At 40.6% G+C, this 72,089-nt stretch overlaps 1 protein-coding gene across 1 annotated transcript; it reads right to left on the bottom strand.

The window, feature by feature from the left end:
* Positions 1-42,682: 42,682 nt before the first annotated feature.
* LOC124804855 (NADH dehydrogenase [ubiquinone] 1 alpha subcomplex subunit 9, mitochondrial) lies at positions 42,683-64,008 on the bottom strand. Its single transcript, XM_047265210.1, has 7 exons — positions 63,885-64,008; positions 61,603-61,814; positions 57,835-58,128; positions 56,840-56,973; positions 51,612-51,773; positions 43,200-43,386; positions 42,683-43,111 (listed from the first exon to the last, which is right to left on the bottom strand). The coding sequence occupies exons 1-7, from the start codon at positions 63,922-63,924 to the stop codon at positions 42,932-42,934; spliced, it is 1,209 nt and encodes a 402-aa protein (XP_047121166.1). The 5' UTR covers positions 63,925-64,008; the 3' UTR covers positions 42,683-42,931.
* Positions 64,009-72,089: the final 8,081 nt, after the last annotated feature.

Below are 72,089 nucleotides of genomic sequence, written 5' to 3'. Positions count from 1 at the left end.
AAACCACAAACATCCAGCGATTCCTCCTTCTCTGTTCAGCACTTTCCTGTTTGGAATGTCATTGCTACTCTATAAAGCAGTGCGCAAGAAGCTGCGACTAGCACCTGGCGTTCTTCCTTGAGCGCGTTTAATGTTATTCATACTGTAACACCTTCGGGCTCTTGCATGGTTAAACTGTATTCAACAGTTCTGTCTGTAAACTGCCTCCGAGTGCAGTAGATTTCATAAATCACTTAAGCGGAAGGTAAAAATGGTCTCTTTCAATTAGGCAACAGATTTCTTTCATCCCCATCACCAGCTGAGTAAATGCTAGAGATGGGAAAAACTGACTGGTTAAAACCGATACCAGTATTTTAGTACTGAATAGTCGGTACTTTTCGTTATTTGTTTGGTCTCGGTTATAACAAGTTTTTTTTCTAATAACCATATAAAAAAAGCAAAGTAGGCGATCTATTACTCAAAGTAGCAGTGCTAATTTTTTCGTTTTTAAATAAACATTTTTAAAAAACGAGCAATTTTATGTGTAAAATTTCCATTGCTTTGAAATATTGTGCTATTATAGAAAATGAGAAATGCGGTCATTGCTGTTTGGTAAAACGTTGCTGACGGAATAATGTAGCAATTATCTCTGCCTTGCTGACGCAATAATGTAGCTATTATCTCTGTCGTGGCCTATTGGATGGTACGCTAGTACATACAGTGTGAGCGACTTGCCCCATCTGTTTTATATGATACACTGAGTGACAAAAGTCATGTGCTAGCGATATGGACATAAACAAATGGCAGTAGTATTGCGTACACAAGCTGTAAAAGGCAGTGCATTAGAGGAGCTGTCTTTTGTACTCAGGTGATTCATGTGAAATTGCTACAGACAAGCAACACTGCTTGAAATTGTGGTGTCACCGCCAGACACCACACTTGCTAGGTGGTAGCTTAAATCGGCCGCGGTCCATTTAGTACATGTCGGACCCGCATGTCGCCACTGTGTGATCGCAGACCGAGCGCCACCACAAGGGAGGTCTCGAGATACGGACGAGCACTCGCCCCAGTTGTACGACGACTTTGCTGGCGACTACACTGACGAAGCCTTTCTCTCATTTGCCGAGAGACAGTTAGAATAGCCTTCAGCTAAGTCCATGGCTACGACCTAGCAAGGCGCCATTAGCCTTACATAGTTTGATAGTTATCGTATGAGATGTCTCATCAATAACGTTGTAAACCAATGACGGATTAAAAGTTAAGTATTCCCAAAGCAACGTACTTTTCTTTATAGCAATTCATTGAGCGTCCTATTTCAGACTGCAAGATATTCTGCGTGAGCTTATAGCGTGCCTATCGGCCCCCTCAAAATAACACTGTGTCGGCACTTCTGTCGACACATCACATGGCGACGAGGATGGGATTAAAAGTGGATTTCGCGTTCGTATTGCTATAATTTCTGGTGACATTACAAACCGCCTTCTTTCTCTTTGATTGATTTACTTGTGTCATGGCTTCGCCACAATCTCCCGATGTACTGTCCGAATTTTATTGCTTGCAGAATCAGCAGACGCAGGCGTTATTGGATGCCCTTGGACAGCTCGTCCAGGGTCAACGTGCCATTCAAACCGATGCGGCAGCCGCCGCTTCACCGCTACCGCAGCCACAACATGCAGTTGCACCGCCGTTTCGCAAGTTTGACCCAACCCAAGAGACGTGGACTGAGTGGTCGCGCCAGTTTGGATTTCATCTCGCCGCCTACAGAATTCAAGGTAACGAGCAGCAGCCTCATTTATTGTCGTGTGTAGGGGTGCAAACGTACCGCGTGATAGTGAAATTGTTTCCCCGACGCGACGTAGCAACTCTGTCCTACGAAGATATTTTGTCGGCATTGGACGCCTATTTCAAAGAAACAGTCAATGTCGTTGCAAAAAGGTATACTTTCTTTCGTACAAAACGTACGGCCGGTCAAACTAATCGGGAGTGGGTTGCAACATTGCAAGGCCTTACAAGGGATTGTGCTTTTGAGTGTGAATGTGGACTCCCTTATTCAGATACAATGGTACGTGATGCAATAGCACAGAACGTTTCTGATGTTCGTATACGGGAACAGATTTTGAAACTAGTTAATCCCTCCCTTCAACAAGTGATAGACATATTGGATAGGCAAGACACACTTGACTTTGCTCAGGAATCATTTGAAACTTCGCCAGCCGTGTGTAACATTAACCAGACCGCCGGGCGCACTGCGCGGCCCGGTAAACTGCCCTCGCGCACGTCCACGCAGCTGCCGCCATGATCTAAACCAGGTGTGCCGCGCCAGCATGCAAATACAGTGAAATCATGCCCGCGGTGTGCTACTAGACATTCGCGTGAACATTGCCCGTCACGCCAAGCTATTTGCTTTTTCTGTAATAAGAAAGGACATGTTCAAAGTGTTTGCCAGAAAAAACTCAGATCAGACAATCACAATCATTCCAGGCCCCTTGCTTCACGCCGGAATCGAACCAAGAATACTCAGGCTCGTGAACCTTTGCCCATGGACATTCATGTAGTTAATTCCACTTCGTCCAGTGCCACTTTCTCAAACAGTGACTGTGTTCGTCCCACACGAAGTGTGCGTCGACGTCGCCGGAAATCACGTCAATTAGCAAGTGATGCTGTACCTGTATCAGTTCAAATTGCACGAGACAGTCGCTCTTGTCGTCAGCAGGACAATAAACTTTTTGTAGATTTGGACTTTCATGGCAAGGTCATACCATTCCAGCTCGATACCGGAGCTGCAGTTTCATTGCTCAATCACGACACGTACAAACAACTGGGCAAACCTCCGTTGCGTGCCGCAACTGTTAAGCTCATTACATATTCAGGACAGCAGATCCCTGTGTTAGGACAGTGCACTCTTCTTGCAACATACGAGGGACAAACAAAACTTGTGTCATTTTACGTTCTTCGTTCTTCTACTGCAGTGAACTTGTTTGGTTTAGATTAATTTCAATTGTTTAACATGTCTATTGTAAATCAGGTCCTATCAGTGGATCAGACTGTGCCTTCAGACAGTGTTTCTCGTCTGTGTGAAGAATTTGCAGACATTTTTGCACCGGGCCTGGGTTGCGCTAAGAATTATGAAGCACATTTGGAACTGAAAGTACACGCGCAACCGAAATTTTTCCGAGCGCGCAATGTTCCCTATGCATTGCGTGATGAGGTCGCAAGAACATTAAACGATTTAGACTCACAAGGTGTGAGTGAATGTGCGCAATGCCTTTTCTATTTCAGCTCCGCTTCATCGATTACGCCGTACAGGTGTTTCGTTCGTCTGGACGACGGAATGCGAACGCGCCTTTCGCCAGTTGAAATCGGCGTTGCTTTCTAATACTTGCCTTCCGCCATTCGATCCCTGGAAACCCTTTTTGTTGATGGTAGATGCATCGGATTTCGGGATCGGTGCTGTGCTTGCGCACAAAGATGGGTCGCATGATCGCCCTATTGCCTTTGCGTCCAAATTGCTCTCGTCTGCGCAAAGAAATTATTCACAGATTGAGAAAGAAGCTTTGGCTCTCGTGTTTGGTGTTACTAAGTTCCATGATTTCTTGTATGGTCGTCACTTTACCATCATCACAGACCACAAACCTTTGACATCGCTTTTTCATCCGAATAAGCCTGTACCTCCGCGTACAGCGCAGAAATTCATTCGCTGGTCTATTTTCCTCTCGCAGTACTGCTACGATATCTTGTATCGGTCCACTGCTAAGCACGGAAACGCCGATGCATTGTCCCGTTTGCCTGTTGCTGAGGATAAAGCATTCGATTCTTCCGAACTTGCTTGCATGTTCATTGATTCGGAAACCGATGCAGTGGTCGAATCGTTTCCGATTGATTTTCGTCGTGTAGCTACAGCCACAGCTGCTGACCCGGTCCTTGCTACCGTTTTGCGTTTTGTTGCTACGCATTGGCCTTTGTCAAAGTCGCGGATAGAGGATCCATTGGTTCGCCGATTTTTTGCTCACAAGGAGAGACTTTTTGTTCGACGTGGTGTGTTGTTGTTGCGTTCTGATAATGATCAGTCCAGAGTCGTGGTCCCACGTTCGTTACAGTCCTCTGTTTTACGGCTTCTTCACCAAGGACATTGGGGTATAGTGCGAACGAAACAACTTGCTCGTCAGCACTGTACTTGGTTCGGAATCGATGCTGCGATTACGAATATGTGTTCTTCTTGCATGGCGTGTGCCGAACAACAATCCGCACTGCCGCGGAAAGTCTTTGCATGGCCAAAAGCCACTTCCCCTTGGCAACGCTTGCACATCGATTTTGCTGGTCCATTCTGGAATACTCGATGGTTGGTTCTGGTAGATGCCTTCAGTAATTTTCCTTTTGTTGTCCAGATGTCTTCCACGACGTCATCTGCCACCATCCAAGCGCTGTCTGCTATCTTTTGCATTGAAGGTCTTCCGCAGACTATTGTTTCCGACAATGGCCCACAATTCATGTCCGCCGAATTTCCGTCATTCTGCCAGGCCAATGGTATTCCATATCTGACATCCGCGCCGTTTTCGCCTCAGTCAAACGGTGCCGCTGAACGTTTGGTTCGGACTTTCAAGTCACAGATGTTGAAGTTGAAAGAATCGCATTCTCGGGAGGACGCGTTGTTGCTCTTTTTGTCATCGTATCGCTCTCAGCCTCGAGATGGTCGCTCGCCGGCTGAGTTGCTCCACGGTCGTCCTCATCGAACCTTGATGTCTTTGCTGCATCCGCCGCATCAGGTTCCAGTGCAGCGGCAGACTTCTGCTTTTGCTCCAGGCGACGTTGTATTCTATCGCAACTTTCGCGGTTCACGGCGTTGGCTCGCAGGGCGCATTCTTCGCTGCCTCGGCCGCGCGATGTATTTGGTTTTGGGGGCCTCTGGTGAGGTGCGTCGGCATCTCAATCAGCTGCGCCTCTGTCGTCGCACGGGTTCTGCCGCTCCCCGTCTGCTTTCAGCGAAGGTGCCGTCCGGTCAGCGCCCTGGGGACCCATCTACTGGCTCGCCTCATCCCCAGGTGTTACCGACGATGCCTTCCATTTTGCCCCATGGCGACGCGCCGCCGCAGCCGCCGCAGCCGCCGCCGCCGCCGCCTGTTCTCCCGCCGGCGCCGCCCACATTCGACGCTTCGTTGCAGCCGCCAAGCGCCTCCCTGGGTCACGCGCCGCCGATCGCTTTCCGTGACCAGCTGTCCTCCGCCTTGGAACTCTTGCCCGCTCCGGACCACATGATGTCATCGCGCGTCGGGTACCCCGACGCAATGGAGGTCGACCCTTCGGCCCCTCCTGTCTCTTTACGGGCGCATACATCGCATGTTGACGTGCGCCCTGGACTAGGTTTTCAGGCGTTTCCTAGCTACCCTCGGACCGAATGGCCGGGTGCGGGTGGCACAGCCTCGCCTGTTGTTAGGCTCCCCACCTCATCGCATACGTCAACATGGGGTCCTCCCCACGGCGGGCGGAAGCCTTATAACACGACCGTTCGCCGATTTGCGGGGGAGGAATGTGGTGTCACCGCCAGACACCACACTTGCTAGGTGGTAGCTTAAATCGGCCGCGGTCCATTTAGTACATGTCGGACCCGCGTGTCGCCACTGTGTGATCGCAGACCGAGCGCCACCACAAGGCAGGTCTCGAGATACGGACGATCACTCGCCCCAGTTGTACGACGACTTTGCTAGCGACTACACTGACGAAGCCTTTCTCTCATTTGCCGAGAGACAGTTAGAATAGCCTTCAGCTAAGTCCATGGCTACGACCTAGCAAGGCGCCATTAGCCTTACATAGTTTGATAGTTATCGTATGAGATGTCTCATCAATAACGTTGTAAACCAATGACGGATTAAAAGTTAAGTATTCCCAAAGCAACGTACTTTTCTTTATAGCAATTCATTGAGCGTCCTGTTTCAGACTTCAAGATATTCTGCGTGATCTTATAGCGTGCCTATCGGCCCCCTCAAAATAACACTGTACCGGCACTTCTGTCGACACATCAGAAATGACCACAGAAGTCAATGTGGGACATACGACGAACCTATCCTGTAGAACAGTGCTGCAAAATTCTCTGTTAATGGGCTATGGCAGCAGACGACCGACGCGAGTGCCTTTGCTAACAGCACGACATCGCCTGCAGCGCCTCTTGGGTTCGTGATCGTATCAAAACTGGTTCAAATGGCTCTGAGCACTATGGGACTTAACTTCTGAGGTCATCAGTCCCCTAGTACTTAGAACTACTTAAACCTAACTAACCTAAGGACATCACACACATCCATGCCCGAGTCAGGATTCGAAACTGCGACCGTAGCGGTCGCGCGGTTCCAGACTGTAGCGCCTAGAACCGCTCGGCCGCTCCGGTCGGCTGTGATCGTACCGTTTGGACCCTAGACGACAGGAAAACCGTGGCCTGGCCAGACGAGTCTCGATTTCAGTTGTAAAGAACTGATGGTGTTGTCAAAAGGCACTGTGCAAACTTGTGGTGGCTCTGTAATGGTGTGGGCTGTGTTTGCGTGGAATGGAACCCATCATTGACTGGAAATGGTTATGTTCGGCTACTCGGAGATCATTTGCAGCCATTCACGGACTTAATACTCCCAAACAAAGATGGAATTTTTATGGATGACAATGCACCATGTCATCAGGCCACAACTGTTCATGACTGGCTTGAAGAACACGCCGGGCAATTCGACCACTTGATTTGGCTGCTCAGATCGCCCAACATGAATCCCAGCGAATATTTATGGGACATAATCGAGAGGTCAGTATGTGCACGAAATCGTGCACCGGCAATACTTCCGTAATTGTGGACGGCTATAGTGGCAGCATGGCCCAGTATTTCTGCAGGGGACTTCAACGACTTTTTGAATCCATGCGACGTCGAATTGCTGCACTATGCCGGCAAAGGGAGGTCCGACACCATATTAGGAGGTATCTCATGAGTTTTGTCACCTCAGTGTAGGTTGTCTTCGGGCATTAGTTGTCTTACAGAATCCTGGAATAATTTTACGAAGTGCTGTACCAATGAAGTACAATGCTCCATTTCTTTAACATCTCAAGAAACGGAGGAGCCACAACATACTTACGACATCATAGAAGGAGAAAACTTACAATTTAACAATTCATTCATAGTTTACAATAAAAATTGAAAGTAGCTGATCTGGAACCTGTGTTTACGTAATATGCTCTTATCGGCTTGTAGCACTTGAAAACGGACAAATTAACATGAAAAATAGAGCCTCTAGCACCGACTATTCATAATGCCCAAGTAGTGGTATGATTCTCGATTAGAGCATGGTTTTTGAGCAGAGTTTCAGGAAATTAGAATCAACAGGAGAATATTGGTGATTTTTTTATAGTAATCAGCCACTTACAACTTTTCGAGAAGAGCAGTGAACGGTGGACGGACTAAATTTTCTTTTTATTTGCCTGTTTCATTCAGTATTTTGATTCTATGTATCTTGAAACTGCGGAAGTCAAAATTTTTCTATCTTTGTTCGATTTCTACTTTCATTACATGAAATAATAGGCATGAAAAACCGAAAACCTGTTTTTTCAGAAACCTGTTATTTTAGGCGATTTTAAACTGGGGTTAAACACACGTTGAAAAAACAACGACATAACGGAAAACCGGTTGTTTTACCGATATCCGCCATCCCTATTAAATGATCCTTCTCTAATGACCAGACAGTCGACATGATATTAATGACGTTAAAATCTTAATCTTGTTTCCCTTGTTCTAGATGAGATCAGAGTTTTTGAAATCCCAAGCACTATTAAAGAAATTGTTACTTACAAATCGACTTGTACGACCTTTATATCGAAAGTCCGTGAGCAATTTTATTCTCATGTATTTAAATTGTGACGTTGTTGTGATTGGTAACCATTCATTCAGTCGTGGTAACATTCCTTTTCACATTTAATAACGGAGACTAATTTGCCATTCTCCCTCCCTCCCTTTTTAGTTTTCAGCGTCGGTCATTCCATGATGATTCAGTCGGCAGCTCTTCTTGCAAGAGTTTCTTAGTAACTCCTGACTCAACTTGAGTGGAAAAAATTCTACCGCAGTCGAGTTATATTTCCAAATAAGTGTGAGAGACGCAACAGATTTCCAGGTTAGTTTGAAGCGAAGACAGTGACTGTTCGTAAGTAGTGGACTACCTGGAAACAACGAGTACAAATAAACGAGTTAAAATCCTTGAGTGAGTGTCTTTTCGAATGCTGTCGACAGTCGGTGTTGTGCAGAAGTCGACTCACAAACCAGATCGTCTTGCAGTTACTCTGTAAAAACCATGACAAGAGCACCCGCCAGTACCGTTTGAGCTTGCGTTGCAGAACTTTAGAATGAGATGGATGTCATTTAGCAGAAGTTTACTCTCCACTGCAGCGAGTGAGGCAGGTTTAATAGAAGTTTCCGAAAACATCCTACAGCAGTCTACGTCTTTTTCTCTAAACGTTGTAGAACCCCAGAGTGTATAATTGCAAATAACCCAGTAGTGTGGATTTTACAAGAACGGCAAAGGTGGGACAAGGATAGAAGTTTTGCGTCTGTGAAACCTGTCAGCAGTAGTGCAGAGTGCACAAAAATGTTCCATGTTCGTTGTTGTTGTTGCCTTCACGACTGCATCGTTATTTCCAACAGAGAACGCCTTGTTCCATATCCACACGTGGTGACCCCTGGTTGTGAAGTATAATCATATGGGCTTCTCTAGAATGGAAGTTACGTGAAAACGAGCTCTTGCATTTCCACGATGGTTATGGATGAGATTTACGCTCTCATATTGATCCAAGAGTTATGCTGCTCATCTAGGAACAATGCCCATTGTTTCTTTGGTATTGTCGGTTCCCTCCTGACGATAGATTAAATCTACAAGCTTTCACTTGAGCTGGCTTGGTGACAAACCAGTGTAGAGAGCCCATATTTCCTGTAATCCACTCTCTACGCATAACACTACATACTTTTTATTCTTTCCGTTTGTCTTCGTTGGTTACATTTTCCTTAAAACATCCCCTGATAACTGTAAATGAATCTCATTTCAGTAGACTGCAATAACAAAGTTTCCCTCCTTATTGGAGTCTATGTTTCATTTGCGTACTATGATGTTTTCCTCTCCTTTGCTCTCTTACGATGTAAACACTTTTGCAGATATGAAATAAAAATATGTACTCTTCAACACATTTATAGTGTTATCGGAAGCGTCGACATTACATAAATTCCATAACGAAGTTCTTATTTGAGTATGGTTTTGTACTAATCTGTATAATAATTCCAGATGCAAGGATCTTTTCTTCGTTGTCTAGGAATGAAAAAAGGTCCAATTTTTTTTTTTTAAATTCGAAATGAAGAAGCTTTTCTTTACTGGTTTATTTCACATTTCTGTTTTTGTCAGCATGTCAAAACTACACGAAGAATTTTTTTTTTCTTACTAAAGAGAGCTCTTTCGTGATAAGCACATTTCACAAAAACAAGCATCCATGTTAACCAAACTATTAGACATAGAAAAAGATTTACGCGCAAGTTGCCTCAACAACGACTACACATCGACTGCCGATGATGCTGCGCAACTTTATCTATATGTTAGAATGTTTCAAAAACGGTAATGATTCAGTTTACAGTTTGTATTCATTTCCTGTAATGTCTGTAATGAATAATTATAACAAAACTACATTTTTGTGTACAAAAAGGCAAGGATAAATTTAGTAGCATAATTTGCATTAAATAACTGAAAAATATAGTTTTTAAGTTTTTTAAATATGCCACATGCTTTACGCAATGAATATTTGGCTTTTTCTTGTGTGTGGTTGTATTTATGAAAAATTTGGCCTGTTTTTAGTATATAGTGACAATTTTCCATTAACTGAATAAATAACTTTAATAAACAATCATGTAAAAAATGTGTTGGAAATTGTCTGAAATACGTGACCTTTTTGGTAACGTGACTTTTGTAAAGCGGAATCTATAGGATAACCAGTTTTCTTAGTTCAAAAACAGTTTGTTGTGTTGGCAGAAGAGCCAACACCGTGTTACTAGTGGAGGCCGAAATGCACGCGTTTTAGCTCACGCAGGCTGACGTGAGGAGGGAAGAACTATACTGACGTGAGGTCTGGAACATGACAAGAAATTAGAATTCAGAAAGCGGACGTAATTAGTTTGGTACTTAACTTTAATCCATTCATGATGAACGTCGCTCTTGACGGTACATGATTCACAATATTATCTGTTCAGATTACATTCATAGTAACTGAATCTGAATGCTCTTTATTTGGACTCTGTTCATTGTTTTATACCACGGATGTAGATTAGTGTCGTAGAAACATGGAAAATAATCATTTTTACAGCATCGACCACACCATACAAATGTTGCATTTTGAATTTGCCACTTTACCGTTACAATATGAACCCAACAGAACTGATCTGGAGCCAAGTTACGGGATTTGTCCAGGGAAATAACAAGACTGTTAAGCTGCCAGGCCGGCCTGAGTGGCCGTGCGGTTCTAGGCGGTACAGTCTGGAACCGTGCGACCGCTACGGTCGCAGGTCCGAATCCTGCCTCGGGCATGGATGTGTGTGATGTCCTTAGGTTAGTTAGGTTTAATTAGTTCTAAGTTCTAGGCGACTGACGACCTCAGAAGTTAAGTCGCATAGTGCTCAGAGCCATAAGCTGCCAGACGTACTGAAACTAACGCACGCAGCTTTTTCACATGTCACTGCCAAACATTGGTGGGATACAGAACGGCACGTCATAAAAGAAGAGGAGAAAATGCGGCACCTGGTTGGCTTCGTGGATTCTGTTGTTGGTCGACTCGGTATCGCCGGCCGATGTGGCCGAGTGGTTCTATGCGCTTCAGTCTGGAACCGCGTGCCGCTACCGTCGCAGGTTCGAATCCTGCCTCGGGCATGAATGTGTGTGATGTCCTTAAATTAGTTAGGTTTAAGTAGTTCTAAGTTCTAGGGGACTGATGACCTCAGATGTTAAGTCCCTTAGTGCTCAGAGCCATTTGAACCATTTGACTCGGTATCAACGTAGTAGATGACAGTTCCAGAACTGAAACGTATTTCTCGGATTCTGATAAGGAAGGAGCTAAGAGATTACCTGACTACTGACTGAAATTAATTGGCTCCAGTATTCAACAGTATGGTGAAATACCTGCAGTATGCTTTTCCATCACATGTTGCTCGCTCAGAAAGCTTACCATGTGTTTAAGTTAGGAATTTTCATCACTTTGTTCGTAATTAGTGTGCTATGTAAGGTGCGAACGAGAGCATTTCATGCTTTCTGTCTGGTCACCAAAGAAGGGCTCGGTTGTGCTGGAGTTTTGCCGAATATTATTTCATTCTTTTTAAAAATTAAGTAACTTTCGAAGCTATATTATTTCGTATCTCGTCGCTTTTTACGTCTGAACTGCAACTGCTCACACCATTGCAGGTTAGGTGGACCGCTGGCTGGCCAGTGCTATCAAAGTTTAACCCTCAAACTTAGTTGTGGGGTCCTTTTTGATACCAGTCAAACTGTACACACGTGCCATTTCCTTTGTTGGTCATTCCATAGTTGGCAGTTCTACATACCTTCTCGGCAGTTGATAGTGAACCTCCTGACGAACTAGCAGCATTGTCGAGTTGTTCTCTTTCGCAGTGCACAGCTGTAAAGTTTGGGTGGTGCCATTATTGACCCCACGTTTTTGTTTGCCCTACGTCAAAAGTTTACTTATCAACGAAATGTCATTTTATTTTTAGGCTTGGTGAGTGTTTTCATTTATTTTCAGTGTTACTATGGTTTCGAGCTCTCATTCACGTATGTCAGTGCTCGATCCAAGTTTTCCAGACTTTGTGAGAAAAACGCTAGAAGAACTAGGAGAAGGAGAAGAGGGTAGTGATGCAAATGATCTGGACGATGAAAATGACCCTTCTTACAACAGTGAACATGAAACTGCTTCAGAACAAAGTCGTGACTCTAGTGAATCAGATAAATTAGAGGGAAATAAACGTAGAGGGGGAATCATCTAGTTTCTATGGCAGAAATAGGTATAAGTGGTCCACTCTAGAACCTCAAAGGAATGTGATAACACCAGCCCACAACTTGATAATAAAAGTTCCTACACTGAAAGGCCCTGCAAGCCGATTGGGAGACTCATACAGTCCATTGGAAGCGTGGGAGTGTTTGTTTACCAGAGATATGTTAGAAGAAATTGTGAGTCATACCAATGTGAAAATTTCTTCATATCGGTCAAAATTTTCTGATCAGCAGCGCACAGAACTACGAGACATGAACGTCAATGAACTTAGGGCACTATTTGGATTATTATACTTCAGTGCCATTTTCAGATCTAATCATGGAAATCTGGAGTCTATGTTTGTAACAGACGGCACTGGAAGAGATATTTTCCTCGCCACACTATCCATGAAGAGAGTGCTCATATTGTCTTTACTGCCTAAGATTTGATGACATAACTAGCAGCGATGAGAGGAAGAAAAATGACCCTGCAGCAGCGATTTCTTGGATTTTCGATAGAATGGTTCACAATTCTCAGGCATCTTATAACACATGTTAACATGCATGTGTGCATGAAATGCTGATTGGTTTTCGTGGGAGATGCGCATTTAGGGTTTATATGGCTAGTAAACCAGCGAAATATGAGCTGAAAATAATGATTTTAGCTGATGCTCAAACAAATTATCTTCTGATTGCCTATTTATACACTGGAAAAGACAGTGATGGCATTGGCTTGACACCAGAAAGCTACTCAATCTGTCCGGAGACTAGTCAAGCGCATTTACGGTACAAACTGTAACATTACAGCTGACAACTACTTTGGCACTATTGAATTAGTTTCGGAGTTGAAAAAAACGAAAGTTGACCTATGTTGGTACATTGAGGAAAACAAAAAGGAAAGAGGCTTGTGGAAGATTCAACACTTTATGGCTTCACAAATGACAGAACATTGATTTCTTATGTCCCTAAAAAAGGAAAAGCTGGCATTTTGATTTCCAGTATGCATCATTCAAACAGTACAGATCCAAAAACAGGAAAACCAGAAATAATTTCCTTTTACAATAGCACAAAAGGTGGCGTAGACTCTCTTGACCAGAAGTGTGCTACCTACAGCACAGGCAGACAAGCACACAGATGGCCTCTTGCTGTATTTTATGCAGTTCTGAACATACTCGGAGTTAACTCGTATGTAGTACAAACGTCGTGCAAGAAGTATATACCTACTAGACACTTGCCAGGCAGCTTACTGAACCCTATCTAAATGAGGGGCTGATGACTGGCAGACTACCAAAAGAACTAAGAGTAACAATCTCAGGACTTCTGAAGAAACCTCTCCCAAAATCACAAATGTCCACTCTGGATTCAAAGAGGAAACGATGTGCTCTTTGTCCATGTGTCAGTGAGAAAAAGACAAACCAGTATTGTACCTGCTGCAGTCACCCAGTTTACCAAACCTGTCGTTCGGTTGTCTGTAAAGAGTGTGGAGAGGAAAATGCGGGTGATTATTGACGATTTGTGAAAAACTCTGTATAAATTTATATTTGATGTTCATTACATGCAGCTAATTTTTCAAACACTATATATTTATCTCACAGCAATCTATTACTTTTTCGTGTTATTTCTGATACAATAAACTAGTTTGAATTTTTATATTGTATTTCATTTCAATGTTAAGTAGTGTTGCATAAACGTGTTTTCCTTTTGTGATTTTTATAGAGATTTTTTTAGTTTAACTGAAGTTTTGTGTTGCAACCTAGGCAATTAAGGAATTTATAAATAAATATTCCTAATGAAAGTAAAGTAAATTAATTTTCATGGATAAAATTGAGTTGTATCCTTTTGGACCCCACAACACCATTTATGATACTAAGAAGTCACCACTCCGTTTGAGGGTTGCACCGGTAAAGCTGTTGTCCTGCTTATCGCTTGTCTATGTGCGTGTAACATCGCATAAAATGTATCATTATGATCGTCCTTGACTGTACTGATCACAGATTGGCTTCCGCTCCACGTGAAATGAAATCCAATGAGATTCAAGCAGACGCGAAGAATACATGGCGTAATGTTTACATCAGGTTTATTCTTCTGATGAATAGAGTATAGTTCGGAAAACCGCGGACAGGGGTGGCATCGACGGTAGATGCTGAAAAATGTTAATGCAACAACTTGAAATCGATGCAGTGACTTCATCTTTCAACAGTTTTGTACGAGATTATCTGGATGAGACGTTGTCACGTCGTTTAATAGGCTGTGTTGTGGGCCACTGACCTGGCGTTACTTAAATGGACACCACGGTCTTCAGATTTGACGCCTTATAATTTTTATTGTAAGTTACTCAAGGATAGCGTTTATGTTCCACCTGCACCGCAGAACCTCAAAGACCTGCGATGCCACATCGCAGCAGGTGCTCTTGTCGTCCCTCCGATAAACTGGGTCACGTACACGCAAAATTGGACCACCGATTACATGTGTCCCATGTGATGAAGGGTGGATAGACGAGAAAAAAATCGAGGGTTTGTGTTTCACATATTGTAGTATTTGTTATGTTGTTCGTAGCCATGTACTTGCACCGATTTTTTTAAAGGTTTCATGGCCTTTGTAATTACTCTGTATAGGCCTAAGTCGATTTCTCGCATTTCATGAAACAGTCAGAAATGAAACAAGTAACAAATCAATCACACCTTTCCTGTTGTACGATGCTATCCTCCTTTCAGCACTTTCATTGAATGCAAATTACTGCGTTCAGGCTCCACACAACGAACAAAAGCTATACGATTTTCTTTGAAATAATTTCCAAGACACGGATCGTGCTGAGAGTGTTTATTTGTTAAAAATTTTTAAAGAGCTGACTCTGGGTGAGTGGACTGCTTTTACCAGTCTCTCTCTTGGAACTGCCGCCTTAATCTTTCCCCTAGCGTTGTGCTAGTGAATATCTCCTGTTATTTGAAGTTGTTCTCTGTGCAGTTTAGTATATAACGACGATATGTAGGTCTACAATTGTGTATGTAATGCTTTATAACGAAGGTCGACAGTGATCTCTTGGTCCAGCTCTTTTCTTTTTTTTCCCTTCAATTTATCACCTATATGTGAAAAGTGCCCCACATCAACAATCAATCAGAAACGTGAGACTGGGACAGTCCAAAATATGACAGTCTTATACCTTGAAGTAACTAAATCTTTCTTTTCTACATTAGGTATGTTACCTTTGATATTCATTTGCATATATGACTGATTTGTTCCTCCCACATGTACTTGGAATCAGTATGAAACCCTGCACCTTTAACTGTCCTAATTTCTACATCTCCGATACTCCTAACAGAAGGCGATGCACCTTGTCAGGGTTACACAGAAATTTCTTAGAAGAGAACCAATTCACTGCTGCATACAATAATTCCAGAGAGACTTTTTGCAGTACTAATGTGTCTTGATGGGTTGCAGTTATCGTTGTGCTATTTGCATAACACATCACCGAATGGGGAACTGGATGTGCTAAACCGTTGACTGCAATTAGTCTTATGAAAAAGAATGGTCCAAAAGCTGATCCTCATGGTACCCATATCTCAACAATTGTCATCAGAGAATGCCTTTTTTCTCACAGAGACATATTTTTTCCGTTATTGAAGTATGAAGCAATTACCTCTATTGATGTATTGTGTACCTAATAAAATTCAGATTTCTCAACCAAAATCCTTCTTCAAAGAGAAATAGTTCGTTGAAATTAAAATTCGTAAATATGAGCCCAGTTTTGCAGATCCTGGTTCCTGGAAACAATTTCGTTCCTTTGACTTGGAAAAAGACATTGCATAGCGAGGAACACAATTGTTCTACTTTCCTCTGAGACCAAAGTAGTTCAAATTAGAGTAGACTGCAAAAAGAATCACACATTCATAAACCTCTTTACTACTACTACTACTACTACTATTGTTGGTATTATTAATACTGTTTTAGAAACAATATGCATCGCATTTTATTGAGAAATGAAAATTAGAATTTCTGTGAAAAAGAAGGTTCTTTAGTGGGATCAGACAAAAACATGAAAACAATGCGAGAAATGCGTGCCTCCACATAAATGTACACGCTATCCAGGCTTGAAGGTTGTGCTGTTGCATTTGACCACGAGTGGCACCTGTGCAGAGTCCTCAATACGTTTCAAGTGTCAGATGTGGTCAGAATAATGTTCTCTGTAGTTGTGGGTGCGTTATGTCGGAGTTAGTGACTTTGCATGTGGGCAAATTCTTGGTGCTCGCATGACACGTCTTCAACCAAGGTAGCTGAAGTGTTTGGTGTTTCAAATGCCAGAGCCAGTTTGAGACCCAAAGTCGCAATGCGCCGCTTTGGGTGCTAAGCCGAGAGGGGTGTTAGAGGTGCTGCAATTATAAGTTATCTACATAGGAGTCACCATAATTAGTAGCGGCCGCTTGGGGCATCAAGTTGAAAGGAGAGTGCAAATGCTAGATTTGTGTACTGTGTGTATCACAATTAGTAGCGGAAACTGACATGAATGAGAGTGTCCGAGGGAAAAAGAAGGGCGTCAAATCATAAATCGCGTCTGTGGAAAAATGTTCTCGAACCAGCCCTGCGAGAGCCACCATATCGAAGATTTATACCGCTTGCAGGGATAGCGGAAAAATAGCATACGTTAAGTCAAAATGCGGACGAAAGTGTGTGCTGAGTGGTCGTGAGAGCCATCACTGAAGAGAATTGTGACGAAAAATAGGACGACAGCTGCAAAAGTCACTGCATATCTGAAAGTTCACACTCGCAAACCCTGTCAGCACAAAAACAGCACGAAAGGAGTTCCACAAGCTGGAAATTCCAGGGTGAGCTGGAATTCCAAAACAGTACATCTGTGATGCAAATGACTGTAACAGGAAAATCTGGTGCCGACACAATAAAACCTAGACAGTGGAGCAATGGAAGAAAGTAATTTGGTCGGATGATTTTTGTTTCACACTGTTTCCAACTTCCAGCCAAGTTTACGCCCCAAAAGAGAAACATGGCGCGTTGATGATTTGGGCAGCTATATCGTGGTGCTCCGTCGGTCTCATGTTTACTCTGCAAGGTCGCATCACTGCCAAGGATTGTATGATCATATTGACTGATCAGATCCATCCGATGGTACATTGTTTGTTCCCCAGGGGTGATGAAGTGTTCCAAGACGACAGGGCCCCTGTCCTCTAAGCTCGCATAATCCATGACTGGTTTTTTGAGCACTAGGATTAACTTTTGCATCTGCCCTGATCCCTTTATTATTGAACCTTTGTGTCTACTTTGGAGAGAAGGGTGTGTGATTGCCGTCCACCTACATCATTGTTACCTAAACTTGCACCTATTTTGCAAGAAGAATAGTATAATGTTCTCTTGAAAACTATACAGGACCCATATTTATCTATTCAGAGTCGACTGGAGGCTGTTTTGAGCACCAACGTTTTTACTACAGTGAATTAGGCATGGTAATGTGTTGTTTTGGCGTCCCAAAAATATTGCATAAAATTTCCTAACACACTTTCCACAGCTCGGGAAACAAATTCTTTCATCACATCCATAATATTAGTTTTCCCAGCCCTGTCTTGATAAACATGAAGGAAGCGAGATGGGTGTCCAGCTGTTTCGGTGTTGATCAGCGTCAAGTTTTAAGTCATCTCCATGAAACAGTTCTTTAACTGTAGTAGTAGTAGTAGTAGTGTACCAATAGAATACATCGTTGTATACCATTTGCAGTGGTTTGCGGCATTTCGAACTATGCATGAAGTTTATTTAGGTTAAGGTCTACGGTGTTTGTACTCCAAGCAACTCGTCTAAACATTACCTAGATGGAAAATTCGTTTCAGAAGACGTAACAAGTACAGGGTGTCCGAAAAGTCTTTCCCTGATGACATAAATTGATAACTCAGGCTAGAAGTAAGATACAAATATGAAACTGGTGTCTAATTGTTTACAAACTGTCAAAGTTTTTTTTCACACATCAGTAAACTTCCACATGAGCACCCTTGGTGGTACATAGCACATCTAGGCGATATTCACTTTCCGTCCACACATTAGCCAACATCGCTGGAGGGATCGATTCAACGACTGTGGTTATCCGTTGCCGCAGGGTTTCAAGATCTGGTAGTCGTGTTCGGTAGACCTCGTCCTTCACATAACCCGATAAAAAGAAGTCTAATGGGGTTATGTCAGGAGAGTGTGGAGGCCAAACCGTTGGCCCATCCATCACCTAGGAAAGGTCATATCAAGATAGGCACGGACATCCAAACCCCAATGAGACGGTGCACCGTCTTGCTGAAACAAGACATTGGGGTGATACTGAAGCAGCTGAGGAACAGCATACAGTTGCAACATGTCCAGATACACTGCAGATGTGATGGTAGCCTCAGCGAGGAAGAATGGCCTGATAATTCGATCGTGCAATAGTGCGCACCATACATTCACCTTTGGACTGCCTCTGGTGCACTCCATGACTTCACCAAGGTGTTGTGAACCCCAAATACGCACATTATGGCGATTCACTAATCCACAGACAAAAAAGGTCGCTTTATCGGAAAAGGCAATTCGTCTGAGATAACCATCATCGTCCTCAATACATTATAGCATTTCGACCGCAAAGTCATATCGACGTGTACTGTCATTGGGCAACAAGTCCTGAACGATTTGCACTTTGTATGCAAGAAACAATAAACGTTTATGTAAAATGTCATGGAGAGAGCTTTTTGGCATCTGTAATTCACATGAGACCCTGCACACCAATTTCTTCAGACTTTGCAGAAAAGACTGCCTTACAACTTCCACCCTGTCTGTTGAGGTTCTTGGTTGACCAGACCTTGGAAGGTCAGCAACCAATCCTGTGTTCTTGAATGTCTCATACCAGGCTTTAATGCTCTTGACATCAGGTAGATTCCTTCCAAATGTTGTTTGGAAGTGTCTCTGTACTGTGTTTGGTGATCGTATCTCATGGTACCACAGGACACACTGTGCCTTCTCCTGATTGGTTAACATGGCTTCTTGGGCACTGCACCTCATCCACTACTTACGTACTGCAAACCTAAAACAGAAAAAAACTTTGATAGTTGTAAACAATTTGACACAAGTTTTATATTTGTATCTTACTTCTAGCCTGAGTTATCAATTTATGTAATTAGGGAAAGTCTTTTCGGACACCCCGTATTTCTACAACAGGGAATACCCGCTTCACATCCTTATGGCTGAACCAACAATCAATCTCGTTCAGGAACAGATCAAGAATTTCATCGAAACTCTTCTTAAATCTTCATTCATGATACAATTATTCAGAAACAGACGATGTTGCTGCATCTCTTAATCTCGCTGGGAGTTTTCATGCCCGTGAGATATTTGGGTCTTTCAGAGATAGGGTCTTCCAATAATCTTTGGCTTTCTCTAATAGTATCTCCAACTTTTTCACAGTCCTAATATTCACAAGAACTGCTTTTAAAGAATCTACACAATGTTTCACTCTGGATGCATTAAAATTTGGATTCTGTTGAGATACGACCAGTTCTCCACATGGTTCAAACAGTTCAAAAGGGGCTCTCGTATAAAAAAGTCTCAAAATTTTCAAGCCACTTCGCATAGCCCCACAGGACTGACAGTTTTTCATCTCTAATTGACCTCTATGCATTCAATACATTGGTCACTGTTTTCTGGACCTGATCACTGCTTTCCCTGAAATGTTTCAAAGGTGTTACAGCTTATCACACACACTGATATCAGTTGTTGAGCTTTCAGATCTGGATTCGTCTTGTCGGCACCAAATAATAGTGGAACATCAACATATACGTTTCTGCATAATTATATTTGAGACGTCTACCACAATTACAAAGACACCAAACAATAGAGCACAGCTTCTTCAAACTACCTGTAGATTAAGATCCAAACAATGATTATTTTAGTGGAAGTATCAGCTCCTTGGCTGGCCATGAAGAATAATTTTCTTCAAATTCTTGTTCCACCCAGAAATATTAGCTCCATCATCAAAACAATGAGCGCTTGTGTCTTGGAGGCTGATGGATTGTGTAAGCCAAGGAAAGATCTTTAACTTCAAGTGTCTCAGGATTCCTGAAATGTACACAAAATGTTAATTGCTCCTAGCCAGCCGTGTGCGGCACTGAATCTGCTGTAATTCCATAAATAGGAGAATTTCTATTTGAAATTCAGTGTCTCATGTGAGCCATAATTTCCACTATTTCGTTCTGTATCATTGGTGCCAACCAACTGCCGCAGCACTTCAATCACATCTTCATTTTTAGTATGTCATCCTTCATCTCACTGCAAAGTGTAATGAGGTTCCCAATGATCTTTTCAAGACCTCTCAGTGCATTTCCTTGTCAATCCAGGAATCTGATAGAAGTGGTAATTAGACGTAAAGCAGCTCTAGCTTTCTACTGATTGGAAAGCAGATGTTGCGTGTGTTGGCAGGTTGCAGGTGTGCTATTTTCATTTGTTGAATTATTGTAACAGACTCACGATAAAAGGCAGTCATAACAGAGAACACCTTTTCTTCATAATGTAAACACAAGTAAGATACAAGCCATTTTGATTTGCAAGGTCTTCAATTCCTTCATGGAAATTTATGACATGCTAGAGGGTAGTTCGAATTGTAAGATGAGTGGTGGTATAGAGCTTGGCAATCGATATACACACAAAATTGACATTAAGAAAATGAACAAGTTTATCTCTTTGTATTGATTATTGTCTTTGTTTTGGTGTTTCATTATTGTTTCATATGTTTATTTATTAGCCATTCAGCATGTTTACCATGCAATTAGCTTCTTCAAAATACATTTTACATATTCATAATAGTTATTATGCATGTATATACATACATCTTTTTAGTAGTTAGTAATTTTTTACATTTTGCACAAATCATCATTTCACATATACATAAATACATATAAATATATAAACTTCTTAATAATCAAAAGATTTCATTAACACTCATTATACAGTTTACATTCTTGTTTATACATTCCTTACAAATTACTTCCAAGATACTCTTCAACTGAGTAGTATGCTTTATTTTTAAACCATGTGCCTAATACCTCCTTAAATTTTAGGGTGAGGGTTTTGACTGATTGAGGCAGTTTATTACAGAATTTTAGGCCTTAGGTGTTTGTGACTTGTGTGTCAGTGACAGCCTATAATTTGGTACATAGAGCATGCTGTGCAAATGTAAATTCATTCTCTGTGTAAATTATTGTATATTTTCTTTTACGTATATTAAGCAGTTATACATATAGAGACTTGGAAGGGTCATTATTTCTAATAGGCTGAAGTGCGCCTTATAGGTTTCTCTTGGACCCAATCCATGTATATATGTAATTGCTCTCTCTCTCTCTCTCTCTCTCTCTCTCTCTCTCTCTCTCTCTCTCTCTCTCTCTTTTGAATATTGTTTTTCTATGTACCAGTACTCTTATGGCTACAGTGTTCATATCTTACTGTGTGCAGATTTATGTTAATAAAATGGTAAGAATGGTAGAAACAGTATCTGCATGTTATTCTGTGTACTCATTGCTGTAAAGCTCCCACATGTGTGACCCATGACAACTGTGTATTTTCTTTGATCTCAGCAAGCATGCAGCAAACACTGAGACAATGGATATCACAGGCTATCAAAGGTTGTTTGGGACCTTTTCACCAGTTTTGATTGTGGTTCTCCATTGAATGCAGAGTGTTACGAATAATATGGAACCATGCAAATCCGAAGCTGCTGATGAAAATGACAACAACATTCTTCCCATTTATATATATGTTGCCTTCCACAGATATGATTGACTTATCTCTGATGGATGAGCAACAGAGATTGATACCTTCAAGTGTTAAAATGTAATATAATGGAATAGGGCAACATAAAACGCAAAGAACAGTACTGTATATTTTGGAGATTGTGATACTATCTTGCAATCTATTATACATACACAAGTTTCAATTGTATCGTTTCTTGCTTACTGTATCTATGAAAACTAATCAACTTATAATGAAATTAAGCCAATAGTATTCAATTCTGATCAATTTATAGAAGGACTGTACTAAAAACACAAAATGTAGAAATAATGTCAGAACTCAATGTAAGAAATTCAAGTCCAAATGAATAGTTATGGTGTAATTACGAAGTAGTCAATGTATTATTATCAATGTATATTTAATGAAATTTCAGTGCAAAAACCAAACTATTTAAATATATGAATTATAGAAAAAAGATTACCACAATGTGTCAAGGTGAAATCTGTAAGTCTTATGAAAGCATAGCAATTTTAAGTTTAAGCATGTTCAATTAAAACAATACATAGAATGATCTTTTAAGTGTTGCATGTTGTATAAGGATCGGTGGAAAAAGCCATGCTGCAGCATCAGTATTGTGTCAGTTTTAGAAAAGTATTATGCCAGTATTGTGTTGGTCCTGGACGGGTTCTTGTGCTTGTCTTTGTACAAATAAACTGGTGAAAGATTAGTTCCAATGTGGCGACTGCATCATTTTAATAATTAGAGTACCAAAAAAACTGTTCTGATATGCTGAATGGATACCAGGAACGAATTATGAAGCACGAATTATTTATTTGTGTAATGTTATATCACCAATTCGGCAGGAAACAGGTATGAAAGTATTCAAGATTATTCCTCAAAGCAGCAAAATATTATAACAGGGTGTAAATTAGATCGTAGTTTACAGGTGCAAGGGGCAACATCATGTTCTTACTCCTCCCAGTTCAATGTGTGCTTTATGCTAGTACTCAGGGTGATGACTCCATTCTTACCTCTCCACTGACTGAGATGGACCAGAGGAGTTTAGGGTTTTCTACCATGTTGTAGCTTATCAGTGGGGTTACATTTGATGATACCCCTGGATCGACTCCATACAGACATTTTTCCACAAATGTTTCCACTGTTCATTGTGTGCTACCAAAACTGCCTCACTTTCTACCAGAATAACTACAAACTTGATTTGCCATCATAAAATCAGTAACCTCCACTCACAACATTATTGACGATAGAGTGAAATATTCCACATTACTGCATCACATAGGAGAAAAAGCTTCTAGATCAGTGATGTTATCCTATCACCACGTGCATTTCAGAAATCTGAGATAACTAAGATGGCATTACTTAAAAAAACTGTGCAAGTTACCCAAGTAACAGATTCGACAAGCAGTTTCCTTGAAGCGGTTGAATGTGCAGATACGCTTGCAATTATGTATGAACTCTAAGGATGCTACATTAATGCTATACAATACACTGTGGGTCATTTGAGCAAGTAAATTGCCTTATGGGATTCAAGTGTCCTTAATTTGTAATGAAGTACCCTCACAAGAGGTTAACTTATAGGAGAACACTTTTTTTTTGCATTACAAGATGAATGCCCCTGCTACCCACCACCCACCAGTGAGACATGTACTCAGCAGCCGTATTGTGCTGCGATGTAGCAGGTGGCTATCGAGTAGAGCTGATCACATCTGATGTTCCACAACATGCCACCTACAAAGCTGTTGCAGCCATTTTGGTCTTCACTATGGCTGCTAGCGGCCGAGAAGAAACAAACACATCCACAGACTCCCAATGCTCTCTCCACACGTGGTGCCTCCTGGTGACCGAGATGCATCATGAGCAGCTGACTACAACAAACCGAGTAGTGCCACTAATCATTCAAGGTGCTACCTAAGGCTGAATGACCATACAAAGTTGTTGGTTCCACACGTGCTTTGAAACTACCATATGTAAGTGCTTCTTTCCATGCAAGCACTCAAATGCTGCACCATTAGGTGTCAGAGGTTGAGACATTGTGAAAGTATGCCAAAACTGGAACCATGTGAATCAAATTAGATTGCTTCCAGTATCTGACTGCAATGGCTGACTATGTACTTGGCAGTAGTACCTACTAATATATTCTGGTGGACTCAGTTTCTGAGATCAGCATGATCCTGAACACCACTGCCCTTCCTAGTGCTGCAGGTCTGTCATACAACTAAACATGGCAAATGGTTTGATTATTATGATGTATGGTTCTACTGTACATTGACTTCGGAAATGGCGAACTTTCAGGTGGACTTTCATGCAGGCAGATGTTAATGAGCCCCTGTTAGAGGCTGATTTTCAGTGCCTTTGTGTCCCGATTTGAGAAAAGGAATGCTCTTCAACAGAACATCTACTGATAACGTTCAGTCAGGAGCCTTTCGGTCCAGGCTGTTCCACAACCCACAGAAGAATTCAAACCCCCTGCATGCAAGGAGCTCAGGCTTCATGGGCGTTTGGTGAAATGTGAAGAACCTACAGATGAGCAAAAACATTCATAAATAATCATGGGGATGACAACAAATGTATCTATATTGATGAGATGCTCAGCCAGGCTTATTGTATTTGAACTAAATGAAACCTAAATGGGACAACAAGAAACACTGCTCCTGAAGAGAAGCTGTGCAAACTGGTCAACATTGTATCACTTTCTTATCCTCATGTAAGTGCCCTATTTGGAAAGAATCGCAGACCTGCACCTGCACAACACAGTTCTTATATTCTTGTGCATGCTCCAGTGTTTCTCATGCCCTCCTTACTGTTAGGCTTTGCATAATATTTCTGTAATTAAATGTACAACATACTCTTCTTCATTTGTATTCAAGACATTGATAACACACTCTCCTTGTGTATTACATACTAGAATGTATTTATGGAATGTATGCTCCCTTTAGTGCTTCTTGCTCCGGCTTTATAATTTCTTCACCGTCAGAAATATTCCCGTGTTTCTTTATTCGCGTCTCATGACTTTCTCTTCAAGTGACCCGAACATTCCCTTCCAGTTGCAAAGTTCTCTTTTCCTACTGTACCTCATCCCATATTACTCTCTCTCACCTGACTGATGCTTCAGTCTGTGCTTTCACTGACAAAATTCTGCCATAACAAATTCCTTTGGCAGTACTGTTCAACTGTCTCTTCCCCTTGTATGTGTTTGGTGTCTCATTAATCACACAATTATAATCATGATGTCCCTTTCACCTATCCTGCGCATAACCATTCCACAATAATACTCTCTCATGGTTCCATTAGTTCTACTGGTGCCTCACTTTTAGGTACCATCAACAATGGAGGGTCCCATTCCTTGACTTCTAGCCCTCTGGACTTATAGCTAACGATCACTCTCTGTCTTTTTACGAAATCCCTTCCTATCAAACCATTATAATGGATACATTAAAAGTATTTGCAGTTGCGAATATGGAAATTCATCAGCTGCAGAATGGAATGACAACAATGGAAATCTGTGCCACACTGGAACTTGAACCTGGATTTTCTGCTTATCATGAGTTGTCACTTTATCATTTGGCTATCCATGCACGACTCACGGCCAGACCCAAACTTCCTTATGTCATCAACTACGTGTCTACAACCTGTACGTCTATATCCACTGTTCATGTTTCTGTATAGGTGAGGCATTTTACTTGGAAGTTGCTCGCCCAGTGTCGGCGGATAAATAGATATTGCAGTACCCTTGATATTCTGAATTACAATGTGAAGTTCCTTTGGGCATGCATATATGCACAAAGGAACAGGCACTGTGGTGACTACAGCCATTATGAAATACATTAAATGTATTTGCAGTTGCGAATATGGACAACCATCAGCTGTCGATTGGAATGGCAACAATGAAAATTTGTTCCATACCAGGACTTGAACTCAGATTTTCCACTTATCACGACCAGCCGCCGTACCATTTGGCTATCTATGCATGACTCACAACTAGACCTAAACTTCCACAGGTCATCAGTCATGCATCTACATGCATGTCCAAAGGAACTTTGTATTGTAATTCAGAATAATACAGGCACTGCAATATAGTATTTATCTGCCAACATGAGCAAGTGACTTCCAAGTAAAATGTCTCACCTGTACGGGAAAATACATAACGGATGTGCAAGTACAGGCCATGAGTCGTGCATGGATAGCCAAATGGTAAGCCAAACGCTCATGATAAGCAGGAAATCCGGGTTTGCGTCCTGATCCAGTACAGATTTTCATTGTTGTCATTCCACTCTACAGCTGACAGTTGTCCATATTCAAAATTGTGAATACATTTTACGTAATTCATAATGGCCGTAGTCGCCACAGTGCCTGTTCCTTTCGTCACGCATACTCTCCTAAAAACATTATCTGCTATCCTTAACTTGAGTATCATAATCCCAAACATGCTCACTGTTCCATGTGTGACTCCTTGCAATCTTTGAACCTCACAAGTATCAACTAGTATGTGTACATTCATAGCTTTTTCCTGTTATGTGCTACTGCATCTAACAGAAAAAAAATCAAACTCTTTACATAATTCTTTGCAATTCACCTTCACTACTACATTCTCTCCTTCACAGTCTACAACACATTTAATTTTTCATCTTTTTTTTCCAATTCCTTTTCAGATTTTCCGTACATTGGGATCCTATGCGTTTACACTTATCACATCTGTAACGTTTGGAAGTCCGACATTTCTGTAACTTTGGCCTAGAATCTCACTGACTGGAGCAGTATCGTCTACAGTGATGAGTCCTGCTTTGAACTGAGCCCCAATGACGAGCAAAGACATGTCTGGAGACACCCCAGACTGCGGTGGGATAGCAACCTGACTGTCACTGGTCCTATAGCCCGACAACCAGAGTGTCGGTTTGGGGTGCCACTTCATTTCATAGCAGGACCCCTTTGGCTGTAATCTGCAGCAACCTTACAGCACAGGATATCAATGATACTCTACGCCCTATTTCATTGCCCTTCATGGCAAGCCATCCTGGGCTTACATTTCAGCAAGATAATGCTGATAGTTTCTGCTGCTTGTCTTCATGCTTGCCAGACCCTACCGAGTGGAGGGTCTGAATCAGAGGCTGAGACAGTTCTGCGACTGTGTGGACTGCAGATTCCTTGACTTGCACCATAGGGTGGTGGGGTTTTGGGTTCTGCTGGATAGGTCAGGAGTCCACTACACCCAGCAGTCGGTTACACTGGTAGCAGGAGCTGTGTGATGTGGACTGGTTTTTTAGTAGATGGCCTCGGGCAAGTACAGAAAGGGCAACAGCCTCAAAGGGTGCGGGGCAAAGTCAGGACATGCAGGGACCAAGCAGCAATTGGTATTGTAATTGTAAACTGCTGAAGCTGCGTTGGTAAAGTACCGGAACTTCAAGCGCTGATAGAAAGCACCGAAGCTGAAATTGTTATAGGTAGTGAAAGCTGGTTGAAGCCAGAGATAAATTCTGCCAAAATTTTTACAATGGCACAGACGGTGTTTAGAAAGGATAGACTGCTTGCAACCGGTGGTGGCGTGTTTGTCGCTGTTAGTAGTAGTTTATCCTGTAGTGAAATAGAAGTGGATACTTCCTGTAAATTATTATGGGTGGAGGTTATACTCAACAACCAAGCTAGGTTAATAATTGGCTCCTTTTACCGACCTCCCGACTCACCAGCATTAGTGGCAGAACAATTGAGAGAAAATCTGGAATATATTTCAAATAAATTTCCTCAGCATGTTATAGTCTTAGGTGGAGATTTCAATTTACCAGATACAGAATGGGAAAAACCCACCGTGGTTCAACAACAAAGTTAGGAAAAAACTGCGAAAGCAAAGAGAGCTTCACTGCAAGTTTAAACACAGCGAAAACCTCTCAGACAAACAGAAGCTAAACGATGTCAAAGTTAGCGTAAGGAGGGCTATGCGTGAAGCGTTCAGTGAATTCGAAAGTACAATTCTATGTACCGACTTGACAGAAAATCCTAGGAAGTTCTGGTCTTACGTTAAATCAGTAAGTGGATCGAAACAGCATATCCAGACACTCTGGGATGATGATGGCATTGAAACAGAGGATGACACGCTTAAAGCTGAAATACTAAACACCTTTTTCCAAAGCTGTTTCACAGAGGAAGACCACACAGCAGTTCCTTCTCTAAATCTTCGCACGAACGAAAAAATGGCTGACATCAAAATAAGTGTCCAAGGAATAGAAAAGCAAATGAAATCACTCAACAGAGGAAAGTCCACTGGACCTGATGGGATACCAATTCGATTGTGCACAGAGTACGTGAAAGAACTTGCCCCCCTTCTAACAGCCGTGTACCGCAAGTCTCTAGAGGAACGGAAGGTTCCAAATGATTAGAAAAGAGCACAGGTAGTCCCAGTTTTCAAGAAGGGTCATCGAGCAGATGTGCAAAACTATAGGCCTATATCTCTGATGTCGATCTGTTGTAGAATTTTAGAACATGTTTTTTGCTCACGTTTCATGTCATTTCTGGAAATCCAGTATCTATTCTGTAGGAATCAACATGGATTCCGGAAACAGCGATCGTGTGAGACCCAACTCGCTTTATTTGTTCATGAGACCCAGAAAATATTAGATACAGGCTCCCAGGTAGATGCCATTTTCCTTGACTTCCGGAAGGCGTTCGATACAGTTCCGCACTGTCGCCTGATAAACAAAGTAAGAGCCTACAGAATATCAGACCAGCTGTGTGGCTGGATTGAAGAGTTTTTAGCAAACAGAACACAGCATGTTGTTATCAATGGAGAAACGTCTACAGACGTTAAAGTAACCTCTGGCGTACCACAGGGGAGTGTTATGGGACCATTGCTTTTCACAATATATATAAATGATCTAATAGATAGTGTCGGAAGTTCCATGCGGCTTTTCGCGGATGATGCTGTAGTATACAGAGAAGTTGCAGCGAAATGCAGGAAGATCTGCAGCGGATAGGCACTTGGTGCAGCGAGTGGCAACTGACCCTTAACATAGACAAATGTAATGTATTGCGAATACATAGAAAGAAGGATCCTTTATTGTATGACTATATGATAGCGAAACAAACACTGGTAGCAGTTACTTCTGTAAAATATCTGGGAGTATGCGTACGGAACGATTTGAAGTGGAACGATCATATAAAATTAATTGTCGGCAAGGCGGGTGCCAGGTTGAGATTCATTGGGAGAGTCCTTAGAAAATGTAGTCCATCAACAAAAGGAGGTGGCTTACAAAACGCTCGTTCGGCCTATACTCGAGTATTGCTCATCAGTGTGGGATCCGTACCAGGTCGGGTTGACAGAGGAGATCGAGAAGATCCAAAGAAGAGCGGCACGTTTCATCACAGGGTTGTTTGGTAAGCGTAATAGCGTTACGGAGATGTATAGCAAACTCAAGTGGCAAGCTGCAAGAGAGGTGCTCTGCATCGCAGTGTAGCTTGCTGTTCAGGTTTCAAGAGGGTGCGTTTCTGGATGAGGTGTCGAATATATTGCTTCCCCCTACTTATACCTCCCGAGGAGATCACGAATGTAAAATTAGAGAGATTCGAGCGCATACGGAGGCTTTCTGGCAGCCGTTCATCCCGCGAACTATACGCGAGTGAAACAGGAAAGGGAGGTAATGACAGTGGCATGTAAAGTGCCCTCTGCCACACACTGTTGGGTGGCTTGTGGAGTATAAATGCAGATGTAGATGTACTTTGGCCAGCAAGGTCGCCAAATCTCTCCGCAATCGAGAACTCTTGGAGTATTATTGGCAGGGTCCTCCAACCAGCTCCGAAGTTTGATGACCTAACACACCAATCAGATACAATTTGGCACTATATCCCTTAGGATGATATCCAGCAGCTCTATTAATCAATTCCAAGCTAAATAACTGTTCATATAAGGGCTAGAAGTAGACCATCGTGTTACTACTTGCTCAGTTTGTGAAGCTTCTTCTCTTGAATAAATCATCAAATTTTTCTGAAACAGTAATCATTTGTTTGTCTGTGCATGTACATCACACCTACTGATTTCTGTCCACATTTGGATAATTCCTTCGCAGTCTCTCTCTTCTTGGTCTTAATGTATTTTAACCTCTGACATATACAATGCAGTCACAAGGAAAGAGAATGTCACAGCTGTCTTTCTTGATGTTGTAGCTGCAGTCCTTTTTGGCTGAGCTAATTATTACTGTTGTTTTGCATAGGATTAGCTACACCATTAACTAGCTGGCTGAAGGAAGGTGCTGCATTTGAATGGACAGAGGAGTGTGACGCATCCATGAGGAAAATTAAGTATGTTTTGACCAGTTATCCTTTCTACTGACACCTTGGACCTCGGATTATTTTGTTGGAGCTGTTCTTAGACAGGAATGTAATGGTGAGGAAAGACCAGTAGGTTATGCTTCTAGGGTAGATGAACCCAGCAGAAATTATTTACAGTAACACTGAGAAGGAGATGTTACCACTTATTTTTGGAGTGAACTAATTCAATGCTATTTGTATTAACAAAAATTCATTTGTTCACTGACCACAATGCCCTTTTGTGAATGTTGAGTTTGAAGGACCACAGTAGTCATTTAACTTGTTGGCTATTAAAATTATGAGAATATGGTTACAAAGTATGGCACAAAAAAGAGCATTTACACCAGAATGCTGATTTGTTAGTCAGAGTGATTCAGACAAGCACACAAGAGAGACATGTAGAATGATACCAATACACTTCCCTTCCAGATTTTGCTATAGGGGATGGTATTCTATATCACAAGACACCCCTGGATAATGGAGTAGTAATTCCTAAAGAGTAGCAGCAGCAGCAGCAGCAGCAGCAGCAGCACATAACAGCTGAGTGTCATGAAAGTTTGCAGACATGTCATAATGAATGAAGGGCCATGAATGCCAGACTAGCTTCAATGTTTTGGTGTAAGGGCAGACAAACTGATGTTTAGAAGTTCGTACAAACTTGCTTGCTTTGTGCCTGGAGGGGACTCACACCCTTACAAACCCTACCAGATGAAACTAAACCATTTCAAAATGTCACTTTGCATATCGCTAGGCCATTTCCACAGAGCACACAGAATAAGAAACACATATTATCTATCAACAATAACTTTTCCAGGTACATAATTCTAGTACTATTTGCAGATGTGACTGCAGAAACGGTTGCATGTGCCTTTGTCAGTCATTTAATGTTACAATTGGAAATTTGGATCCTATCTTGACTGATCAAGAAATTAATTTCATGTCTACCCCATTAGTACAATTATGAAAATTATTGAGAATCAAAAAAATGGCGGCCAACACCCTTTTAGCCAAAGGCTAATGATCATCTTGGAATTGACCATAACACAATCATTCAAATACTGTCTTATTACATCAAAGATTACACACCGAATGGGACCGGTATATTGCTTATGAAGCTGCTGAGTACAATAGTGGTATAAATCCTGTGAGGCAGTGTTTAGAGGACCCATGAGCTTCCCATTAGAACTGGATAAATTGCCACCTGGCATTGATATGGCTGAGGTTAAGCTGTTGGCATATCGCTTTAAAGCTATCTGGAAACAAGTTAAGCAAAATAATCCCAACGCTACTCAGAGACAATTGCAATGAAGCAAGAAAGGAGTTGCGCTCCTCCAGCACAAACCCAGAGATATAGTTCTGCTTTGTAGTCCTGTGCTTATGAAAGGAAAAACTAAAAATTCATGCCGCAATATCAGGGCTCATATCGTACCATACTAATCACTTCTCCTGCTAATGTGGAGGTCTAGCTGCCTGATTGTAACGTGTTTGTACATTTTGATCAATTAAAGCTGTATCACGGTCAAGTTCCACCACCCCTTGCAGTACCAACAAGTCCACTTCAAAATATTTCACCACACAGTAAAGATGCTGTGGTAAAGGAGGTTAGGAAGAAGAAAGATAAGTTACTGCCATCACACCTTGGGCTAAGAAACATGCATCTCTATGCCCCGAGGCCAAGAGAATGAAGCTTTGTTCAGTGAGTGAATTTATTTCCAGATGTCACGTGTTTATTTCTGTTGTATGGTTGCTAATTTAGAATGGTTAATTGTAATTTTGTGTTTGGCATTGTATAAGAATGACCTTATATTAGGTGGTTAGAACCATAATTTGAGAGGTTGATTTACCGATTTTTTGTGTGAATTCTACTGGGTAGGAAGCTGTATAAATTGCTTTTAGGAGGTAAGGCACTATAAGAAATACAGTTAAAAGTCAATAACATGAGCAGTGACAAGCAATAATGTATGTTTGCAATTTGGTAAATAGAAGTAATTGTTTTAAGCCATGGACAGCCAAGAAATAGGAGTTAATTAAGCTGGATGATACCGATATCATTTCCAGTAAAAAAGAAAAAGAAGGAATCATAGACAAACTACTAGATTACATGAATGTGAGCTACATGAGAACCAGTAAAAACGTAAATGCTTTAAAGTAAATGGTGCACCAAGGTAATACACTGGATACCAAATAGTTTTGGGTTGCACTCAGTAAAGACCCGCACATTATGAAAGATAGGCTGTTCAATAACTCACTCACACTGCTATAGGCCACGTTTTAACCAATGTCTAACTACTGTGAAATATAGATTATAGCTTTGAGGTAGAATTCTTTGCTGTGCCAGTCCACTGAATGACATTAAGAATGGATATTCACTGGGAAATGTAGTAGTGTGCCTCTCAAGTACCTGCCGAAGGTCAGTTTGTACATGAGTATACATGTTCTTGGTGAAGATATCTATAAATGTCTGCATCCACATGAACAAATGGCACATTGCTAAAATTTGCTAACAAAGGTTACTATTGAAACAACAGAAAAGCAAGTAGATGATTTGTTGTTTTCTTATGTGCGAGAAAGAAATGAAGTACTTATTAAGCATGTGACTGCAATAGCAGACAAAAGATTAAACTATTGTGTGTCTTACTTGCTCATATGGTTCATTTGAAATTACTGTACAACACAGTTTTACTGTATGCTTTAACTGAATGTAGGTCTTAGTTTTTAAAAATGTTGTGCTGCTTAGTAAAGTTTTGCAGACATGAAACTTCCTGGCAGATTAAAACTGTGTGCCCAACCGAGACTCGAACTCGGGACCTTTGCCTTTCACGGGAAAGTGCTCTACCATCTGAGCTACCAAAGCACGACTCACGCCTGGTCCTCACAGCTTTACTTCTACCAGTATCTCGTCTCCTACCTTCCAAACTTTACAGAAGCTCTCCTGCGAACCTTGCAGAACTAGCACTCCTGAAAGATTGGATACTTGCGGAGACATGGCTTAGCCACAGCCTGGGGGATGTTTCCAGAATGAGATTTTCACTCTGCAATGGAGTGTGCGCTGATATGAAACTCCCTGGCAGATTAAAACTGTGTGCCCGACGGAGACTCCTCGAACTCGGGACCTTTGCCCTTCGCGGGCAAGTGCTCTACCATCTGAGCTACCGAAGTTTGGAAGGTAGGAGACGAGATACTGGCAGAAGTAAAGCTGTGAGGACCGGGCATGAGTCGTGCTTCGGTAGCTCAGATGGTAGAGCACTTGCCCGCGAAAGGCAAAGATCCCGAGTTCGAGTCTCGGTCGGGCACACAGTTTTAATCTGCCAGGAAGTTTCATGTCTGCAAAACTTTACTAAGCAGCACAATGGTTTTACTTTTGCAATTTTTAATCGTTGTGGAAAGACACCTTCTGAAAATGATATGTTTATGATGTGTGAGAGTGGGTCTGATATGACACTAGCACATCTCATCATGACTGAGCAAGGTATCTCGTCAATCCCTGAGGACATTTTTTTCTTCATTGTTTTTATTATTCGATTAACTTCCAATTTGTTCGTGGGAGGTAGCAATAATGAATTAACACTTTGTTCTTTTGGGATTGATGTTCTACTAATCTTAGAACAATTTTTACTCAGATTGATTGGACTATTTATGAAGTAGTCATTAATGTAATTTGCTAAAGTAAGATTTCTGACTAGCACACCTTGATCATCTTTTAAAACAAAGTCATCTGGATTTCTAACATTTTTGCTTGGGCCTATTTCTTTTTTTACTACATTCCATATAGCTTTTGATTTGTTTGCTGACCCAGCAATTACACTGTCATTGTGCATTGTCTTGGCTTTTTTGATCACCTTCCTGTAAATTTTCTTGTATGTCTTAACATAATCTGTGAAGTGTTCATCTTTGTTATCTTTTTTGAGTTGACTGATATGTTTTAGTGTTTTACTAGATACTCTAATAGCAGGTGTTATCCACTGGCTTGTGTTCCTATGCGTGACATTGATCTTTGTGAGCTTTTTTGGGAAACACATCTCAAATAGGGACATGAATGTACTAGAAAAAGCATTGAAAGATTCCTTGGTTGTTGTTTGTGCAAAGACATCTTCCCAGGTTTCATTAGCTAACAACTGGATGAAGGTATTCACTTTTTCTGTATAGAAGTGCCTTTTGTATCCCCACTTATATTTTACTGCCTTGGGGATAGAGTAATTTATGTATGTTAATAGTGTAACACGAATTCTTTACAGACGAATAGAAAAACTAGTAGAAGCCAACCTCGGGGAAGATCAGTTTGGATTCCGTAGAAATACTGGAACATGTGAGGCAATACTGACCTTACGACTAATCTTAGAAGAAAGATTAAGGAAAGGCAAACCTACGTTTCTAGCATTTGTAGACTTAGAGAAAGCTTTTGATAATGTTGACTGGAATACTCTCTTTCAAATTCTAAAGGTGGCAGGGGTAAAATACAGGGAGTGAAAGGATATTTACAATTTGTACAGAAACCAGATGGCAGTTATAAGAGTCGAGGGACATGAAAGGGAAGCAGCGGTGGGGAAGGGAGTAAGACAGGGTTGTAGCCTCTCCCCGATATTATTCGATCTGTATATTGAGCAAGCAGTAAAGGAAACAAAAGAAAAATTCGGAGTAGGTATTAAAATCCATGGAGAAGAAATAAAAACTTTGAGATTTGCCGATGACATTGTAATTCTGTCAGAGACAGCAAAGGACTTGGAAGAACAGTTGAACGGAATGGATGGTATCTTGAAGGGAGGATATAAGTTGAACATCAACAAAAGCAAAACGAGGATAATGGAATGTAGTGGAATTAAGTCGGGTGATGCTGAGGGAATTAGATTAGGAAATGAGACACTTAAAGTAGTACAGGAGTTTTGCTATTTGGGGAGCAAAATAACTGATGATGGTCGAAGTAGAGAGGATATAAAATGTAGACTGGCAATGGCAAGGAAAGCGTTTCTGAAGAAGAGAAATTTGTTAACATCGAGTATAGATTTAAGTGTCAGGAAGTCATTTCTGAAAGTATTTGTATGGAGTGTAGCCATGTATGGAAGTGAAACATGGACGGTAAATAGTTTGGACAAGAAGAGAATAGAAGCTTTCGAAATGTGGTGCTACAGAAGAATGCTGAAGATTAGATGGGTAGATCACATAACTAATGAGGAGGTATTGAATAGGATTGGGGAGAAGAGAAGTTTGTGGCACAACTTGACCAGAGGAAGGGATCGGTTGGTAGGACATGTTCTGAGGCATCAAGGGATCACCAATTTAGTATTGGAGGGCAGCGTGGAGGGTAAAAATCGTAGGGGGAGGCCAAGAGATGAATACACTAAGCAGATTCTGAAGGATGTAGGTTGCAGTAGGTACTGGGAGATGAAGAAGCTTGCACAGGATAGAGTAGCATGGAGAGCTGCATCAAACCAGTCTCAGGACTGAAGACCACAACAACAACAACAACAACAACAACAGTGTATTGTGATCCGAAAGACCTAAGTTTACGTTTAGTGGCTCAGTGATACCATTCTCCATATTTGTGAAAATATCGTCTAAAAGAAAAGATGACAGTTCTGTTATTCTGGTGGCATCTGTAAAGAGTGGTTTCATGTGAAAGCTGCTGAGTATACTCAAAAGCTGTCTTTTTTCATCACTTTCAATTAACAGGTTAATATTAAAATCTCCACATAAAAATAATTTCACTTCATTACTATAAAAAGTGTTTAGTGCTGCTTCTATTTTTTTGAAGAATATGTTTTTGTCACCCAGTGGAGATCTATATATTGTAATGACAACTAGTTTTTCACTCTTCTCCTCAGTTTTTAACTCTATGGCACATGATTCAAAATGTTTTTCTATATTTAGATGGTCCAATTCTGTTTTCACTTTGAACTGCAGTCCTACTCTAGAGTAAATGCATACCCCACCATTTTTAAAAACACTTTGGCAATAATGTGATGCCAAATTAAACTTGCTTATATTTATGAGACTTAATTCACTAGCCTTGCACCAGTGTTCAGATAAACAAATACAAGAGACATCAGCAAGATTATTTAAAGCTACTACTAGATCTAGTACTTTGTTTCTGAGGCATTGAATATTCTGACACATTATCCTGACTGTTTTGCAAGTATTTTTTCTTTTGTCATTACCTGGTAATGTGCTGCTTTTTCCATAGTAGTTGTGACTTATCTGCAAATTTTCTTCCTGATTTGTCACAATCTTTTCCTTTTCTTTGTCTGAACCCATAAAAAATCCTTATTTAATGATGTACCTTGTCTTTGACTCCTCCTTAGGCAGTGTTAAGTTGCTGCAACTGTTGTTGATGGTTTTGTTGCTGCTGCTACTGTTGTCGTTGGTTCAGTTGCTGCTGCTGTTGTTGCTGCTGCTGCTGTTTCTGTGGCCGGTGGTGGTGGTGGTGCTGACAGGATTCTTCGTGCTGTTGCTGCCTTTGATTCTTTTATTGGCACTATTTCTGTTGATGATGGATCTGTTGTTGGAGTATCTGTTGGTTTTGCTGTTGTTTCCGCCGAAGGTTTAGTTGCAGTTACTGATTGTGGTTGGTTGGTTGGTTGGTTTGGGGAAGGAGACCAGACAGCATGGTCATCGGTCTCATCGGATTAGGGAAGGATGGGAAAGGAAGTCGGCCATGCCCTTTCAGAGGAACCATCCTGGCATTTGCCTGGAGTGATTTAGGGAAATCACGGAAAACCTAAATCAGGATGGCCGGACGCGGGATTGAACCGTCGTCCTCCCGAATGCGAGTCCAGTGTCTAACCACTGCGCCACCTCGCTCGGTCTACTGATTGTGGTTTGACCATTTGTGGTAATTTTACTGCTGCTAATGGTGCTGATTTTGTTGTTGCTGTTGCTTCTGCTGTTGTTGCTACTTGTGATGAACCTGCTGTTATTGATATTTGTGGTGTTACTGTTACTGTCGTTGATGGTGCTGCAGGTGTTTGCTGGTGCCTTTTTATTTCATCCAATACTGTTTTGTGCTACAATTTTCTTCCCTAGGCCATTCAAGTGAAGGCCATGAGAAGTGTGGAATCTCCGACCAATGGCACTAATATCAACAACACAAACATTTTCGAATTGACTGCATATACTGGAAAAACTCTCATTAGCAGCACTAATCTCTCTGTTCACACAAGACCAGCGTGGCAGATCATAGCGATGTGGAATGTTGACAAAGAGAATGTTTGTATGAGACAAAAGAGCCAGATGCTTTTCCAATTCTGAGCAGGCTTTAGAGGTTTCATTTTTATATACATCATTAGAGCCACCAAACAAAGTTACAAAGTATTTTGAAGTCAACTTGATAATTTCATCCATGTAAACATTCTTAATTACCTCCGAAAGGGAAGCCCCAGGCTTGACATAACTCATAGATTTCACAACTGATGCCCCATTAACAAGAGAGGCTATTCCGTGCCCATGGCTATCAGCTAGAATGTGCAGTTTTCCCATGTGATTATGTACATTTTGCTGTGACCTAGGCATATGTTGACATGAATTGCACGTAGGCCTATTCAGGGAGCAGCAACGGCTGAAACATGTACCTGCGTATTTTCAAATATATTTTCTGAAGCACTATCATCACTTATTTCGCTTAGCACTTCGTATCTGTTTCATAATTGAATAGGTGGGTTTAGTCTGGCCCTGTTGACATTGGTATCATATTTCCTTTCTGACAATGAATTTTCGCGTGTTTTCGGCGACGGATCAACTTTTGCACACCACGAACGGAACTTTGTTTCGCATACGCCATTACGCCTACTCTCCCGTACTTTTTACACAAGTTATGACTTATATTTTTGCTACTATAGTTAATGGTTCCTGAGTGGAGTTCACTGTGCGATTTATTTACGCCCGTTGTGTTCAGCTGCGGGGATTTGTTGCACTCGTCTTGTAAAACGCGTATCTCTTCCACTAACACTGCAATGATATTGTTTGTCTAATCCACCTTATTAAAGTTTTGCACACGATCTTCTCTGCTACATTTTGCGCAGAACCAAATCTTACGTTTAGGATTTACGTTGACACATGAATAATGAAACACGGTTTTTCATATCGTGCACATTACACCTTTAACCGCACGTTTCTTGCAGTGGCAGGGATCCGAACTTAATAATACACTTGTTTCCCCGAAAGATGATGTAGATGCTCCACATGTGTAATTCTCCTTATTACTTCTTGTGGTTCCACAGTTTTTTTCTGCGACTTTCTTTATTATGTAGCATGGCATGCACAAGTTTTCACAATACACACTGACTATACTGCACGATAAACACTTTTCCTCGTTATTTTTACACTTTTTTCCGGACTTTACACACTCACGATCCCCACTCGGCGCCATTTTATGTAATAATAAAGACAGGTATTGATACAATCAATGAAAGATCATGCGAACAGTGAAATATGCGAATCTAGAACTTAAAAATGCCGGAATGGTTCCTTTGAAAGGGCACGGCCGACTTCCTTCCCCGTCCTTCCCTAATGGATGAGACCGATGTCCTTCCCTAATGGATGAGACCGATGACCTCGAAGTTTGGTCTCTTCCCCCAAACAACCCCCAACCCCAAACCAAATTGAGACGCAAATCTCCAAGGTCATGGAATGTGTCAGTACATGAAATTACAACATAAATGTAATAACGGATAAATATAAATGTATATGAAGCCAAAAAAAGTCAGTCCATAAGTTTAAGTAAACACAATCAACAATACAACAAGAATCAGCTTAATTTTTCAAGGAACTCCTCGACAGAATAGAAGGAGTGACCCATGAGGAAATGCTTCAGTTTCAATTTGAAAGCACATGGATTACAGCTAAGATTTTTGAATTCGAGTGGTAGCTTATTGAAAATGGATACAGCAGTATCACACCTCTCTGCACGAGTTAAGGAAGTCTGATCCAAACGCAGGTTTGATTTCTGCTGAGTATTAATTGAGTGAAAGGTGCTTATTCTTGGGAATAAGCTAATATTGTTAACAAGAAATGACAGTGAGGAATATATATATTGAGAGGCCAACGTCAAAATACCCAGACTCGTGAACAGGGATCGACAAGAGGTTCGTGAACTTACACCACTTATCGCCCAAACCGACCATTTCTGAGCCAAAAATATCCTTTTAGAATGGGAAGAGTTGCCCCAAAATATAATACCATATGACATAAGCAAATGAAAATAAGCAAAGTAGACTAATTTTCATGTCATATGATTACTTACTTCAGATACCATTCGAATAGTAAAAATGGCAGCATTAAGTCTTTGAACAAGATCCTGAGAGTGGGCTTTCCAAGACAGTTGCTATCTATCTGAACACCTAGAAAATTGAACTGTTCAGTTTCACTAACCATATGCCCATTCTGTGAAATTAAAATGTCAGATTTTGTCGAATTGTGTGTTAGAAACTGTAAAATCTTAGTCTTACTGTGATTTAGCGTTAGTTTATTTTCTACAAGCCATGAACTTAGGTCATGAACTGCACTATTTGAAACTGAGCCAAATTTGCACACAACATCCTTTACTACCGAGCTAGTTTTGTCAGCAAACAGAAATATTTTAGAGTTACCCGTAATATTAGAGGGCATATCATTTATATAAATAAGGAACAGGAGTGGTCCCAACACTGATCCCGGGGCACCCCCCCCCCCCTCCTCCCACTTGATTGTACCCCACTCAGACTCCACATCACAGCCATGCTCAACATTACAAATAATGACCTTTTGCTGTATGTGAAATGAAATAGAGGTATTGCCCCAAATGCCTGGTGGAGGAGTCCTCAAATGGGTTGTGTAATACGTCAGCCAGGGGACAGTGATCCACGTAAACAGTAAGAGGTACGGTGAGTAGCTCATGGTCAAAGGTTGACCACTTACAACGGATGTCTGAAAGTTTATGAGAGAAAAACCACAGAGGCTGGGGAATGCCAGTTATCTCCTGTCTTAACATGGCACTAATAGCGAGCTCACTCTCGTCCACTGTTATAGTAAGACTCGGAGTCCGATAGGTGTAGTGATCACTGTCTTCGGTATGTCATCTTCCACCATGGGAATCTGGAGGTATGCTATTTTACAGTCAATAAAACTGAATGTTTTGGCAGCAGCTAACATTGAGTGACGTCCTATAAGTTAGGGACTGGATAACTGTCAATCATAGCTTGGTCACTGACCCACAAGTAGTCGCCACACAGGTGCCATGATTTGTCTTTATAGGAGACACCCAGGAACTGTCTGAAGGGCGGGCAATGCCTGCCTCTATTAGTTCGTCCACAGCGTATGTCGCCTCTATTCAGTTTGTGGGGAGGGAGGCATCGAGGTCTATGTCAGACAGGCAGGCCAGATGTACTGTTTATATGATAAACAGTACCACTGTGAACAGCACAAACTGTTTTTGGCCTGATAGTAGGATGCACAGCTGTTGCCAGAAACATGCCACAATGTAGAGCAGCGTCACTGGCAGAGCAGTGTTACTGGGCAGAGCAGTGGGTACACTGTCACAGTCATGCACTGAAGATGGACACAGCATTTCATTAATCTGTTCAGATTCCTTGCAGATAGGCTCTGGAAGTACACTGGCATCCTCCAAAGAGACAGATGTGCTGTATGGCTGTTGAAAACATTGTAGGGCAGCAAAATTGTGCTTGACAGCATGAAATAATGCTGCAGTGTCAGCAATGCCCTGCTGAAGATCCATGTTTTCGCATCTCCTAATGTCATTTGCATAGCAAAGAATGGTTGGACTTCTGACAGCGAAGTTCATTGACGAGAGGTGAGCACTTTATGAGGAGGTCCATTGTTTTATCTCAGTGTGATTAAGTGGTGGGAGATGGACAACAGTGTTTGGTGACAACTTCACTGATAACACCAATGATTGACTGCTGACCATTATGGCATAACAACAAACCATGGGTAAGGTCAGGAGGCAGGTGATAGTAATGCAGAAAGTCTTCTCCCAGAACCAGCTCAACCATGTCAGCGACAAGGAAGGACCACTGCACGTGACTGCAGCTTGCCACTCAATTTGCAGTTCGTTTGTAACACCGTTACTGGCTCTACATCCCTCAGCCTATGACAAGGCAGTCCAGTGTCACTATTTAAGTGTGTTTCATTTACCTAGGGCAGAAACGTGGTTGCTGATTACACTGACCCTCCACAGGCATGCACCTAGCACAGAGTCCCTGAGATGCTCCTAGCACTTACCTCCAATTCGTCTTCATGTTAAGATCTGCCCTACCACCTTTCATCTTGGCCATACAGAAACATCCACACCTCATTTGTACACTAGTCACTCCATCACTTCAAACAAGTTGTAGCCACACTATTCACACATCACACAGCCACCTATGAACACACAAGTCCACTCTGGGACACTTTCCAGAGATTCCCCAATGTCGATAGCCCTTCCCCAATTCTCGTTTCCATTTTTCGGTCCAGTCAGCAACATATGAGTTACAGTTATCAATTCCAATACTGATATGTGAATCCGTGCCACTATCAGTGCGTCCTTGTGACTTACCATACCTGCTCCACTGTAACTGCCAGCAATGCTTCAAACTACTTGTTTGGGTTTTGCTGTATGCAGCACTGGAATAGCACTTTGCACAGGGCTCCAAATGCCTTTGCACCTCCTTACGGACCCATTGAATAAGTCCCCACTTCACTGAGACAATAGACACTGACTTGTCCACAGGTTATCTGTCTACACTTTTAGTTTTGATAGCAATGATAAAATCTGTCCAGCTATGAAAGCCTACAAACAATGTCAGAATATTATGAGAAAGATATTTGCTGCTCAACATATAACAGAGATGCTGAATCAAATATTGGCAAAACAAAAAGACTTGTCAGAAAGTAAACATTCGGCCCACAGGGCCTTTATCAGAGGGGTTGGGGGAAGGGGGGGGGGGGAGGGAAGGGGGGGGGGAGGGAAGGGGGGGGGGGGAAGCAGGGGTAACAAATGCGACTCTTACACGTATAACCACAGTCTGGCTGTTGAGGCAACACTGAAAATCAACAGAGATGTGGGGTGGCAGCAGCCTTAGTGATATTGTTGAGCCATGTATCAAGTGTTCTGTGCAAGTTTATTTACATAAGAATTTGTCACACATTGTATGCTGTTGTTGAGTATATGTCCATTTGTAACTCCAGTTCAATTCAGATTACTTCTGGATTCAGGTGAACAGCTGTTAAAGCATGGTAGATGTTCATAAAAAGCACAGGACAGTAAAATATTTCTACAGCTGTCAACATGACTTAGTTTATTACTCACCTGCAACTCCACTCACTGTCTTTGTACTAGTGCTAGGATCAACTGTTTCCTTTGCTCCGCAATCTGAAATCGCCAATTTAAATCTGTGCATGACAAATACCAAAGCTTAAACTGTGAATGTAACATGAATGCTATATTCAGCTATTGCTGAAATAAAAGTGCTGACCTTTGTAAATAAAGCTTAATCTGCAAATGTGTGATGATCCTGTACATTCTGAATGACAAAGCAACAGAAAATTTATTTTTATAGTGTTTTTTCTCTTGTCCTTGTTCATTGTTCAAAATGCCGAGTGAAATATGGCATGCCCAGCAAGCTAATGCAATTCTTGTCACTACTTAACAAAGCTCAATCTCTTTGGGATCAAGACATGTGTTACTACTATATACATAATTTTGTATTTATCATTTCAATTCACAACATTAACATAAGATGATTATATTGTGAAATCAAAACTACATTTTGGAAGAAACTTCTGTAGATTTTTCAGGAAAATTCAAAGTGAAAAATCAAATGCTCACAATGTGTTAAATACCATGGCTCCAATCAGAAGGACCAAAAATAATTTACAAAATTAGAACTAGGTACAGTCTAAATGCTGTTTAAAGTTGTTCTGGCAGAGCACTACACAGGTATAGAATTTGGAGGAGCAGGAGGGGCAAATTCACCCAATTCTTCATGGTAGTAAGCTCCAGCTCTGAAAGGTCTTAACTCCCATGGAACTTGATCTTCCATGTGTGTCAGTGTAACACCCAAATCCTCTAAAGTGGGAACCCCACTCTCCAAAATATCTGTTGTATGCTCCTAGGGGAGAAAAGAAAAACAGTTCAGAAGAAAATCTCAACATGAATGATCAGCAAAGGCCATGTACAAACATGGAATCACAACTCACCTTTTCAATACCCTCCCAATGCAGATACCCCACAGGCCAACTAGGACACAACATTTCTGTTAAAGTTACTCTCAGTGAAAACAGAGGATCATATCGCATATCATATCGCCAGTAGCCCCACTCTTCATCGCGTCGCATTACACGATGAAACCAGTCCACCAGCTCCGACAGCAAATAGCGTTTCGGACTGTAAAGAGACAAGAAAAATCTATCTCAGAATACGTACTTTTATCCCTGGCATCAGCGTATTGCTACTTGACTTAATAACTAAGCAATAAAAACACACAAATGTAAAAGAACCAACAACATGCAGTTGATTTCTTCCATTTTTCAGAACACTTCAACATAATATTTCTATTACCTTGCACATGCTATAGTAGCATTCACAGTAAATATATGCTGGTTTTGACTGTGAGAGAAGGAGCAGTTTCATATCTACAGGGACAATCTCTTTATTCTCATAGTTAGACTCCATTCAGGAAATACTAACAGAACTGTGAACACTTTATTCACTGATGAAACTAGGTGTAAGTAAATTATGCACTGGCAGAGCTGTGAAAATTTGTAAAAAGTTTACAGATTCATGAAAAACAAGACTGGTCTTAACCACTTACTAATTTAAAAACCATTCAGTTGAATGCTGCTGACACTAACTACAAATGTTCTTCGGGTAGCTTCAATTGTGTTGTACACGAGAGCTGCAGGTCAATATGGCAGTTGGCTCATTTATCACAGCAAATAAAAAATGTTTAAGGAAACAGATAAAAACTGAAAGGGTGATTTGAATAAATGCGTCTTTCCATCAAGAATACATGATTAATCTAGAATTAATGGTGAATGCTCTTTGTGAAAACATTGCTCCCATTTTTAAAGGAGAACATAAAATTTCAGGCAGCTACTTTATGAATGACTATCACCATTTAGAAATTAGACTGTAAAATAATAAATGGGAAGATATTACTGAAGGAAAAAGAAGACATTCAAAGGGACAATTTCAGTATTTATCAGTAATTCAGAATTACTCAAAAATACTGAGACTTTTTTGCATTTAGCATTGTGTATCTTCACCTGTATGTGTTTATGCCATTAATTGTGACACACCCTGCACTTATCCATAAAGAAAATAACAACTGCAATGGATAATGCACTTAAAATAGTATAAGAAATGTTTTGTACGGTATGTGAAGGCAAGTAGGCTTTAGATAAGTCACATTTAGTACCATGATGTATATCATCCTAATGAGACACAAAACAATTCACATTAATTTAAGGGGTAACAGTATTAACAACAGTGAAAGTCACAACCATCACATATGATAGGGATCATTTAGAGGGTAACTGGAAAGCAAACAGCAACAGTGACACTGATACAAGTGGACTTCAGCTGCTACATTGCAGGGATGCACCATTTGATGCTCTAATGTTTTTAATGAGGCTAGAAGCAGAGTTAGACACTCTCCAATCCACGTAGGGTTGCTTTCTTCCCCTGATACACAGCTCTCAGATCTTCCTACACCATACTTTTCTTACATGTGATATGGAACCACTTCACTAGAAGGTTACAGCTTCAGAATATTTTTGCCAATATTCAAAATTATTACAGTCACTACTATGTATTTCAACTGATACTTTACTTAAATGTTTGAGGAAATATAAGTGTAACATTTAGTAATTTTCATACTAATATCCACAGTTTTGTGTCATCTCGAATATAACAGCATGACACAGGGTGTTCATAATTGAAGTTCCAGTTTCAAACTACTGTATAAAGAGAACCACTGATCTTTCAGATAACACCACAGCCAGAAGTCATATGGATTAAAATCAGGTGTTTTGAATGACCGGGCTGTAAGGAAATGACAACTAATAATTCTAGCATTTTCGAAATGCTTCTGCAGCAGCTGCTTCACTGGCTGTGCAATGTCCAGAGCAGTGTCATCTTGCATAAAAACGATCCTACCCACACACATCCTTGCTGTTTAAGTGTTGGAATGACATTGCTGTGCAAAGAACTCTCATAGAATTTACCAGTGACAGTACAGGTAAAAGGACCCACAGGACTCGTCTCCACGAAAAAATACGGCCCTATGATAAACGATGCCATCAACTGGCACCATACAGTCTTCTTTGTAGAATGAAGTGGTACTTGTTGGAAATGGGCTTCATCTGTCCACAAAATAATTCACAGCTATTCATTATCCATTTCCACGTGAAGTCCAGACCGAATGTGTGTCTTGCTGGCAGGTCTGCTGTAAGCAACTCCTGAACATGCGTGATTTTGTTTGGATAACACTGCAGGATGTTTTGTACAATTTTACACACTGTGCTAGCAGGTATGTCCAATGTTCTGGCAATTCCCTGTGCACAGCATGTTTACACACCACCACTTGACCCATCCTGCAATACTGTGTAAACATCTTCGACAGATGATAGATCAACTGCTTTCCTTCCTCCACCACACTGCATTTCATAACAACCTGTCTTTTCGAATACTGTAATCAGTTTCTCCAGAGCCTTATCACATCTTGGATCACTGCCTTTTTTCATACCACTGAGTGTCCGAAACTTCTGCAGGGCTACTAACACACATTCATTCTTCTTGTAAAATAACTTTACCAGCAGCACGCAAACCTTCATGGAGACAGTCATGTTGGACGTCTTGGACGCAAACTGAGGAACAGCTGTGTGCTGTGCATCTGTGATACGCATATTCTGACACTTATAGTTCCACATGTTTGTCAAATTTTCGTTTAAGCTGTTGTGTTCCATGGCATTTCCCCTTGTGTCAATAATATGATGTTCAAATTTGACATCATTCTGGGCAGTGTTTTAATTATGTGCACTGTGTACTTATTCTGTTCATCATTCATCAAAGCTCAAACAGACCAATCTTGTACTAGCAATAGTGCATTTCATATACAGTTCTTAGCTAATGTTACATTAAACAAATATTTACCACATTGTAATGTTTCTCATGTCGTATTTTTCAAAAAACAAAGATGATGTGACTTACCAAATGAAAGCGCTGGCAGGTCGAAAGACACACAAACAAACACAAACATACACACAAAATTCAAGCTTTCGCAACAAACTGTTGCCTCATCAGGAAAGAGGGAAGGAGAGGGAAAGACGAAAGGATGTGGGTTTTAAGGGAGAGGGTAAGGAGTCATTCCAATCCCGGGAGCGGAAAGACTTACCTTAGGGGGAAAAAAGGACGGGTATACACTCGCGCACACACACACACACACACACACACATATCCATCCACACATATACAGACGCAAGCAGACATATTTGGTCTTTAAATATGTCTGCTTGTGTCTGTATATGTGTGGATGGATATGTGTGTGTGTGCGCGAGTGTATACCCGTCCTTTTTTCCCCCTAAGGTAAGTCTTTACACTCCCGGGATTGGAATGACTCCTTACCCTCTCCCTTAAAACCCACATCCTTTCGTCTTTACCTCTCCTTCCCTCTTTCCTGATGAGGCAACAGTTTGTTGCGAAAGCTTGAATTTTGTGTGTATGTTTGTGTTTGTTTGTGTGTCTTTCGACCTGCCAGCGCTTTCGTTTGGTAAGTCACATCATCTTTGTTTTTTGATAAATTTTTCCCACGTGGAATGTTTCCCTCTATTATATTAATATCATGTCGTATTCTTATTGATTTGTGTGACTTTTAGATTGTACCAGTGTTAGTAAATTACAAGACGTTATTTTAACTCGTGCGTGATTCCATCTCAAATCATACAGACCAAGAGTGAATGTTTGCTGAAAAAAAGGTATGTTGAAGTTCCACAGGATAACTCTCCAAAACTACAATATTTTGATTTTCTGTGATTTGTTAAAATGCTACACATGAGAGCATTTGTGAAAATGTCATAACAAAAGGGAAAATAGAAAAATTGTAATAAAGAAACCAAAAGTGACAGATCTGAATTTTGACTAAATATTTTGTTCCAAATATTATGAGACATGATTAATACACACACACTTCCGAGGTTCTTTTTTTTCCTTTTTAGTAAACTATAAAAATGTGTAGCTTTTTGCAAATTTCAAAATTATGTTTCGAAAATATGAGTAGTCACAGGGTGTCAACTGTCTTGAGAAATGGTGAAGTGGAATGACTGCTAACTGTCAGCTATGACATTAATGCATGAAATTCTTAAACTATCAAAATATTTGTACATAAAGATGAAAGAATCTGAATTTTTTTGGTTATTTAGAAATCACTTTCTCCAAACCCCCCCCCCCCCCCCACCCCCCAATCCTAAATATTCTAAAAATTTAATTCGATGTTAGTTGATCATTGTTCTAAGGTAATGTACAATCCGAACGAGCAATACTTGTCTGTACAAAATTTGAGAGATTTTTTAAGTAGACCCAGCTCTACTCTCAAGGTCAAAAAAGTCATGGACACTTAAATATTTAAACTGAGCACTGATTTTAAGTAAATGTCACGCACAACTGGTATTTCTGAATCAAAATAATTACTTTACAATGTTGTAAGTGAGTGGGAAAATAATTCATAATCTTGTTTGAAAGCATTCTATTACACAATGAGATATATAGAATATTTATACTCATTTTTCTTTTCATGAAATTATTCACAAATTATTATTGTCTTCTGTCATGATTTTACTTCTTCATGACTTTCTATGAATTAAAATTGCCTACACTGTAACAGTCAACACTGCACTGTGGAAAAAAGTTCATTCTGTTTTTTCACCTGTTTCTCATTGAACTTGTATAGCCGAGCTGAATTTACACATGGACAAGGATGATCCAAAAAGAGCAGTACTTGGGAAAGGGAAAAGAGCAGTACTTGGGAAAGGGAAAAGAGCAATACTTGGGAAATGGGAACTGCATACTAATCTTTTGATAATGGCCATTTGAAAGCATCAGCATGACCATGAGGTGTCATAAAGGTGGCAGTTGTATTGTGCAGCTCATGAGAGACACTTATTATCTGTCCCACCCACCACTGATTCTCATACAAAAAATGAAGTGTCTCATTACAAAGTCTTCTAATGTATAATGTGGTCTCTGCATTTCACACACAGTAACAGACTGCATTTTGTGGAGAACTGTTCTTGCAATGTATGTACCACTTCAGGATGCATCCCAGTACTGATTTGATTGAATTCCTACCACAGACTTCATAGCAGACCACTCTTCTCTCTTTTTTAAACATAATTCCCTTTATGTACTTTCATTTAGAATTAAGAGTTTCTTGTTTTTGGTCTTTAAATATGTCTGCTTGTGTCTGTATATGTGTGGATGGATATGTGTTTGTGTGCGAGTGTATACCCGTCCTTTTTTTCCCCCTAAGGTAAGTCTTTCCGCTCCCGGGATTGGAATGACTCCTTACCCTCTCCCTTAAAACCCACATCCTTTCGTCTTTCCCTCTCCTTCCCTCTTTCCTGATGAGGTAACAGTTTGTTGCGAAAGCTTGAATTTTGTATGTGTGTTTGTGTGTCTGTCGACCTGCCAGCACTTTCATTTGGTAAGTCACATCATCTTTGTTTTTAGGTATATTTTTCCTACGTGGAATGTTTCCCTCTATTATAACCATATCATTTGTTTGTTACTAATGTTGATATGGTGTGTATAAATTCAGTGGCATCTCTTATAGTATCAACAGCTTCATGCTGAAGATTAAATCTTGTTGCAAGATGTTTACAGATACCTCCTACCCCATCACATGCACTTTTTCCCTGACATGTTGCTGAAAATATCCATTTTTTGTCTTAATTCCTGTACTACATTGTTGACAAAGCTCATAGAGCTGAAAGCAGGTTTTAAAATGAGATGTTGCACCATCAGTCACATACACTTCATGAATGAGATCATCACTGACAATAGCAAAACAGTGTGATGTTCCAAGGAAATGAGCAACACGTGGATATTGATACCTGTATGTATGCCAGTGGTAACTTTGAATTTCGTTCTGCAAAGAAACAGACCAGTTCTCAGCAAAGTCAAAATGAACAATTAATGTGTCAGTATTCTGGAATGTGGCTGATTTCACTTCTTGTATGGCCTATCTCTGACTCCTCCAGATATGATGGTGAGCTATTCCTTTCATGACCCAATGCCTAACCTCTGTAACAAACTTCTCTGGCTCCACTGTCTTCTTCACCAACTATCAAAAATGCGTATGAAATCTTATGGGACTTAACTGCTAAGGTCATCAGTTCACCAACTATCCTCCCTGTTGCAATGCATAGGTTACTTGCTTCAACAGTCATCACTTCAGCACCAGGACACATTGCACACTCCTGCAACCAGCATTTGTCTTGTGGTTCTTGACATATACACAAAAGCATCAGGTCCATCTCGGTGTACTACTCTCCTATGCCACTGCTTATAGCGAAACAAACTAGTTTTAAATTAGTGCAGCAAATACATAAGCATACTGCCTTCAATGACTGACATTTTACCTATTTTGGTCGTAAGGAGAAGAATTTTTTTAGACCAATTTTTAAATTCGGTTTCTACTTTTTCATTAGGAGATATGCTTCTCTTATTGGTCTTGTCACATATCTTTTTACCTTTTTAACTTTTTCACCATTTTCACCAACAGAGATAACATCAGCCTGGTTAGGACTTTGCCTGTTGCAATCTTTGTCATCACTTAGGTGATATTCCAGAGCAATAGTAAGTGTATCACCTTGCAATGGATGCCCACAATGAGAATCTGGGCATACCCAAATACCTTTCACATTCTTTATTTCACAAGCTTTTGAATAACGTGAGGAAATGGATATGTATTTCTGTATCTGCTGCTTAGAGTAACTACCTGGTATCAGTGTCAGTAACTGTGCCTTCTTAGTATAGGTAGCTGCTGAGACAGCAGTATTTAGGTTTTGAAACCACACATTACATTTTGTGCACATATCACCAAGTGCATCTACATTATACACTTAACAAAGTTTTGAAGATGTTGCTTGTGTAAACCTTGTTTCAATTTCTTCGACTTTTCTTTTTACATACTGTTTTCTTCTTGTGATTCTTACTTTTCCTGGAGATTTATGGGGGGATATATAATAGGGGTTGCAGCAGAAATGCTTACATTCAATGCATTAACAACTTCACACCCAGGAATATAAACATCTGCACCGTCTTCTTCAGTTTCACATTCAGGTGTTGGTGATCATTCAGGTGGGTTGTCACTAAATATCTTCTTGTAATGAGTGTAGCAACTCCTGTACAATGGTGTGATGCTAATAACGTTACTTGAGGACAAAGATATTTCTGCAATACATCTGATGGATTTCCAACGACTTAAGTGTTTTTCACTTTTCTTGAACACCACCTTCTTGTGTCTTTTTTTATAGTCCACACACTTCATTCTTTCACTGCTGTATTTCCTCACTGACACTGTGTGTAACAAACCAAACACAAAACTCACTGCAGAATGGTTTACGTATAAGTTCTCACTTGTTTGTAATAAACAGAAGATTGCTGGAAACAGTGTTGCCAACATGCACATTTTACACTAGAAATTCAGTGATGCGAAATATGCAGAATGTTGAAAAACTTTTAAGACTTTGCACAGAAAAATATTGCCCACTGCGTTTGCACTGATTAATAACATATTAGCCAAATAATATTTTGTGTAGTTCTCAAAAATTTTTGGAGGGGTGTTTTCAAGTAAATAATTCGTAAAAACTCATAAAAATGCAATTTTTTACATTTTTTGTAATACATATTTACATAATACACACAGCTGGAGCAGAGAAGATACTGTTTATAATTACATCAGTAGCATCAAGTAATATGATAGAAAAGATAATGTTCTACGACTTTCCAAACTTAGAAAAAAATTTTATTAAGTAGAAAAATTAACTTAAATTTCATAGTTTTGTCTTAAATTTGTAAGCTAAAGGAAACCCATACGTGTGTAGGTATCAACTAAATTTTAACACGTCTAGAAGGAGCTTTAACTCAAACCATCGGCCAAGTTTCCAGTACTTTTGGTTTATTAGTTAATTAGGATAAAATGAAAATATTTTATTTCTTAACACTAATGATATAGAGGTCTAATATATATTTTTTCCAGAGAAATTCATGGCCACGAGTTGACATGGCCTGTATGATTTGAGATGAAATCATCCTGGTCTGCAAAATGCAATGTAAGCAATTTACTACTACAGAAATTTCATCACAAAGTACATATTTAATAAAACACTAAAATTCTAGTTTTCCACAAATAGAATGAACTGAATTAATACATTTGGGAACAAATTCTTCATGCACCTGGATTACTACAATTCTAAACAGAGCATTAACATTGAACTGTCACAAGGCCACCTACACCAGAACTTCGCACCTTGTGCTGACAGCTGAATTTTGTCAATGGGCTCATAACGTTTAGAATAAGCTCTTACTGAACTTGCAATTAATATACTTACCCAACAGCCTGGAATACTTTCCCTGCAGCATCTGGGTCTTTCACAGCATTGATAATTCCAGCTGCAACATCACTGACGAATACTGGTTGCTTTATCGTGTGCTCACCCTTCTTCCACAATGGTAAAGCTTGGAACTGTCTTCTCCAAACATGAGCATAATACCTACAACAGGAAATCCAACAACTTATGAGTACACTTAACCTCTTCAACCCCACGTCATATGCGACATGCAGAACTCTTAGCTTATGTCTGTACAGACACCATGTAATGCCCAAGATACACATGCCAATAGTTTGCTCACCTTCCATGAGATACCATGACCTATCAACGCAAGTTTCAGCACTCTGAGTGGTCAGTTATTGAGATCAGCTATAGTTAACATAACATCTGCAGTGGGAGAAAAGCAAAAAAATGTTGAAAACGTGTAAGTGTGTGTTTTTATTCATGTCTTAACTACATTGAACTGATGCTACTTTATTGTCAACAGACTGCTGATGGAATATTAGCCCTAAGCACTAAGACAGCACTTTCCAATATTTTGTTACAAGTGCTTAACGTGTGTCACATTTGACAGTGGATTTGTATTTCATAAAACTGTTTGTTCATTTGTAAATATTCAGCAGTAATTTGTTATCAGTACTGGTACATTTTGCTACTGTTGAGCAGTGGTAAGTGAAGTAGACACAATAATAACAACACACAACAATAATAGTATTAACAAAAGAATAACAACTTGATTGGTGACAAAAACGTAAAAATTTTTCATTAGTGTACGGAGATGAGATGTATCATGAGCTGGAGAAGCCATTCAACTTGAATGGAAATCTACACAACTTGATGAAACGTCAAGTAGTGATGAGGGTGGTGAGACCTTTGTCCCACTTACAGGCACAGGTCAGTAGTTTTTGCATCTCATGACAACTCAAAAGTCAAGCATCCACAATTAATTCGGCCACAATGATTAAGTAACCCTCCTTGGCACAATGCAGATGTGTCTAAACCCTAGCCACTTGTTCCAGCATTTGATGAATCAGTTTCAGGAGTAAAAGATGATCAACCACACCAGTACTACATAAAATACATCATGGCAGAGATTTTTGAACTGATTTCCACATGTTATTCATACATACTGTCAAGTCACTCAGGTAAACACAACAGCAAAATACATAAAGATACTTTTTGACAGAAATTTTAACAGATATCATATTGGAGTGTGCTAGACAGTGCACAACATCCTCTGTATGAAAGTATTTTTCCATGTACCACGATGTAATTAAATGATTTCTATGTACTGGTTTCCTTTTCATTACAAGTTTACAAAATATAAAATCAGCACATTACCTCACTCTAATTTTATAATTTGCTTGCCTTGAATGGCATTTTTTCTTTTTTTTAAAAACTACCCAATAATTTTTGTAAATAATTACATTTTCTTAACGTTGTTGGTCAAGTGACTAAATGTGATAGAAATATTAGATTGACATACGTATTTTTCTGCTAACAAATCAGAAGATGTTAATAAAGATCTAGAGCTTTCATGCTGCACAAAAAATAATATCACTGAAACACTTAAAATATGGTCCGTTTGGGAAAAAGTGATCCAGTAATAAAGCTGAAGGTACATAGTCAATTGTGTTGAGAAAGAAATGACAACATTCGAACAACCATCCAAAATATTGGGACCAAACATAAAGTAATTTACCACAAACTAAGAAGCAGAACTGAAAAAGCTTGATGTAAAATATTATCTGCACTCTCATTTTGTAGTCAATACAAATGACTATTCCAGATGCAGAAAATCAAATTATTGATAAACATACCTTCATTACATAACAGTATCACTGGAATTAAAAGGACGATTTACATAAACTATGGATTCTTAAGCACTACTTTACACAGAAAGGAAAAAAAAAGAAGCAACTTCACAGATACATTCAACATTGGAAACTTGATATAAATTATCTCCAGAGAGCCACGATTATACCATTTATTTTGGATGTAACTAGTTTTGAGAGAATGAGGGATGAACTCTCAAATCCTGTTAAGCCATAAATAAATGATATAATAATGGTTGTTTGGAGATACATATACACTCTGAGCTGTCAGTTGCCCTTCCTCGTTCTATTACCAGATTTAATCAGCTGCATGACCTCCATACCATTTCACCGTGATGATGAATTAAACTGTTTTAATAAATGGTGGAATTTAAACACACACACACACACACAGACACACACACACACACACACACACACACACACACACACACACACACACACACACACACACACACACACACACACACACACCTAAATGGTACCAGCTGGATGAACAGTGCCATTGCTGCATTACTGCATTTCAGCAGGTAGACTAGGTTGTGGCGGGGGTTATGTCAGAAGGGGGAGGTAGGGGGTGGGAGGATGGGGGAGGGATTGAGGCTGGGCTAGGTTGTGATGGGGGTGTGTTGGATGGAGTAGGTAGAGGGAGACAGAGGTGAGACAGGCAGCAAGAGGGATATGGGGCGAGTGGCCAGCGACTCGGAAGCAGGGAGCCAGTTTGGAGCTGGGAGTGCAGGGAGGGAGGGGTGGCAGGTACATGGGCTGGGCATATGATGTACAGTTGTCAGAATTGGTGGAGATGGGAACATACTGAAGGTGACGGAACGTGAATTGGGAGGGGGTGACAGGACAGAGGAAGGGAAACCATTGTATGAAGAGAATGGAGGAAGGGGAAATTGTTGGGTGGGGTGTGGGGGCTATGGGTTACTGAAGATTTAGGCCAGTCCTGGGTGTGAAGGGTGTGTTGTGAGAGTAACTCCCATCTGCGTAGTTCAGACAAGCAGGTGGTGAAGGGAAGGATCCGGATGGCCTGAGTTGTGAAGCAGCCACTGAAATTGAGCCTGTTGTTGTCATCTGTGGGATGTGGTCAACTTCATTGTGGCAATAGTTTGGCTGTGGCCGTTCATCCTGATGGGCAGTCTTTGCAGCAGAGTTTGTATATGACATGCCTGGTGGCTTGACCTCTGATGGGGACACGATCCCTGTGGCAAAGAGCTAGGATGGCATGGGAAGGACCAGTATGTTGCTGCATGGGAGGATTTTTTGGTGTGGAATGGATGGCAGCTTTCAAAATGAAGGTACTGTTTGGTTAGTGGGTTCAATGTTGACAGAAGTGGGGATGGAGCCATCAGTGAACAGGTGGTTAACATCTGTGGGTTGAGGAGCAGCAAGTGAAGTTGATGGGAGGGAAAGTGTGGAGGTTGTGATGGAATGGGGACAGGGTGTCATGGCCCTGAATCCAGATTGTGAAGATATCATCAATGAACCTGCTTTGCTGCAACTGAACATTACCTCTCCCAATGTTCTTCAGACTCCAAATACACCACCTCATTCTTTAAATGCCTCCTGACTCACAGCTACTTTTCCTTTGAAGGGAAAGTATACACACAAATCTGCAGCACAGCCTTGGGCATCCATGTGGCACTCTCCTATGCCAACCTCTTTGCAGATAATGTAGAGGAAACTTTCCTAGCTTCCCAAAACACCCAACCAATAGTCTGGTTCAGGTTTATTGACAACATCTTCATGATCTGGACTCAGCGCCACGACACCCTATCTTCATCCCTTCTCAACCTCAACACTTTATCTCTCATCCACTTCACCTGGTCCAAAGTGGCAACTTTCTGGATATTGACATCCACTTCTCAGCTAACTTCATCCACAGCTCTGCACACATTAAACCCACTAACCACAAAAAGTACCTGCATTTTGACATCTGCCACCCATTTCACAATGTACTAGTCTATCCCTATGCCACTCGCATTCCCTTGTCACAATTCACCCAATTGGCACTTCCTACTCCAGTCCTGTCACAGGTTTATTCTACCCCATCAGAGGCTGGGCCACCTGTGAACACAGCCATGTAATGAACCAAATCTGCTGCAAACACTGCACATGTTCTTATGGCAGTATGACTACCAACTAACTGTCCACCAGGAAGAATGGACACCCCCAAACTGTTGCCAAAACCAAAGTTGGACACCTAGTGGCACAAAATGCAGCTCAACATGACATGCCGAGTTTCAATGGCTGCTTCATGAACTGTGCCATCTCAATAATTCCCTCCATCTCTGGCTTCTCTGACCTATGCAGACAGGAGTTATCCTTACAACATATCCTCCGCTCTTTTAATTGTCGTGGCCTCAATCTCTGGTAACCAAATGTCCCTACACACTCCACCCAAAACTTTTCCCTGCCTCCGTCCTGTCACCACCTCCCAATTCACATCCTGTTACCTTCAGCGTATGTCACTCCCCACAAACTCCAACAACCATGCATCGCATGCCTAGCTCATGTACCTGCCACCTCTCCCTCCCCACATTCCTAGCTGGCAAAAGACTGTCTCCCTCCAAGCTGCTAGTCACTCACCCCCAGTCCCTCTTCCTGCCTCTCCCCCCTTGGACCTATCCCCACCAGACACAACCTCCACCACAACTTGGCCGAAATGCAGCACTGGCATGTTTGTTCAGCAGGTGCCATGTAGGGGCATCAACTGAAAACAGTGTCAGGTAATACAGAGACAGAAGATCTGGCAACCTTCAAGCAATGCCATGTCTCTTAACAGCATTTTCCTGAACTTGAGTCACACCATACTCAGAAATTTTTTATTGAATTACAGCTTCTGTTTCTGCTGGAATTAACTACTGTGAGATCTGCCAGCCTATGGCAATCTTTGCATTTCAGGAGCTGAAGAAAAGCTAAGCCTATAATTGTGTATAGATATTTTTCAGAATACTTTCAACATAAGGAACTGTAATGATTTGTTAGTTTTTTCAGTCACTAACTGTTAAAGAAAATGCCATTTATTTTGATATACAGTGACAGCACACACAATTATCTTATGGCATATCTCTATCATGTGACAATGAACACAATCTAGAGAGAATAACACAACGCATCACAACAAATGACTAAGAAAAACAAAAAAATAAGTGTGTTATGTTAATTTAAGTATGTGGACAAATATCCTATGGTTTTCAACATTTATACTACAAACATAAATGACCTTCAAAATCACTTTCATCTAAATTACAGAGGTAATGGTCTAGCTATAAATTAGTATGCCTTATTACTGCCACAAATTCAAACATGACAGAAAATGGCTCAAGACACCAAGTGTGAACGATTATTGTAGTGTCATTTCAATCCGGTAATAAGAAAAACAAATACCTGAGGAATCTGTCTTCTTGACCATAAATGACTGAAGGACGAAATATTATTGCTTCAGGAAATGCTTCTCTTACAGCACATTCACCTCTCCATTTGCTCTGATAAAATTTTGAGCCTTTTGGGATAACAATAGGCTAGAACAAAGAGAGATTAATATATTGTGTTAATTGTTGACTACTTATTAGCAGAATGGTTATGCTGTTTCTGCTAGCCCCGTAATCTATTTATGCACTTTATAAGGTAAAAGTGGACTTAATTGTGTATGTGGCTTTTCGGCTAAAGTGCAATTATGGAGTCTTCTGTATCGTGCTGCAGTTGGTAACTGCATGATGCATTATGGGAAGTGGACGACAGCATTTGTATTCAATACGGAGAGCAGGAAGAAAACTAGATGTGGTGACAGACTGAACTGTAGTGAATCCCGAGGCCAAAGTTAGATTGGAATGTGACAGTTTGGTTGAGAGTTGGCAAAGGCAATAAATGTAAATGGAAGAAAACAAGATGTGTTGACAGACTGACCTCTAACAAAGCCTGAGGCTGAGCTTAGGCTTGGATGTGATAATTTGGTTTTGAGCTGGTGCAGCCAACAAATCTCAACACAAAAAATATGACAATTCATCGTGTTCACGTCCCATCAAGCAGCATGCAGTTACCCGCTGCAACATGCAACAGAAGACACAGGAATACCATATCTGCACTTTTGCACACATGTCTGTCCACATCATTTATTCCAAACAAACGATATGACAAAAACATCTTCATTTCCATAAAATGGTTAATATGAAAATTAGCATGGTCAAAAAAGAACATTCATGATTGCACCTGTAAAGAAAGTTATTAGCTGCCATTACCAACATTTCCCTAGTGGAAGACCACAGTTAGTATGGTAATGTCTGTCAACTTTAACACTATCATCATCATCATCGTCATTGTCTGTTGTGGAAGATAACATAACTAAATCATATGACCACCATATGTAATAATATTTAACGTACCTCTGGATTCTCCGTTGCATTCAGTGCAGACAGGTGGATCAATTTTTCTACTCCAGCTTCACGAGCAGCATTTGCAATAGTTCTGGCACCTTCCACATTAACGTCATCAAACTTGAAATTCTTTGTCTCCCAGTCACGGCCAACAAGATTAATGACCACATTGGAATATTTTACAGCTTTGAAGACAGATTCCTTATCTCTGAGATCATAAGGCACAAACAGCACTTGGCCTAAATCTCCAACAAGTTTCAGCCTTAGTACATCATAGTGGTCCCCACGATATGGTATTATCAGCTGTGACAAAATCATGAATTATGAGAAACAATCTGACACAAAGGACTATCTTCACATGGGATTGCTTAAATAAGTAAATACTGCAAAGAAAACCAAATATTGGTTTGTAGAATAGGCAAGCTGTTCCTTACTATGAACTAAATGAAAGCTATACTAACCTACACATGAAGGGAAACAAAGTGAAATAACAAGCAGCATGTCTCCATGCAAATAACCTGTCAGATATTGCATTTAGGAGTTACATCAATTAATCAATACAACTGCTAAGTTACGTGTTTTGTGTTGGAAACAGATCTACATGATGAATTGAAGCACTAAAATTCATGTTTTATTATGTCCAGTTTTAGCTATTACTAATCCCTCAATTCTTCATTTCACTCACTGATGTGAGTAAAAATGCAATCATCACAATTATTCTTTGGAGAATACATAATTTAACAATTAATAATTTAATCTAAAAAACGCCAAATCTAGTCGTTACTGCATTAATGGCTCCATCTTGCATGTGCTATAAGAATAAGGTCTTGTGACAGGAAAACAGAAGAGTGTGCCAATAATTGATTTTATGTACACAATTACAAATATTTCACAGTGACAAATTTTGGGTCACCAGTTTTCTGACTAGTACAATGAAGCCCGCCACAAATTCCTCTCTTGTGCCACTCTCGTCATCGCACAGTAGCACTTGTAACATATATCCTCAATTATTTGCTGGGTGTATTCCAATCTCTGTTTGGCTCTACAGTTTTTGCCCTCTACAGGTTCCTCCAGTACCATGGAAGTTATTTTGTTATGTCTTGACAGCCATATTGCCATTCTCTCCCTTCTTCTTGTCAGTGTTTTCCTTATACTCCTTTCCTTGCTAATTCTCCAGAGAACTTCCTCATTCCTTGCCTTATCAGTCCACCTATTTTTCAACATTCTTCTGCAGCACCACATCTCATATGCTTCAATTCTCTTCTTTTCCAGTTTTCCCACAGTCCATGTTTCACCAAAATACAACACTGTGCTCCTAACATACATTCTCAGAAATTTCTTCCTCAAATTAAGGTCTATGCCTGATATTAGCTGACTTCTCTTGGCCAGGAATGGCCTTTCTGCCAGTGCTAGTCTGCTTTATATGTTGTCCTTGTTTTTTTGCCATGGGTTATTTTGTTCATTGATAGCAGAATTCCTCAACTTTATCTTCTTTGTGATCACCAATCCTGAGGTTGAGTTTCTCACTGTTCTCATTCCTGTTATGCTCATTACTTTAGTCTTTATTTGATTTACTCTCAATCCATATTCTGTGCTGATTAGACTGTTCATTCCATTCATCAGATCCCATAGTTCTCTACTTTCACTGAGGATGGCAATGTCATCAGCAAATCTTATGTTTGATATATGATCACCTCGAACCTTTTTTTTTTTTTTTTTTTTTTTTTTTAATTATTTATTTCTGTCACTGCTTCTTCACTGTATAGATTGAACAGTTGGGGCAAAAGACTACATCCCTGTCTTACACCCTTTCTAATCTGAACACTTCACTCTTAGTCTCCAACTCTTATTGTTCCCTCTTGGTACCTGCACATATTGTATATTACCCGACTTCCCCTATAGTTTACCCTTACTTTTCTCAGCAATTTGAACATTTTGCACCATTTGACATTATTGAACACTTTTTCCATGTCTACAAATCCTATGAATGTGTCTCGATTTTTCTTTAGTCTTGCATCTATTATCAATCGTGACGATAGACTTGCCTCTCGGATGCCTTTACTTTTCCTAAGGCCAGACTGATCTTCATCAACAAATCCTCAATTTTCTTTCCCATTCTTCAGAATATTATTCCTATCAGCAACTTGGATGCATGAGTCGTCAAGCTCATTGTGTGGTAAGTCTTGCATTTGTCAGCTCTTGCAACCTTCGGAACTGTGTGGATAATGTTTTCCCAAAAGTTATATGGAATATCGTCAGATACACACATTTTAAATACTAATGTGAATAGTTGTTTTGTTGCCATTTCCCCCCAATGATTTTAGAAAAACTGATGGACTGTTATCTATCCCTTCTGCTTTACTTGATCTTACATCTTCCAAAGCTCTTTTAAATTCTGATTCTAATACTGGATCCCGTATCTCTTCTATATCAACTCCTGTTCTTCTTCTATAGTGTCATCAGACAAGTCTATTCCCTCATACAGGTCTTCAATGTACTTTTGTCACCTACCCACTCTGTCCTCTGGATTTAACAGGGAATTTCCATTGCACTCTTAATCTTAGCACTCTTGCTTTAGATTTCGTCGAAGATTGTTTCGACTTTTCTATATGCTGAGTCAGTCGTTCCAACAATAATTCTTTTTCAATTTCTTCACATTTTTCATGTAGTCATTTCATCTTAACTTCCCTGCACTTCGGATTTATTTCATTCCTAAGTGACTTGTATTCCTAAATTTCCTTAAACATTTTTGTACCGCCTCCTTTCATCCATCAACAAAGTATTTCTTCTGTAATCCATCGTTTCTTCGCAGTTGCAGTTACCTTCTTTGTACCAACATTTTTCTTTCCAACTTCTGTGATTGCCCTTTTTAGAGATGTCAATTTCTCTCCAGCTGAATTGCCTACTGAGCTACTCATTATTGAAATATCTATAGCTTCAGAAAAATTCAAGTGCATCTCTTCATTTCTTAGTACTTGTACATCCATATTCCACTTCTTTGCACATTAATTTTTCCGGACTAGCTTCTTAAAACTTGAGCCTACTTTTCATCTGTACTAAATTGTGATCTGAGTCTATATCTGCTCCAGCGTACACCTTACAGTCCAGTATCTGATTTCGGAATCTCTGCTTGACTGTGATATAATCTAACTGAAATCTTCCTCTGTCTCGCAACCTTTGCCAAGTATACTTCCACCTCGTGTGATTCTTGAACGGAGTATTCACTATTACTAGCTGAAATTTATTGTAGAACTCAATTAGTCTATCTCCTGTCTTGTTCCTGGTACCAAGCCCATATTCTCCTGTCAAATGCCAATATATCTTCTCTCTACCATAACACAACCCAGGGGTAAGCAATGGATTTGAATAAAGCAATACTCAGCAATCCATTGCAATGAACTCTCCTGTCCCCCACATAATCACAACTTCAGGCCAGTCAACATATTCTAAATAATGGTGGAGAGCATGGCATGGACTCTGGACAATCTTATAATTTTGACAGAAACAAAAGTTGCATTTACCATGCCTCTAACTGGTTGCTCTGAAATTATTCTCTCCTACCTTCTTGTAACAAATGTGTTGTAATCCTCGATGTGGTAAAAGCTGTCCTGCCTGGCAATTATCCTACTCTCATCACTTGCTATTCCCATATTATTGGTTATTTATACTACACTAATAAGAGAGTTCGACAAAAAGATTATAATCAACAAATGCGATATTAGTAACTAATATACTGAAATAATACGGTACTGTAGGCTACAGAAGGAAAATATATACCTGTGTACCTATTTTCCCCAACCGATTACAAACATATCTGCCTAGAAAACCACTGGCTCCAAACACTGTTGCTACAACTCCATTGAAGCTTGATCTCCCACCAGTTCCTCTTTTCAGTTGGGATAATTTTGGATTCTTTATTGTATGGACATCACTGCTGTATGAAGCCACATGAACAAGGTTTACCGATGTTGCTGCACCAAACTGATGCCCTACAAAACAAAACAAAATTATATACCATTAGTGGATATTTAATGCCAATCATAAAACCAAAGACAAACAATGCAATTTGATAGCAGAAATATCAGGATGAAAACACATTAAAACCAGCTGAGACAGGTAAATGCTCACCTGCAGATAAAACAAATTGAATGTGTATGCAACACACACAAAGTTTAAATAACCTTCAGCTTCAAAAATTTAAGTGTTTTTACTGCATCCAGAGAAAAGACAGAAGTTCAAAAACCAGTTGATTATTTCATTTTTATGTGCATCTATGAACTGCACTGCCTTTCCTTTGTAGGGTTTTTAACTGATCAAAATAAATTTGAAATGTTTTAAAGCATTCATCACTTTTCACAGAAATAATGCCTATGACTTCAGCATCCCATACAGACATACAAAATAAACGGCAATACCAATATAGGAATTCCGCATGGTATATACTTTCCCCAGTTAATCTTATAATCAGAACATGTGCTTGATTAAAATAAACTCGAAAAAACTTTACAATAATCATATAGCATCCAGTCTCTCTTGTAACATCCTTAACCAAGATAGCATGTTTAATAAAGTGGAATATTTGTGCGTATTATCATTAACATCTTGTTAGCAGAAGTGTCACTAAGATAAGAAAGAAAACAATTTAGATTACATTTTCTATGCACCTTACTAGTTTTTCGTTTTCAATGCTTAAAAGCTAATCGTACCAATTCCCTTGCTTTGTAAAATACCTTTTTGCATTAGAATTGCCACAGGGCTTGAGTAAGAAATATATCACCAAGTGTCTCATCTGTTAATGTTTGTTACACCTGCCAGCTCAGCTGTTTGACTTGGGAAATATGAAAACCAATAAAACTTTATGACATGAAGTTTCTAAACACATACTGTTAAAAATAAACTATACTCCCCGGCTCATCTCAAAGCTTTCAGAACGCACTGCAATAATTTGCATGTAGCAATGATAATTCCTATTTACCTAGATTTTGAGAAAATGTGCCCTCTTAACAAAACAGAACAATCCATCTTCAGAGTTCAAATATACACTAGAATTTAGATAGAAAGAAACATTATAGTATGATAAACGTACTTCATTTTGTAATTTTGATGATGGGTGCCTAGGAGTTGGGTTGTTTTGGGGAAGACCAGACAGCGAGGTCATCGGTCTCATTGGATTAGGGAAGGACGGGGAAGGAAGTCGGTCGTGCCCTTTCAGAGGAACCATCCCGGCATTTGCCTGGAGCGATTTAGGGAAATCACGGAAAACCTAAATCAGGATGGCCGGACGCGGGATTGAACCGTCGTCCTCCCGAATGCGAGTCCAGTGTGCTAACCACTGCGCCACCTCGCTCGGTCTGGGTGCCTAGGAATGTATTACGATTGGGTAAACCCTTGGGTATCACATTCTGTCAGCCTATACGATTGACTCATAGTTTTAAGCTACAACTGCTACAATTTTATTTTATTTCAGAATTGGAATTAGGGCTATCAATAATAGCAGTTTAGTTCCCCCACGTCCCCAAATCTGTTTTCTAGCAAATGTGTCTTTCAATTGTAAAAAGTATTTCGTATGTCTGAAAACAAGTGGAAGAAACAAGTTTACAGTATGTGTAGACACTGTACACACACCTATAACTTCTCTACGTTGTCAGTGTGTAACATACGTATTTCTACATCGTGCTGTTTGGAAGACTGATCTGAAACACAGTTACGTACATCGCATGTGTTAAAAGTAAAGCATATTTAAAAATCGGTGTTTCCGTGGGCCGGAATGAATGTATAAACTTGATCATATATTTCTTGTACCATCAGAAATGTTGGTCGGAAGGGTAAACTGTGTAATGGAGCTCGTGTAACTCTCCAACTACTGTCGCACTTTACATTCTGTCGTGTTCATTGGAAAGGAAAAGGAATAACCATAAACAAAATCTTTCCATATCGCCTACTTTTATGGTCAGAGGTGAAAATCCTGTACCTTTCTCAAGCGTAAGTACGTGTTTACGAAAGGTCATTTATTATGTCAACAAATCAATGAGCACAGATTTATTTTCGCCCATACTCACTTGCGCTCAGCAGAACCGTCTGCACGGCAAACCCTGCCATTTCTGTCAAAGATACCGTGGGTCATCGCGGTATGGAAGATAACCTTCTCGTGTGAGAATCGTATCGCTATCGACTCGCTCACCATGGCGACCAAGGTATCTACCTATTATGGTCAATTCACACTAGTCCGTTCGCCATGCTACGGCAAAAATTCCGTTACTCAAAGAAAAATCTAATAGAAATTAGAAAAAAAACAGGACAAATATGCAATGTGAACAGAACTTCCCTTTAAGTCATTGTTTTAAAAATTTTGTGGTAAGATTAGTTTTTGTGTGATGTTTAATATTTGTAGGTACCTGCCGTTTTATCACCTGAGCTTTTTAACAAAAAAAACCAACAGGTAAATACTAGAATCACATGTATGAGAGCAATATAGGTGCATTTGACTTTGTTTCAACTAAACTGCCTAAGAAAGTAATCTGGAAAGCAATCAAACAAGAAACTGTAAATGTTGGATAAAAACATCTCGAAACACATATTAAGACCAATTAACACTGTCCGTCAACGGCACCGTCACGTCAATGTGTATTCGCACTTACTACGTTTACAGATGACACATCTTCTGAAAGACGAAAACCGAATTTCGCAAATGGTTTTCCGCTGTCGTGTTTACTTGTTAAGATCTGAAGGGGGGTTGCTAGCCGAATTAAATATGGCGCCTGGAAAATAGCTGACATAGTTTATGACTTAGCCAGCACACTCGCTATTTACTCGTATCTTCAACTAGATGAGGTGCCAACAGCTTCAGTCCAACATTTCTTCTGATCCTTCATTGTACAGAAAGCCACTCCCTACAAATTAACCGAAAATTTTTAAAAACAAAACGAAATCTGACACCTAAGCATGTTTCAAAACCGGTTGGCTTTGCATGGAGGAAAAAATCGATTGCGGGATTGGAGAATCGGCAGTCAGAAACGGATTTCCAGAACCGATTTTGAACTGTTTACATGACCACCCAGAAGTAGTATTGGGAAATCTGTTTACGAAACCCGGTTTTGGGAGCCCCATGTAAATGGAGTGACTGTTCGCCACGTCACGGATACTCGATTCATAACACGTGATCACAACTCGCAATGCTGTCCTCAACTGTTCTTTTCGCGAAAATTACGATCTTCACTACAGACCACAAATAACATATATTGGGCGTGACGTCCTTACACTGAAACCGAGGCCCACGAGAAAGACAGGCGCGTGCGTCCCGAAGGTAGGCCGAGCTCGCTTGCTCAACTCAGCAGAAAAACTGTGTTTCTACACCTTTTAACTCGGAATTGGGTTTGTAAGTACAAACGAGAAGTGCATATTTTACTGGAGTCCGCAGCTCGTGGTCTTGCGGTAGCGTTCTCGCTTCCCGCGCACGGGGTCCTGGGTTCGATTCCCGGCGGGGTCAGGGATTTTCTCTACCTCATGATGACTGGGTGTTGCGTGTCTTTCATCATCATTTCATCTTCATTGACTCGCAAGTCGCCGAAGTGGCGTCAACTAAAAAGGACTTGCAATACGCGGCCGAACTTCCCCGCTTGGGGCCTCCCGGCCAACAATGCCATACGATCATTTCATTCTACTGGAATCCACTGTTATGGAATTTTACTGTTATTAGTCCTGCAGTGGTAGAAAATGCATGGGGCTAGTAATGATTTGTCTCAGCTGTACTGCTGCACAATAAAATCTTGTATCAAATGAGGACTGTAATGCAGAAGAGACAAAATGCTACAAACAAGCCATTATATCATTTATGTCGAGAACTGATTTTAAATTTTGTTGTGCAAGTAACAATCAGTAAGACTTTATAACAGTAGATTCCAGTAGAAGATGCAATTCTCATTAGTACGTACATACCCAGTTAACAGATTTTGAAACGTATTTTGTCTGCTGAGTTAAGCGAGCGAGCGAGCAGGCTCTGGCCTATCTTCATGATGTACATGCTGTGGCCTGTCTTTCTCGTGGACCTCGACTGAAACCAACATCTAATTCACAAGACTCAGGGCAAGAAGCAGAGTTTCTGTTATTAAGCACTGTGTGAGGTTGAGCTGACACAGTGTTTCTCATTTATAGCTGAAATGAAGCATTGATTTTAACAAGAAAATGATTTGCCTTAGTGCTGTTGCACGTGTAGAAATGCATTTAATCTAATTTCTTCGAAATTCCTAACATTAATGAGATAGTTATCATTTTTGCATGTGGCCTGGTGAAACGTACTGACAGTTCTATTTACAAGTAACAAAATTACAGTTCTTCAGTGAAGATATCCTGAGAGAACTCTTGTTTTGACCCTACACTCTTCAGAAATAGATGAAAATTTCAGTTGTGAAAGGGAACTATTTCAAAATACTTGCAGGGGTATTTCCATGAGTCATCTGTAAACATAGTAAGTGCAAATACACATTGACGTGACGGTGCCGTTGACGGACAGTGTTAATTGGTCTTAATATGTGTTTCGAGATGTTTTTATCCAACATTTAGGATGGATGTTGGTCCTTGGATGCAAAATTTGATGAGTGACTACGATTTTAAGACGGCCCATTGCTAATATCTAGCTCACTACACAAGTATAATCAACGTTTTGTAATATATTACGCTTCCTATCTTGATATGGTTTCGGTATTTGTACTGGATTGAGAAAAAGTCAGAAAATATATGAACTTATTTAGTGTAAATATCTTACATTATGCACATAAACGAATTTCCTTTCTTACAGAAACATATAACATTTCACACAGATTCTTGTAAATCATTAGAAAACTAATGGTGTACGCCGAATTATTATTTCGTCTTCCATTCCTGTGGACGTGGCGAACTACAAGAATTCACAATGCCAAAAAAGAGTATTCACTAAACAACAATTATTCTGTCTCTTATTAAAAAGAACTGTCAATACTTTCAATTTGACCACATGTAAAAACAATAACCATTGCTTTATTATCAGGTATTTCGGAGAAACCACGTTAATTGCAGTACTATATGTGTTAGAGTAGTACGATGGCTCGTTGAATTGCCGAAATCAATGCTTGATTTCAGCTATAAATGAGAAGAACTGTAACTGTCACCTCCACTTCACACAGCGCTTGTTGGTTTCGAGTCTTAACACGCCAAAGAAAGGGTCATGCGTCGCTATGTTATATATGGTCTAAAATCTTCACACTACGATTTTCAACTGTTTTTACGCGCGAAGTACACATAGCCAACGCGGCGGCTTAAATACGTGGATGATGTAGTCCACATTTGTACTAAAATGACATTTATTGGACTCAAATGGTTTGCAGCTTGCAGGGATAGCATGTATATTAGACAAGGGAGACAGAAGGGCAAAACAACACAAAGCAAGTGCATGGATCCGAAAAAAATGTGATTATGTGGTACAGAAGAGGAATTTTACGCATTGCGTAAGGAGTGTGAGAAAGAGGAATCTGCATTTTGTATTTTGGAGAGTCGAAGCATCAGTTTTTCCATTTTTTACATCAAATTGCAGCCAGAATTACTAAAAGGAACACTGTTATGAGCCACCATCGCATCCTATCAAAATAGTTCAAGTGCCTTATTTGTACTGGGGATAGCTGTCTGCCCCGGTAGCTGAATGGTCAGCGTGATGGATTGTCAGTCCTCTGGGCCCAGGTTCGATTCCCGGCTGGGTCGCGGAATTTTCTCCGCCCAGGGACTGGATGTTGTGCTGTTATCATCATCATCCTTATCGACTGCCGGTCGCCAAAGTGGCATCAGATTGAAAGATCGGCACCCGGCAAACAGCCTACCCAACGGGGGGCCATAGCCATATGATTAAATAAAATGAACTGGGGTTAGCTAGTGAAACCACGTAAAAATCAATGTAGTGGCAGCCGCCGAGCCGAGAAGACGCGCTGCAGTAGCAGCACTTGTCTGATAAATAGCAAATTAATCTAGTCTTTTTTTTCACATGCTTCTCCAAAGAAGTGAACTACACATGTGTATTTTACTGTGTGGACTAGTGGTTAGAAAATGAATTGTAGTTCTTGTTTTTGCGTGAGTCTTGTGAATATCCTTGTGTAGGGCGGCTTCCTAGTGTAAATTTTCCCTTCGCCAGAAACTTCGTCAAGCCACAAAGTTTTAATTTTGTGCTAGTAGACAGCATACAGTTTAGATCAGTGTATTCTAATTTCAATATTTAACTCATGCAGTAACTTTTCGATAAACAGGATTTCTAATAACAGGTATATGTAGATACACCAACTTCAGTAGATAAATTTATTTCTGTTTAATAGCTTGCGGTCTAAGAGTACAGTGAGAAATCTGCACTGCAACTTTTAGTGGTACTTTATTCTCCTTTGGTATATTTTGTACACATTTCAAACTCAGTAGCGCCATTTGAGACCTTATATCTATTTTATATTCAGTACGATATGGCTAGGGACTCTGTTTGTTGTCAGCGGACAGAAGGAGAGTTGGCTGCTGTCCAAAAACAGCTGGAAGCTGCGTTGGCTACTGTCGACAAGCTTCTAGCCAATGCTCTAAGTTGCAGTGATGTCGGGGCGCTAGTGACGAGACCTGTGACACCCTTGGTGCCACTGGAATCCCCTGGTAACCCAGATGTCACTGCGGCTTCTGATACTCAGCATCTAAAGAGGCCGACCTCACTCCAGAGTGGGTGACAGACAGAGGTGGGTTTGCATGTCACTGAGCAGAAGGTGAAAGAGATAGCAGCCCTTGCGGCTGGCTCTCTACGTCTTAGCGATAGGTACGAAGTGCTACCCAGTGTTGATGAGCCAACATGGGATGCCTCTCCTGTTGGGCCAGTGGTCGATTTTCCTGCCCAGTCCAGACAAGTACAGAGGATGGGTACAGTTCTCATTGGGAACTCCAACGTTAGGCTGGTGCTGGAGCCCCTCAGGGAGATAGCAGGCAAGGTGGGAAAGAATTCCAGTGTGAATTTGATATGGTTGCCAGGAGGTCTCATCCGTGATGTGGAGGAGGTCCTGCCGGCAGCTATAGAGCACACTTTGTGCAATCAGCTGCATGTAGTGGCACATGTTGGTACGAATGTTGCCTGCCACATGGATTCTGAGGCCATCCTCGGCTACTTTCTGCTGCTGGCTGATTTAGTGAAGGCAACTAGCAATGCATGTGGGGTGCAGGCTAAGCTGCCTATTTGTAGCTTCATACCCAGGGATGATAGCGGTCCTCTGGTTTGAAACAGAGTGGAAGGTCTAAAACAAAGGCTCAGACAACTCTGCGTCGCTATCGGATGCGAATTTCTCGACTTCCGCTATCGGGTGCAGAATTGTAGGGTTCCCCTTAAAAGGTGAAGCGTCCCCTACACGCAGGAAGCGGCTACTAGTGTAGCGGAGTACATGTGGCGTGTACATGGGGCTTTTTTCCGTTAGAGGACCCCTCCTTTGGGATCAAAAACGATTTGCCTGTTAAATCAGTCACAGTGACCTCAAATAATGTTGGTCCACGTAGATCGGAGATAGAAAAGATTAATATGATTTTAGTAAATTGTAGGAGCCTCCAGAGAAAGGCCCCAAAAATTAGTATCACTTACTGAAATGTATAATGCACAAGTAGTATTAGGAACAGAAAGCTGGTTGAGACTAGACATCAATGACAACGAAATCATAAGTTCAGATTGGAATGTTTATCATAAGGATACGTTAGTCGACAATGGTGGCGGCGTGCTTACTGCAGTAAAAAATCGATAAAATCTAGCGAGGTCATCACGGATTCCTAATGTGAATTAATCTGGGTGAAATTGAGTATCAAAGAACGGTCACAAATGGTGACTGGATGTTTCTATAGACCACCTGGGTCAGCATCAGTAGATGTACAGCGCTTCAGGAGAACTTGCAGAATCAATTTTCCTGATCATTCCGTCGTAACAGGGGGGGACTTCAGCTTCCCAGGTATAGATTGGGAGTGTTACGCCATCAAAACTGGTGCCAGAGACAGGGATTCGTGAGGCATTGTTCTGGATGTCTTGTCCGAAAATTACCTTGAGCAGATAGTTAGAGACCCAACTCGTAAGGGTAACGTCTTAGACCTCCTGCCAACAAACAGACCTGAACTTATTGAATCAGTGAACATAGAGGAAGGTATCAGTGATCATAAGGCTGAGACAGCATCTGTGATGACGGGTCCTGCAAGGAATCTTAAGAAAGTTAGGAAGATATATTTGCTCAGCAAGGGTAACAGGATACAAATTTTAGAACATCTCAGCAGCCAGCATCAAATATTCAGTGATGAGGACGAAGATGTGGAAAAGAAGTGGAAAGCTTCAAAGGCATAGTTCAATATGCCCTAGACAAGTTTGTTCTGAGTAAGGTTTTAAGGGATGGGAAAGATCCACCATAGTTTAATAGGCACGTTACAAAAGCGCTACGTAAACAAAGAGCACTTCATCTCAGATTCAAGATAAGTAAAAACCTAGCTGACAAACAAAAACTGAAAGAAGCGAAAATGAGAGTAAGGAGAGCAATGAGAGAAGCGTTCAATGATTTTGAAAGTAAGACGTTGTCAACCGACCTGAATAAAAACCCTAAGAGATTTTGGTCATATGTAAAATCAGTAAGTGGGTCAAAATCATCTGTTCATTCTCTCAGCGACCTCACTGGTACTGAAATGGAAGATAACAGACAGAAGGCCAAAATACTGAATTTGGGTCCTGAAGTTGTTTCACCGCAGAAGATCGTAACTCTATCCCTCCTTTCAATCGTCATGTGAACGTCGAAATGGCAGATATTGAGATAACTGATAGCAGAACTGAAAAGGAGCTAAAGTCGCTTAGTATTGGAAAGGCGTCAGGACCAGATGAGATACCTACAAGGCTCTATTTAGATTATGTGAAAGAACTTGCTCCCCTTCTAGCAGTAATTTATCGTAGATCGCTTGAGCAACAAAAGATACCCAATGACTTCAAAAAAGCGCAGGTCATGCCACACAATTATACACGTATATTGTCAACGTCAATATGTTGTAGAATTATGGAACATGTTTTATGCTCAAGATTCATGACGTTTTTGGATAATCAATATCTCCTCTATAAAAAAAACAACATGGATTCCGCAAACAGAGATTCTGCAAAACTCAGGTCACTCTTTTCCTCCGTGAGATCCACAGCACAGTGGACAATGGTGTTCAGGTTGATGCTGTGTTCCTTGATTTCAGTAAGGCATTTGAAACCATCCCGCACTGCCGTTTAATGAAAACAAAAAAATAACAAGCTTACAGAGTATCGGAGCAGAACTCAACACGTCCCTCTTAATGGAGCAAAATCGACTGTTGTAAAGGTAATATCCGGAGTACTACAGGGAAGTGTGATAGGACTGTTGCTGTTTACAATATGTATAAATGATCTAGTAGGATGCATCAGTTGCTCTTTAAGGCTGTTCACAGAAGATGAAGTTGTTTATACCAAATTAGCAACTCCAGATGACAGTAAGAATTTGCAGAACAAACCTGCGGAGAATTGATGAATGGTGCAGGCTCTGGCAGTTGGCCCTGAACGTAAATAAATGTAGCATATTGTGCATACATACTACAGTACAGCCACACTATTGATGACAAACAGCAGGAGACACTGGTGGCCGCAAAATATCTAGGCATAACTATCCAGAGCGACATCAAGTGGAATGACCACATAAAACAGATAGTGGGAGAAGTAGATACCAGACTTAGAAACATTGGAAGAATGTTAAGGTAATGTAACTCATCCATGAAAGAAGTGGCTTATAAGGCGCTTGTTCGCCCGATTCTTGAGTATTGTTCATCTATCTGGGATCCCTATCGAGTAGGACTGATAGAGCAGATAGAGAAGATCCAACGAAGAGCGGCGCGTTTCGTCACAGGATCGCTTAGCTGGCGACAGATGCTAACCAAACTCCATTGGCAGGCGTTACAAGAGAGGCGTTTTGCATTACAGAGAGAGAGTTGCTATTGAAATTTTGGCACAGCTCCTTTCAGGAGGAGTCGGACAACGTATTACTTCCCTCCACATACATCTCACGTATTGACCACGAGGAGAAAATTTGAGAAATTAGAGCCAATACAGAGGCTTACTGGCAATCATTCTTCCTACACACTATTCGCGAGTGGAACAGGGTTGGAGGGATCAGTGGTTCCGAAAGTACCGTCCGCCACACACCATTAGGTGGCCTGCGAAGTATGAAGTAGATGTAGATGTAGATGCATTGACCACTTAT

Source organism: Schistocerca piceifrons, chromosome 7 (genome assembly GCF_021461385.2).
Source record: "Schistocerca piceifrons isolate TAMUIC-IGC-003096 chromosome 7, iqSchPice1.1, whole genome shotgun sequence".
NCBI classification, from domain to species: Eukaryota; Metazoa; Arthropoda; class Insecta; order Orthoptera; family Acrididae; genus Schistocerca; species Schistocerca piceifrons.
This window is presented reverse-complemented; position numbering and strand designations above follow the sequence as displayed.

Excerpts from the sequence above, each read along its gene's own strand:
- LOC124804855 (XM_047265210.1), bottom strand. The coding sequence starts at position 63,924 with ATGGCAGGGTTTGCCGTGCAGACGGTTCTGCTGAGCGCAA. Across the intron at positions 56,974-57,834 it reads ATGCAACGGAGAATCCAGAG|CCTATTGTTATCCCAAAAGG; the intron begins GTACGTTAAATA and ends TCTTTGTTCTAG. Across the intron at positions 51,774-56,839 it reads CAAGAAGACAGATTCCTCAG|GTATTATGCTCATGTTTGGA; the intron begins GTATTTGTTTTT and ends TTCCTGTTGTAG.